This window comes from Balaenoptera borealis (genome assembly GCF_965194805.1).
Source record: "Balaenoptera borealis genome assembly, chromosome: 5".
NCBI classification, from domain to species: domain Eukaryota; kingdom Metazoa; phylum Chordata; class Mammalia; order Artiodactyla; family Balaenopteridae; genus Balaenoptera; species Balaenoptera borealis.
The window spans coordinates 103549141-103621229 of record NC_138862.1 but is presented as its reverse complement, the minus strand read 5'-3'; the positions used below and the strand labels follow the sequence as shown (position 1 = coordinate 103621229).

The 72089-nt window shown below is 38.3% G+C and overlaps 1 protein-coding gene across 1 annotated transcript; it reads left to right on the top strand.

Moving 5' to 3' along the window:
• The first annotated feature begins 36984 nt into the window (after positions 1–36984).
• On the top strand, positions 36985–55694 carry OTOL1 (otolin 1). The gene is made up of 4 exons (XM_082394296.1): positions 36985–37356; positions 40498–40587; positions 51671–51742; positions 52410–55694. The coding sequence occupies exons 1-4, from the start codon at positions 36993–36995 to the stop codon at positions 53315–53317; spliced, it is 1434 nt and encodes a 477-aa protein (XP_082250422.1). The 5' UTR covers positions 36985–36992; the 3' UTR covers positions 53318–55694.
• Positions 55695–72089: the final 16395 nt, after the last annotated feature.

The window sequence follows — 72089 nt, the reverse complement described above, 5'->3', positions numbered from 1 at the left end:
CTAAACTAAATTTGTAGAGATGAAATATATGATGTTTTAGATAAAAATATACTGAATGAAATTAATAGGTTATTAGACACTATTAGGAGGAAAGATTAGTGAACTTGAAGACATAGTAATGGAAACTATCTTAAATGAAACAGAGAAAAGAAGACAGAAAAGTGAATGGAGCATCAGTGCACTGTGGGAAACCTTCATGTATCCTCATGTATATGCCATAGGAGTCTCAGAAGGAGTGGAGAGAGATGGAAGGAGGGAAGAAAAAATGTCTGGAGAAATAATGGCAGAATATTACCAAATCCCATAGACAGCAAAAGCTCAGCAAACCTCAATCAAAAGACACATGAAGAAAGCAACACAAGGCAGATAGTCAAATTGCTTAAAAGCAGGAATAAAGAGAAAATAATTAAATCAGTCAAAGGAAAATAACATATTCCATACAGAGACACAAAGACAAGCATGATAAAGAAAGAATGCAAACTAGAAGATGGTAGAGCAACACCAGAAGACAAGTACCAGAAGACATACCAGAAGACATAATACCCCATCATTCTAGAAATTCTAGAAATCTTTACCCAAGTAGAATATATTCATAAAATGAAGGTAAAATAAAGATTTTTAAAAAGGCATACAACAGCTGATAGAATTTATTACCAGCAGAGTAGTACAAAAAGAAATGCCATAGAAAGTCCTTCAAGGAAAAGGAAAATGATGTCAGATAGAAATTTATACCTACTAAAAGAAATGAAGAGAATCAGAAGTAAAAGCTATTTATGTAAATATAAGTTTTTTCCTTATTAAAAAAAATTCATTAAAAGATAATTGACTCTTTAAAGCAAAAATAGTAACAATGTATTGTACAGTTTATAACATAATTGTATGACAGTATGGGTAAACTGTATGCCAATAGTGGCATAAGGTCTAGGATGGGGGAAATGTAAGTAGATAGGGGTCTAATGTTGTCTGTGAAGTGGTGTAATATTAGTTGAACATAGACTGTAATAACTTAAATACATATACTGTAATCCTAGAGCAAATCCTACATATATTAAAAGGATGTTATTATGAATATATTATGAACTTTATGCTAATTAATTCAATAACTTTGATAAACAAACAAATTTCTTGAAAAGATACAAACTGCTGAAGCTCAAATAAAAAGAAATAGATGGCCTGAGTAGCCCTATATCTATTAAATAAATTGAATTTGTAGTTAAAAAAATCTTCTCACAAAGAAAACCCCAGGCCCAGAAGATTTCATGGTGAATTCTACCACATATTTGAGGAAGAAATACCAATTTTACACATTTTTTTCCCCAAAAAGCAGAATAGGAGAGGGAAATTTCCAACTCATTTTATGACTACAGAATAATCCTGATACCAAAATTAGACAAAGGCATGGCAAGAAACTAGAGACCAATATCTCTCACAAACATGAATGCAAAAAGTCATTTGAGAATTAGCAAATTGAATCTAGCAATATGGTAAAAGAATAATATATCACGACCAAATGGTGTTTATCCCAGGAATGCAAAGCTGGTTTAACATTGAAAAAAGTAATCATGTAATTTTAATATTAACAGAATGAAAAAAGAAAAACATATGATTTTCTTGTAAGATACCGACAAAGCATTTGGAAAAATTCAACACTGCTTCCTGATAAAAGTAGAAATACAAGGGAATTTCCCCAACCTGATAAAGAGCATCTATGAAAAACTTACAACCAACACTAAATTGGGTTGGCCAAAAGTTTCATTTTTTTTTTCTGTAAGATGGCTGTAGTAGCACTGAGTTGTCATTAACTTCATTCAAAACAATTTTGTTAGATTGTATGTGACAGCTGTCATATCAGCATGCATTTAAAAAAAAGACTTATCTGGGGCTTCCCTGGTGGCACAGTGGTTAAGAATCCTCCTGCCAATGCAGGGGACACGGGTTTGAGCCCTTGCCTGGGAAGATCCCACATGCTGTGGAGCAACTAAGCCCGTGCACCACAACTACTGAGCCTGCGCTCTAGAGCCCGCGAGCCACAACTACTGAAGCCGGTGTGCCTAGAGCCCGTGCTCCGCAACAACAGAAGCCACCGCAATGAGAAGCCAGCACACTGCAACAAGAGTAGCCCCCACTCGCCGCAACTAGAAAAAGCCCGCACGCAGCAACGAAGACCCAATGCAGCCAATAAATAAATAAATAAATTCTTTAGAAAAAAAAAAAAAAAATCAAAATTGGTGAATTTTTGTGTAGCTGTTTTAATATGGAAGATGGAAGAAAAACAACATTTTCAGCATATTATGCTTTATTATTTCAAGAAAGGTAAAAAAGCAACTGAAATGCAAAAAAAGATTTGTGCAGTGTATGGACAAGGTACTGTGACTTATTGAACATGTCAAAAGTGGTTTGCGAAGTTTCATGCTGGAGATTTCTCGCTGGACGACGCTCCATGGTCAGGTAGACCAGTTGAAGTTGATAGCGATCAAATCGAGACATTAAACGTTATACCACGCGGGAGATAGCTGACACACTCAATATATCCAAATCAAGCGTTGAAAATCATTTGCACCAACTTGGTTATGTTCATCGCTTTGATGATTGGGTTCCAGTTAAGTGAAAAAAAACCTTCTTGACAGTAATTTCCGCATGAAATTCTCTACTTAAACGTAATGAAAACGTTCCGTTTTTAAAACAAATTGTGACGGGCAATGAAAAGTGGATACTATACAATAATGTGGAACAGAAGAGATCGTGGGGCGAGAGAAATAAACAACCACCAAGCACACCAAAGGCTGGTCTTCATCCAAAGAAGGTGATGTTGTGTATATGGTAGGATTGGAAGGGAGTCCTCTATTATGAGCTCCTTCCAGAAAATGAAACAATTAATTCCAACAAGTACTGGTCCCAGTTAGACCAACCAAAAGCAGCACTCGATGAAAAGCGTCTGGAATTTGTCAACAGGAAACGCATAATCTTCTATCAGGATAACGCAAGACCGCATGTTTCTTTGATGACTAAGCAAAAACTGTTACAGCTTGGCTGGGAAGTTCTGATTCATCCACCATATTCACCAGACATTGCACCTTCGGATTTCCATTTATTTTGGTCTTTACAAAATCCTCTTAATGGAAAAAATTTCAATTCCCTGGAAGACTGTAAAAGGCACCTGTAACAGTTCTTTGCTCAAAAAAATAAAAAGTTTTGGGAAGATGGAATTATGAAGTTGCCTGAAAAATGGCAGAAGGTAGTGGAACAAAATGGTGAATACATTGTTTAATAAAGTTCTTGCTGAAAACGAAAAATGTATCTTGTGTTTTTACTTAAAAACCGAAGGCACTTTTTGGCCAACCCAATATTTAGTGATGAAAGACTGAATGATTTCCCTGTAACACTGGCAACAAGGCAAGAGTGTTTACTCTCCCTAATTCCATTTGGCATTATAATAAATGTCCTAGCCAGCACAGAAAGGCAAGTAAAATAAATAAAAGTCATACAGGCTGGAAAGAAAAGGTACAACTGTATTCACAGAAAACATGACATTTTATGTAGAAAATCCCAAGGAATCTATAAAAAGCAATTAGAAGTGATAAGTGAGTTTAGCAAGGTTGCAGGATACTAAGTCAATATACAAAATACAAAAATTAACTTAAATAAACAATATCTTTACATTAGCATCAGTATATGAGCTATTTAGGAATATATTTGACAAAAGATGTTTAAAAACTGTATACTAAATACTACAAAACATTGTTAAGAAAATTTAAAGGAGACATGAATAAATGGAGGGATATACCAGGCTCATGTATGGGAAGAGTCAATATTATTAAGATGTCTACCCAAATTGTCTACCCAATTCTACCCAAATTGATATATATATATGTATATATATATGTATATATATATATCAATATATATATCAAAAAAAAAAAATATATATATATATTTTTTGCACTGCGACGAGGCATGTAAAATCTTAATTCCCTGACCAGGCATCGAACTCACGCACCCTGCATTGGAAGTGTGGAGTCTTAACCATTGCCCCACCAGGGAAGTCCCCAAATTGATTTATATTTAACTCAGTCCCGATCAAAATCCCTGAAGAAATTTTTAGTAGAAATTGATAGGCTTGTTCTAAAATTTATGTGGAAATGCAATGGACCTAGATATCCAAAACAGTTCTGAATGAAGCTTTTTTACACTACTGGATTTCAAGAGTTTTTATATGGCTACAATAATCAGATTGTGTCCAATACTGCCTTGCTAACTATAGCCACTATATTGTACAGAAGATCTCAAGGATTTATTCAACTTGCATAACGGAAACTGTGTTTTTTCACAAATACCTCTTGTTTTCCCCTCCTTCCAGGCCCTGGCAACCACCAATCTATGCTCTGCTTCTATGAGTTTGACTATTTCACATTCTTCATATAGTAAACAGTACTATATACTTAAAAATGTGCTGAAAGAATAGATCTTATGTTAAGAGTTCTTATTACACACACAAAATAAATAGAGTGTGGGAGGAAACTTTTTTTTAAAATTTTATTTATTTATTTATGGCTGTGTTGGGTCTTAGTTTCTGTGCGAGGACTTTCTCCAGTTGCGGCAAGTGGGGGCCACTCTTCATGGCGGTGCGCGGGCCTCTCACTATCGCGGCCTCTCTTGTTGAGGAGCACAGGCTCCAGATGCACAGTCTCAGTAGTTGTGGCTCACGGGTGTAGCTGCTCTGTGGCATGTGGGATCTTCCGAGACCAGGGCTCGAGCCCATGTCCCCTGCATTGGCAGGCAGATTCTCAACCACTGCACCACCAGGGAAGCCCGGAGGAAACTTTTATAGGTGATGGATATGTTTTTTAAAATTATATATAGATGGATATGTTTATTGCACAGATTGTGGTGATGGTTTCATGGATGAATACTTATCTCTAAATTCATCAAGCTGTATACATTAAATATGTACAGATTTTTTCCAAACACTATCCTTTTTTATTTTTCACTGCCTCCAATTACTGATTTTTTCCCCAACTTTACTGAGGCAAAATTGATAAATAAAATTGTAAGATATTTAAAGTGAAATATGTATAGATTTTTGTATGTCAATCATACCTCAATAAAATGGCTAAAATAATGTCATATTGGCATAATAACAGATACCCAGATTACTGGAACAAAATGGAGAGTCCAGAAATAAATCCACCCATACATGTATTGATACAATTGGATTTTTTTCTTTATCCTTTTACCCCACTTTTTATTCTTCTTCATAGCATTCATCCTTGCCTGACAATTCAGTTGGTTATTTGATAATTATCTGTCTCTCTCAACTGGATTTTTTTTTTATTGTGGTAAAAAATCATACAACATGAAATCTCTCTTCTTCACAAAATTTTAAGTGTACAGCACAGTATTGTTAACTCTAAGCACAATGTTGTACAGTAGATCTCTACAACTTTTCCATCTTGCATGACCTGCACTCTATACCCACTGAACAGCAATTCCCCATTTCCCCTGCTTCCCAGCCTCTGGCAACCATCCTACTTTCTGTTCTGTGAGTTCGACTACTTTAGATACCTCCTATAAGTGGAATCATACAGAATTTGTCCTTTTGTGACTGGTTTGTTTCATTTAGTGTGAGGCCCTCAAGGTTCGCCATAGTAGCATATGACAGGATTTCTTCCTTTTTTATGGTTGAATAATATTCCACTGGAAGCATGTACCACATTTTCTTTATTCATTCATTGATGCATACATAGGTTGCTTCTACCTCTTGGCTATTGTGAATAATGCTGTCATGAACATAGGTGTGCAAATATCTCTTCAAGATCATGATTTCAATTCTTTTAAATAAATACTCAAAAGAGAAATTGCTGGATCATATGGCAATTCTATTTTTTAATTTTCTTTTTGGAATCTGCATGCTGTTTTCCATAGTGGTTGCTCCATTTTACATTCCCACCAACAGTGCACAATGGTTCCAGTTTCTCCACATCCTCTGCATCACTTGTTACTTTCTGATTTTATTTTTTTTTTGATAATGGCCATCCTAACAGATATGAGGTGATATCCCATTGTGGTTTTGATTTGCATTTCCCTGATGAGTAGTGGAGTTGAGCATCTTAATATATTTGTTGGCCATTTGTATGTCTTCTTTGGAGAAATGTCTATTCAAGTCCTTTGCCCATTTCTTAATTGGGCTATTTATTTAGTTAGTTTTGCTACTGAGTTTTAGGACTTATACGTTTTAGATTTTTAACCCATTATCAGATACATAGTTTGCAAATATCTTCTCCCATTCCATAAGTTGCCTTTTCACCCTGTTGGAGGGAGGAATTACAAAGGGGCACAAGGAAACTTTTTGGAGTGAACGTTTATTATCTTGAGTGTTGTGATGATTTTATGGGTATATCCATATGTTAAAACTCCTCAAATTATATACTTTAAATTTGTGCAGTCTGCTGCATGTTAATTATATTTCAATGAGTTGTTTAAAAAAAAGAAAATAGTAAACAAAAGTAAGAGCACCTCATCAACCCCAGAAATTTACATTCACTTACCTAAAGTTTTTTTTTTGTTTGTAATTACATAAACAATTTATATATTATGTATAAATTTACAGAACAGTTGATTTCTTCATCTTGAAAATTTTGTTACATGAATATGTATTAAAAATATTCAGAGTTACCAGTACTTTCTTATTCATTATATAACACACCATAATTAAATATATACCATGCCAAATTCTGGGTAAGTAAAATGGATTAACTCAAATTAGAAAGTAATCCAATGGAACAATCTTTGGCTTAACATTTTTAAATGTGCTTAATATTGTCTGATTTCACAACTGGGAATTTTTACATTTTTGAGTTCCACCCTAATCAGTTTCTCCCTTCATCCGTTTATGAAAGGAGGAAATTGAAAGCCCCAGGAAAGCTGGCTATGAGCAGAGAGAAGCCAGTCTGTTTTGTGCAGAGGGAAACAGGCTCTGGGGCTTTAGTACTCTGACTCTTCCCCTAAATCCCAGTTGTGGAAGTAAAAGACCAATACAGACATTGGAAGATAACCAGCAACAGCAGTGGACAAAATACCTACTATTGGCAAATACTAAAAAGCTAAATCAACTAAGGTAGTAGGAAAAATAGCGAATGCTTGTCTTAATACAGTTTAAAAAATTCCTTTACATGCATTATTTCCTTTAATGGACACTAGTCGTGGTCCCTGGAACAAAGCAAGTGCTCAATAAAAGCTTGACAAATGAATAGATTGAAATTCCTACCAGTGTCTAGCAGATTGTAGGCGCTGTATATTTGGAGATAATTCTGCATAATCTCTCACATCTGTACATCTTGTGGGCAGAGGAGCTGACTACCTTTGTTATGAACTATCTTTTTGAGGATATTTATGTAGTAAACAGCCTTGGAAGATAGAGATAGTATCTCCCTCCAGAGCAATGGACAGATTTGCTTACTGCTCAGAATAATAAAGATGTCCCTTTTTGGAGCTAAAGTCACACGAGTTTACTTCCCATTATAAAAGATTTGGGATCCTTATGCTGAGGGTTCCTCTCCTATAATGCACTGTATTTCACAGGTAGGTATCATTTCATCTTCTGGATGTCACGTTGTGGGAATTGAGGCTTGGGAACTGGCACAAATGATGGTACTCAGGTTGTTGCTATCGCCCTGAACAATAAACTGTCCTATGTCTTTGGCCCAGAAGTCTCACATCTTCTACCAACATCTGTCAGACTGTGGGAGGCTAAGCTTTAGTTTGCAAGTAGGTTAAAATGTCAGGCCCTTCACAGTTCTTGACGCTATACATGCTTTTTTGCACTAAAGTGCATAATCTCAGGAAAGCTTTAAAAAAAACCAACAGGATAAGTAGCCTTATATTGGATAAGGAAAACAAAGAAGTAAGTAAAATCTAACCAAAAATACAACTTCCCCACTTCGCAGAACAGAGCTACTATTAAGAGGCAAAATAGCCATCATCTTGCATTGGGGAAGAATAAGTGAAAGAGCTAATTGATGGTAACGTCAAAACAATTATAGGGACCAGAAGAAAATACAGAAATTGGAACACAATAGAATCGTAACACATGGAAAGTTGAAAATTAAGGAGAAGTTAACTCAGGAAGCTCCCAAAGAAGTGTTATGTCATTATGCAGGCTTCAATTCTTCTGCAATCTCTGGAAAGAAAAAAAAATATCACTGAGTGGTTGTTTCTGAAAGGGTGAATATGGTGGGAGAGAGATCTACTTTGTATATTTTGAATTTTGTACCATCTTCAGGTAGTACTTATTCAAAAAATACATGTATAGAATTTAATTTGAAAAGCTTTTAAATGATTTTTTAGGTAAGAAAGCACAAATTGTTTTTAGATTAAAAAAACAAAAAACACAGAAGGTACTTTACCTTTTAAAAGATTTACTGAGGAAACAGTCTTTTTGGTTTCATGGAGATAAAAAAGTCTTTACCTTTGGAACACTACTTTTGTTAAGAAAATTCTTCAGAATAGGCTCTTTCATTCCAGGTTTGTAAGAAAAATAATAGCCACCTATTGCTATTGAGTAGAGGTATGAGGTTACCTTGAATCTGAGAATACGTGCATTGTGTTCTATTTGGTAATGTCAATTAGATGTACGTATTTTACTTCTAAAAGAGGGAACAGAAATAGTTTTCCTAAAAGATATTCAATCAGGACTATTAGTGCCCTCTATTTGGGTTTATTAAGGATTGAATAACTATGAATTTGAGACAGTCTCTTCAGGAGCATAGAGCTTGCTTTTTAGTTGTGCTTCTGGGAAGTCAAGAGGGTGTATTCCAGCCAAGCTTGCAGCAATTGTGAGAGAGGCTGCTGTTGACCACAAAGTGTGGCTCGTGCTTGAACTTCTCTGGCCCAGTACCAGCAGGAGAACTGTAATAGGAACAGCAAATGGGGCATTTGTCTGGGTGGCTCCACTGCCATTAGTATAAATTGCAGGGGCTGCTGGGCTGTTTGAGGAGGCTCAGATAGTTATAACTGAGAATGAACTCTTTAGATTAAGTAAATAATGCTGAGGTCCTTAGGAATATCTCAGGAACAGACCCCTGGGGTAAAGATGGGGCCTCTTGCAATTGTAGAATAAGACTTGGAATTATACTAGTAGTGAAAAGACCTTCTTTGTTACTCCGAAATGTTGAAATGGAGTATTTTGATTTGATTACTGACTTAAACATGTTTAAATTTGTTTAAATATGCTCAATATTTTTTAAAAAATTTTTTTCAGACAAAATAGACTATGTTTTTAACTTTATATTGGACTATAGTTGATTTACAATGTTGTGTTAGTTTCAGGTATATAGCAAGGTGATTCAGTTATACATATACATATATATACTCTTTTTCAAATTCTTTTCCCATTTATGTTATTACAGAATATTGATCAGAGTTCCCTGTGCTATACAGTAGGTCCTTGTTGGCTATCTGCTCAATCTTTAGTAATTTAATCATTGATGATAGTGATAAAGTAGGAACTCCAGCTTGGGTCTAAGTGGGATTTACCTAGAGTGAAATTGAGGGTTGGGCCTGCCAGATACTTATTTGCAGGAGGCTTGAGGAATCTTATTTGGGGAAGAATGAGTCAGTTTTGCTGAAAACACTCAGTGAACCAAACTTAGGAGGACATACTCTGCATTGAACGTAGTTGCCATTGGATTCATGTTTGAGTCCCATGTAATTCAGAAAGGCTGTGAGAAACATGGGAAGAGCGGTTTCAGTGAAAGTTTCATAAAATATTGAGGCAAATCCCAGGAGTGCTTTGGAATCCTGCTAACAAAGGCAAAGAGCAAGGAGAGACTGTTTCTGTCCTACTTTGCCTTAGAGCCCTGCATAAAGTCTCTGAGGAAGCCGGGCAGCTCTGCTGTAAACCTCACCAATATGTTCGATTGTGTGCAGAGCCTCCTTCCTCAAGTTGCTTACTTCCAAACTGAAGCCTCATTGAGTACTTATTGGTAGAGTCTAGGTCACGTGAGTGAGTTTTTTGGGTTCCACCTTGAAGATGCAGGACTCTTACACTTAAAAATATTTTTTAAAAAAATTATAAAAATAAAAGAGACGCTTGTCAGAAAACCGACAAGTGTCCACTACAGCATGTACCTCCACAGTTATGAGAGTTAGATATTCTTATTTTAATATGCAAATAGAAATAGTTTTGAAAATGTTTTTCTGATATCTACACATTGCTTTAGATGTGGATAATCACCTGGACCGGAAGTCTTAAATTTAAAGTGGGATCCAGATACTTCTGGGGTTGTATGGAAAATATGGAGTTAGCGTTAAGGAATGAAAAGCTGGTAAGCATAAGGACTAAGAACTCTCCTGGGGGAGGAATTCATTTTTGAGATAAAAATTGCCACTGACCATATATCCAGGGAAAACTAATTCAAAAAGATACATGCACCCCAACATTCATAGCAGCACTATTTACAGTAGCCAAGACATGGAAGCAATCTAAATGTCCAATCAACAGATGAATGGATAAAGAAGATATGGTATATATATATGCAATGGAATATTACTAAGATCATATCTGATATTGAATTTAAAATGTTCTGGAAAACAGTATGGAACTTCCTTTAAAAACTAAAAATAGGGCTACCATATCTGTTCCAGCAATCCCACCGCTAGGCATATATCCAGAAAAGGCAAAAACTCTAATTTGAAAAGAGACATTTCTCCAAAGAAGACATACAGATGGCCAATAGGCACATGAAAAGATGCTCAGCATCGCTAATTATCAGATAAAAGCAAATCAAAACTACAGTGAGGTGTCACCTCACACTGGTTAGAATGGCCAGCATCAAAAAGTCTACAAATAATAAATGCAGGAGAGAGTGTGGAGAAAAGGGAACCCCCCTACACTTTTGGTGAGAGTGTAAATTGGTGCAGCCACTATAGAGAACAGTATGGAGGTTCCTTAAGAAACTAAAAGTAGAGCTACCATATAACCCAGCAATCTCACTCCTGGGCATATATCTGGAGAAAAACATGGTTCGAAAGGATACATGCACCCCAATGTTCATTGCAGTGCTGTTTACAATAGCCAAGACATGGAAGCAGCCTAAATGTCCACTGACAGATGAATGGATAAAGAAGATGTGGTACATATATACAATGGAATACTACTCAGCCATAAAAAAGAATGAAATAATGCCATTTGCAGCAACATGGACAGATCTGGAGATTATCATACTAAGTGAAGTAAGTCAGACAGAGAAAGACAAATATCATATATCACTTATATATAGAATCTAACAAAATGATACATATGAACTCATTTACAAAACAGAAATAGACTCACAGACATAGAAAACAAACTTAAGGTTACCAAAGGAGATAGCGGGGTGGGGAGGAGAGTAAATTAGGATTTGGGGATTAACATATATACACTACTATATATAAAATAGGTAAACAACAAGGACCTACTACATAGCACAGGGAACTATATTCAATATCTTGTACTAACCCATAATGGAAAAAATCTGAAAAACAATATGTGTGTGTGTGTGTGTGTATAGCCGAGTCACTTTGCTATACACTTGAAACTAACACAACATTGTAAATTAACTAGATATCAATTAAAGAAAAGTTGCCACTGAGGAAGGAGAATTCTAATGCAACCTGTCTGTGTATTAGATTTATCCCCCAGGCTAACCCTCTTTCGTCTCATGTTTGAGTTCTATGTGGAGCGGGAGAGAGAAACAGAAAATATTTTACACTTAAATCTCTCTAAGGCATCAAGAGAATAAACAGACATCCAAGTGGCTGTACACAGTGGGGAGTGGTATTTCCCCGGCTTCACAGTGCACCATCACCTCCACTGCTGGAGGGGGAGCGGGGCGGGGGTGCAGTAGAGACTTGGGGAAGGTGGGGCACAGTGGACCATGCAGGGCCTGTGGTGCCACCTGGCAAGACACCCATGAGATGTCTTAGAGATACTTTGGGGGGGGGGGGTCTTAGGACATAGATATGAAAGTAAAATATGAGTAATTACTTTTTTAAAAAAATTATTTATTTATTATTTATTTTTGGCTGTGTTGGGTCTTCGTTTCTGCGCGAGGGCTTTCTCTAGTTGTGGCAAGCGGGGGCCACTCTTCATCGCGGTGCGCGGGCCTCTCACTATCGCGGCCTCTCTTGTTGTGGAGCACAGGCTCCAGACGCGCAGGCTCAGTAGTTGTGGCTCACGGGCCTAGTTGCTCCGCGGCATGTGGGATCTTCCCAGACCAGGGCTCGAACCCGTGTCCCCTGCATTAGCAGGCAGATTCTCAACCACTGCGCCACCAGGGAAGCCCGAGTAATTACTTTTTAGGCAACCTGGAAGCTGGAGAAATATCAGGTTATACACATATTTCATTTTTGATCCATCAGTATATTGTTGGGGTTGTTTTGCGGGTAACTAGGATTGTTTCCATATGCACAGACTCACTGCTCTGATGGAATTCAAATAACTGAAGAAGATTTTCATTTTAATTGGCACCTTACCATGTATTTAAAACAAACACTTAGACATTAATGTATATTAGTGAGGGATGCAGATTAGCAAAAATTAATTGATTTTATGGAGGGAAAGTATAAATCTGTCAGACCTTAAGAAAATGTATGATATAAAAGAAAATATTTTTAGTGTTTAAATTGAATTGCTGGTATATTGCAGTATTTCAAAGGTCCCTGGTGAGAGATTTGCCTATATTCTTGAACTCTACTTTATTGAAACAAATCCCAGTGTTATAAAACTTGAATATTTTCAGGAAGCAAAAAGCATTTTCAAATATAAGTTGTTCAAGGAACATTAGGTCTCTTATTGCTTGAATCAATGGGAAAGAAGCTAAATGGTTTTAGAAAAAGGTTTGAAGTAACCAAAGAGATAATCTTTCTTTTTTTCTGGTAGTCAATCTGAATGATTAACAAGTATAGTGAAATGTCTAGCTGTTAAAAATTTGACTTTATTTACACATTAAATTACAAAATAGAAGGAAGCTCTCTGCCATTTAAATTTTCCACTATAAGGTTTATAATTTTACCAGAGTTGAAAGCAAATGAGTATTTTTGCAATGAGATTTTCAATTAGAGAGAGGATGAAACAAAACTTCATACAATTAAAATCTTATAAAGTATAAAATTAATTTCAAACTGTTTGGGACTTTCCAAGCTCCATGGTACTGATGAAACTTTAATTTTTAAATAGGTACATTTAAGGGAAAATTATATTATTAAAATCAAAACGCTCTGAAATATGAAGACTTTCTGCAGTCCTCTTACTCAGGGAAGCTTTCTCCTTGAACTCCTTTTTCTTTCATGTTTGCTCAAAGGAGTCAGGGTCAGGTGTACAGACCTGTTACATGAGATACACATCTGAAAAGTAAAGGTCAGAGGGAGATGCAGTGAGCTAAAGCAGAGAGGCTTTCTGGACTGAAGCCCAACAGGGAAGATTTACTTGGAAAGAAAGAAAGCTGACAAGCTCCTTCAGGTCAGGGTCAGGAATAGAATCTGCCTGGTGATGTAGCTGTTTTATAAAGGAGCTTTATTCTGGGCCTTCATTGTTTTCCTCCTAATAAATTATTTTGAGTACAAACGTACCCTGAAGAGGAACATAAAACATTGTATGAAGTCATTTCATTTTATTTATAATTATATATAATGCATATATTGTAAAATGCATGTTATACATATGTATTATGATATATATCATATATAAGATATGTATGTATGTATAATACACAAATATATTTATGTATTTGTTTTTCTACTGCTTATAATTTAAATTTCACCCTGACACATTTTCTTTTTCAAAATTTAATACACGGAAAGACTCCTTTAAGTGATTGTGATGACCATTAAAGAAAAGTTAATATTTAGAGAATGTATGAGTTAAAAATACTAATTCTATGCCAGAGTATGGCAAGGTTCTGATGAGAACTCTTTTCCTGGTTTGCAGACAGCTGCTCTCTTGCTGTGTCTTCACGTGGCAGAGAGAGAGTAAGCTCTCTGGTATCTCTTCTTATATGAGCACTGGTCCCATCACGAGGGCCCCACCCTCATGATCTCATTTAAACCTAATTATTTCCTAAAGGTCCCATCTCCAAATATCATCACATTGAGGGGTAGGGCTTCAATATATGAATTTTTTGGGGGAGGAGCATAATTCAGTTCATAGTAACTACATAAGGGGTGATAAGAGTATAAAGATACGGTGCATAAAAAGCAATCACAGCCAGTCCATAGTGAGTTGAAACTGTCCAACAACTTCTTGGAGAACATTATTTTCAATTTTTTAAGTGTAAGTAAATGTAATGATTTATAAATGCAGCTACATATATTTTATCAGCACTACGGAGGGCTTAGGCAATGAGGTGTTTTAAAGCTCTAAGTTTAGTGGTACATAAATCCATCCAGTGCCAGCACACCAGAGAGGGTGAAGAATTATAGGCTGGCATGGATTCCTAATGTGACTCAGCCTAGTGTGTGATGCCTGCTGAACACTCTCAGATGAACTGATGAAGATTTCTGTGGTCCACACTCCTTTAAACTTCATGCTCAAGGTTGTTTCTTGTACCTCAATGATGAAGTCCTACACAAATGCCCGGAAAAGAGGAAGGATAAAATTCACAGATACGTGTGGACTAGAAATGGATAATAGTACAAAACAGGCTTATGAGCTGGGCTTTGACACCAGACAGAGCTGAGTTTGAATGCTGGATCTACCTCTCCCTGGGTGGTTCTCTTGAGCAAATTTCTTAACTTCTCTGTGTTCAGTTTTCTCATCTATAAAATGGGGATAACAGTACTTCCTGCACACGGTTTCATTTACTAGTAAATTAATAATTAAATACAATTATTAATATGTTAATATTTACAGCTTTCTCTGTAACCTTCTAACCACAATGAAGATGGGTGGGTCTTTGCTCATTTAGCATCTCTTCTCCTGCTGTCTAAGGGGAAAGGCTATTCAGGCAGATTTGGTAATAACAGCGGAAAAATGATAGAAAACCAGACAGTCAGAGCAGCAGGCCAATCACACTCTGACAGGGACAGCAGGCATTAGGGACTCAGGCTCATCAGAGCACATTCTGGGAAACAGCAGTGTTGAGACAGAGGTGGATGAGGAGGACAGTCACAGTGGTGGGATGTGGGAGCGAAGGGGTGCCCTGTGTCCATGGGCCCACATATATTTTAGTAGACAAAGTCTGGATTAGAATCCAGATGTACCTGCAACCCAGCTCTGGACTACGGGAGTTATGATTCAACAGGAAGCGTGTGCAAAGCTCCTAATGCAGAGCCTTGCACATACAAGTGTTTGCTAGATGGACATTTTAGTACATTTTTAGAGACAGACAGCACCTGAGAGCCACCTACTCTTAATAGTTCTCTAACTTCACTGTGAAAGTGTTTGTATAAAACATAGGTCCTGGCCCCCATACCTATGGATTCTGGCTCAGAAGGTGTGAGATGGGACCAAGAAAACTCCCTTTTTATCTCGTATTATACATTTCTTTATTTTTTGTAAACACTTCTATGATCCAGGTGGTCTACAGACTATAGCTTGAGCCTAGACTCAGGTGCTGTCATTTGGTAGTTCCCCTTCCTGGAGCTATTCTAGAGAAACTTTCTTTTATGTGCACAGTAAAGAATGTACAAGGATATTTATTATGACATTTGGTAGAGGTTAAACATTGAAATAAGCCTAAATAGCTCCCAATTGATAAATAGTACACAAAAGTGTAGTGTATTCATATGATGGAATGTTAGGCAACAATTAAAGAGACTAAGGGAGAGCTATGTTCTGATGTGGAAAGATCTACATTTACTTTCATATACTTTGTGAGGAAAATATCTACTGCTACTGCTATACAGGAGACCTGAACAAAACTATTACAATTTTGTTAGGTAAAGATGTTTTTAACTCCAAGCAGTATAATGCTTTTAGGTATTTACAGAGAAAAAGAAATGTAAGTAACCCAAGAAACAAACTTTGTGAAGGTCATGGGGCCATTACTTCAACTTTAAACCATCTTCCACTGTTATTCACACACTGCCTATGAAGATGAGTCCAATTCTAAGATATATTGCTTAGTGAAAGCAAGTTACAGAGCAAGATGTACCATGTGGAACTATTTATTAAACATAAAGCAAACAATACTGTTTTTTTTATGAGTAAATATATGTATGTAGACATAGGATGTAAATGCTTAAAAAGGTCTGGAAGGATTCAGATGTGATAACAGTGCTCCTCTTTGGACAGTGGGAATAGCAGACAGCAACTGGGGTGTTGTTGCTTGTAATGTTTTATGCATTTACAGGACAAATGTATTGATATATTACTTGTGTAATTAAAAATCTATGAAAAAAACCCTGGAGGAGACCAAGGCTTCCATTTTATAGAGAGGAAACAGATATTTGCTTGCCAAGGCTCTCAGAGAGCATGGTAAACTCAAAGGGAGAATTCAATGTGCTTGATTGTTTATTTCAGGGCAGTAACTTTCTTCATCATGCCCAGTTGAACTCATCAGGCATTTTAGATGAAGATGTGGTAGACATAGACATATATATCCTCATCATCAGGAGTCAGTGGTTATGAAGGAAAGGCCAGCTGGGGCTGGGCTGGGATTCTCTAGGTAGTGGCTTGATTAAACTTGCATTTGTCAACGTCCAGCAGTGATCAAGACCCCAGAAACACTAAAATGAAGAGGAGACAGATAGCTTTCAGAATGCCTATTAATTTATAATGAGAAATATAACTATATGGGCTGCTGTGTTTGTATTAGCCTGATCACAGCATACTCTCCAAGCCAGCAGGCTACAGCGGAAGCCAAATGATAATTAGAAACCCACTTTGTAACTTACCATGAGTAATCACCATGTCAAATTATTTTAAGCATTATGATCAGCACATTCTCTCTGAGGGCAGAATGGGGAAGGACTTGGTGAGTGTGGAATCAAAACGAGAGGATTTACATTAATCAAATATTTCATGGCTTCTGGTTAAGCTAACCAGCTGCATCCAGCTCATAATGGGGATCAGGTTACCAATGGGACTGGAATATTGAAGTCCCATTGCCTTAGGCTCCTTGGGCCTGTCTGGATGGGTTCCAATCCTGTTTGTGCCTCACAAATTCCTTTTTCTATGTTCTGATGGTTGATTAGTCCCTTCTATAGCACCAATCCTAGGTATGTTAATATATTTAATCATATCACCATTTTGCTGATCTGGGATTTAATTTGGTTTTCTTTATATCTCTCCTCTGATCTATTTTGTGTTGCTTTCACAGTCTAATGCTTGTTGCCATCTCAGAGTCTCTGCACTTGGGATGCTCTTGCATTATCCTCTGATTTCTCCTTCTCCACATTCAAACTGAAGCAGCTTAAAATCAGTTTGTTAGAAGGACCTTCCCTGAGCAGTCAGTCTAAAGAAGCCACTCATTCTCCATCACTTCACTTTATTTTAGTTTGTGTGTAATGCTCATTGGCTTACTAGTATATGATATTTACTATTTACATCTTTGTGTTTTAATTTTTGGTTGTCTCTCCCATTAGGATATAAGATCCATGAAAGTAAGAACCTTGTCAGTCTTTCTCCTTCTCTTTTCCCAGCATCTATAACAGAGTCTGGCACTTGATAGGTTCTCATGAATGCTTGCTTACTTGTTTGCTGAATGAATGATCTTTCAAGAGACCAATAGTGCTTTTGTAATATATAAGTTCTTGGGAACATCGTATTGTAATCCCAAACAATATTATAAAGTTATCTTCTTAGAAATGAACTTGGCCAAGAATCTACAAGTCTTGGTCAATCCTCAATGGGTGTCAGGCTCATGAAGTAAAGGGGAAGGTTGGGGGGAATGTGTTTGTTCAGAAACGTCACCCAAGTGATTGTTCTCCTGCAGTGAGGGCTCACTCAGTAGCGGAAGCAGATGCCTCTAAATACCCAAATGCTGCCTGAATAATAGATTCCAGTGGAGATTCTCCAGAAAACTGTGGCATTTACTAAACAGGAGAATTGTTTGACACATTGGTGCCATGGTCTTAAAGTATTAGGATGAAAGATAATCCTGTAAACCAAGAGGAATGGCAGACAAGTTCAGGCCAGTGAAGAGCTAAGGCTTTAATATTCCCAAGATATTTGCATTTCATCAGATTTCAGAGCCTTTCTTCAGAGTCAAAAAAAGTCACCCCTCCCCTCATCATCGGGTACTCATCTCTCATTGGGTAGGGGCAAATCTTGAAAGGAGTAAAACAGACCCCTGTCTGATGGTGAATGAGATTGAATTTTCCAATGTGCTGTCCAGGAGAGGGATTACTGATAAGGAAACATCCATAAGGTAGGTGATGATTACAAATATGGATTTATTTTATCTTCTATCAGGTCTTTTGCAATAAGATCCCAGGCTTAAAAAAGTTGTGTTGATGTAATTTGCCTCAAGGAAGTAAGAATATGAATAGACATGATAAAAGCATGCAATTGGTAGAAGGCAGTCTTTCCTCTGTTATATTAAATCTATTTTTTGTATTGATTTTTGAAATGTGGAAGGTTGTGGTATGGAGTATAAAATCATTCTTAATTTTAAAGTCACTAAGTTTGTGAATATCCATGAGACATGTAGAATAAATAAATTCTAAAGGGAGATTATAATATATTGATATTACTGGGGTCAATCTACATATATTTGGTTCCATGCAATATTTAACTCCCTTTCAGAGATGAAGATCTTAAAAATCAGGTTTTGTTTAGGTTACAATACTGTGGTATATCTTCAGTTAAGATGATGTAAGTAGTTGTATCAAAAATGTGGTTTCTATCATAATAATTATCTGGTGAGGAGAAAAGATAGTTTGCTTTCAAAAATATGTTATGCCTGTGGTATTTTAGGGAACAATTATGAACAAATAAAAATTTAATATGCATTTAGCTTCTTATGATAGAATTAGTGGAACATTATATTTCTAGATCTAATGGTCATTTTATTTTCACCCCCTCTGTAAAGGATTTATAATTCATGAATAAAAATTAACTGCTGGATATGGGGATATATGTATATGTATAGCTGATTCACTTTGTTATAAAGCAGAAACTACCACACCATTGTAAAGCAATTATACTCCAATAAAGATGTTAAAAAAAAAAAAAATTAACTGCTGACTTAAACTTGACTTGAGGGTTTTCAGAACAGAAACTAATTTTTATATATTATGTTCTTTCTTCCAGTGTTTAAGGCAAATCATTGTGGCCATCTCTTTTTGATCCTAAATACTATTTGCATTTTTGAAATTTCATAAAGAACTCTGTCATTAATTTTTCTATTTTTAAGAAGCCAATTTTTCTAATAACATATCTGTACTAAAAAAAAAAAAAAAGGAAATGCTATGCTTGTGTGAGAATGAAGTCAGGCAGATCATTAAACAGAAGAAATCTTATCTAAAGATCTTTCTAAGAAATAATTTTCCTTCTGAAATTCGCATTTTATTCCTTCCTCTTCCTTTCTTCCTCCTTAAGTTCTTTGGCAGAGATCTAAAATGAAACTAATTGCTTTACTTTTTAATCTTTAAAAAACAATTAACTAGAGATATACAAAATACTGCTTAATAAGGCCAAAGATAGGAAAGAAGATATTCAATTGAAACATCACATCCTTTATCCCTTATCTTTTATTGTTGAATGAAAACTAGACACTTGGCTGCTTTTTTCAATTTCTGGAATTGATAAGATATTAAGCAAGAGTCCATACTAGAAAAGAAACTTATTTTCATTTATGTGATACCTACTGTAGTGATATGACATTTACTATAATTTAGTCTTACTGCATAACTTATAAAATTTGAAATCTAAGGGCTTTGTATAATCTCCTTCCAAGTGTTTTAATTGACATTCTGCTATAATGAACCCCATAGACCATTACCTGGCTAATTGCTTGAGTTACAGTGCCTATTCTTTGTCCTTGATCTTTTGGGGTATTAAATAGCAAGGCTGTTCTGGAAGAGGAAATGGACTGCTGGTTTGCCTGTGAAGCATTAACCTCTTGGTAGCTTTTTCAGGGACAGACTCCCTTCTGTTCTTCTCTGGGCTGATACCAAACCTGATGCTCCTCAGAGATCCCTGTTATTCTGGGATTCTCAGCTCTCTCCAGGAGAGCCCTTGACCTCTAAAGGGTCTTCCAGAGCCACTGCCACAGGCAGAGCTTCCCATGATGTGCCTCTCAAGTCCTGGAATAGGCCCTGGACCAGGTGACAAAATGAGGATGTAACAATATTTAATTCTCGAGCGATATGATTAGCCAGGGTTTGTTGGGAACAGAGTCTTAATACTTTAGAATTAGAAAAGGGTTTATCACTGGCTCATCTAGTCCAAACTCATTGTTTTTAATGGTAAACTGACTTGCCCCAGGTCTCTCACAGCTGTTAGTGACCCAGGTTCTTGGCTTCATTTTATGGAGTTAACAGAATCCATATCCATGTTGAAGTCTTGGAAATTAATGCCAAATTATGGAGTTAGAGCAAAGCAGGAAAGTGCTAGAATCAGTATGTCAGTACGACCCAGAAAAATGCAGTGTGGCCAATATCCTTGTTTCCTGCCTTTTTTGGGTCAATGGTATGGGTCAGTGACAATGACCTTATGAGTGATGGGACGTAATTAAGGGTTTTTCAAAAACTTTTGGAAATGTTTTAGAGGCAGGGTAAGGACCAACTCGATTACCTATAGGACTAGGTTGATTTCTCTTAGTAACTTATGATTAAAATGTTTCTATGGGGCCTGCTCTAGCCTTGATCTAAGATGCTAAACAGCTCTGTTACTAGTTCGGATTCCAGTGGTCAGGATAGGAACCGATATCTTTTGGGATACATGTAATGTCTGTTGGTATCCTCAAACGTTTTACTTTCCTAATGTTTGTTTATAAGACATTCAGAGCACTGGAATAGGTTTGGAACTCTGGATTTTAGAAAAAGGGAGATCTTAAACACTGCAGAAATTGAAGACAAATGGAAGTTTGGTAATTGGAAATAGTTTCGTATAATAAAGCATTTATTTCATGCCATATCTTTAGTAGATTTACTTCATAGTTGAGTTCCCTACATATGAGCATGTGAGTAAGCTGATAAAAGGATCAACACCAATCTTTCAACACTGAGAAGCAAGGCTACCAGCAGAAGGTAAGCTGCTAGTGATGAAAATTTTCATCTATCATGTTATCTGAAAAAATACATTTTGCTTCAAAGACAAACTCCTTGTCCTTGCTTTTTTATTTTTATTTTTTAATTGAAGTATAGTTGATTTACGATGTTTCAGGTATACAGCAAAGTGATTTAGTTACATATACATATATATACTTTTTAAGATCCTTTTCCAGTGCACGTTATTACCAACTTCTTTTCTTTAAAACCCTCCAGTCTGCTAGATTCTGTATCCTCAAGCTTGTCCAGACCTCCCCATCAGGGTACCTCTGGCTAATTTTTGGGTGGACCTGATGGAGCAAGAGTGAGCTGGCTCTCACTCCTTTCCATAACAATTCCCTACTGAGGAACACCCCACGATGGACCTTCTTCTTGGTCTACAGAAAGGTGAAGCGGTTTGCTTAGGTTTGGTTATACTTATTTAAATGGGTGTCTAAATAATTTATGTCAAGGAAGTAGAAAAATTTCAGTGAAATCTCTGCTTCATGAAGAAAGTTTCTAACATGGAAGCCAGTTTGGCTCCACCATAGATTTTTGTTAACATGCCAAAACTTAGCAAAAATGTATTATGGGCATAGGTAAATTTTAAATTCAGTTTTTTAGCAGCAACTTTGATAGATTATTAACTGCCACCAGGACCAACTAATAAACAAGTAAGGGAACAAATCAATCATGTTTGGACCCCATTGCTTTTTTCTTTTTTTTAGTCAATGGACTTTATCTTTTAGAGTAGTTTCAGGTTTACAGAAAATTGCACAGAAAGTACAGAGTCCCATGTACCCATCCCCCCACCCCTCACACACAGTTATCCACTGCCTTTTACAATCAGTGGCTCACTGTCTACCCACCCAGTCACACTGTCCCTTTTCCCACCTCCTTTCTCTCTCTCCATAAAATAGGAAAACCACTACAGCAGACACACTCAGAATCCCCGTGAGGGAAATAAAAAAAGATGAACCAGAGCAGTAAGAATTTCATTCTTGCCTTTGCCTAATTCCATTCTTAAAGGTTTCTTTTGGTTTTTGGAGATCTGGGGCCAGGGCTTATCTTCATGCCTAAATTAAAGTACATTTATATCATGTCTGCTCATCTGTGTGGGTGAGTTGGCTTTTCCACCAGCCAGTCACCTGAATGATTATTTCCTCCTGCCTTAGCTTGATTGCTCCCAGCTCTCCTGAATGCGATTCCTTCTCTGCACCCAATTCTGTGCCATGGGCCTCGCCTGCCACTTAGAACATTTTGCTTCCTGTCATACTACCTGGATTTAACACAAAGTGGGCGGAGAAGGGGAGTAACTGAAAAAGTGGTGGCATGCACAGAAGGAAAAAAGCATCCACATTTGCTGCCGGACTTTTTTTTTTAAATGGTGTTAGACTCTGAACCAAAGCTAATCCCTTTTATCTAACTGAAAAATGATGAGAATATGTTTTTATCTTACTGCATACTTGTTAAATACAAGAAGCATTTAACTGGGTAGAAGGTAATGTTATATTCAAGGTGCTTAATAAAATTGTAATGGATTCACTTATTTTGACACCCTGGGAGAAATAGTCTCCCACTGGATAACGGAAATTATGATGCTTTTGCTGCATCTCTTGACACAAAGGGATGAGCAAGGCTTATTAGAGCTGATCACAGTCACTCTGGAGTTGCCCTTAAAAGATAAAGTGGGAAATAGGAATCTGTAGTTGCAAAGTTTCTCTTCCTTCCTTTTGATGGTGTTTTATTTGCGAACTCAAACTCTGAGCTCAAGGAGGCCTGCCTGAGTTTGCTGGAAGCATCTGGGCAAGAGAAAACAGCTTCTCAGAAATTCTCCCTAATTCACCCTTATGGCTGCATAGCATTGAGAGCTCAACAGCAGGCACCTTGAAAAGGAAAAGAGGACATTATTTGATGGACGTGGCTCTCGAGGAAGGAGAAGGAAGTAGTGGCAACAACTGGCCCTCCCTGTTTTCCTCTTCCTGACATCCTTATATAATATGCTCTGTTGTGGGACCTTCTTCCCTGGGGTAAACATGCCTGAAATGAGTGGGATGTTAATGATCTCATTTGTCTGTGGCTCTTGACTCTCAACTCCACTTTTGGTTACTTGTTTAGGCGGAAAGGTCACAGGGGGCTGCCGACATCCTGGGAACAAGCCCTGAAGTCATCCCATTTCTTGACTGGGGCGAGGGCCTCTAATAAATCTTCCTCTTTTCCTCATAACCTTCTTTTCCCATATAGGTTATTACAGAGTGTTGAGTATAGTTCCTTGTGCTATGGTAGGTTCTTGTTGATTATCTTTTTTATATATAGTAGTGTGTATACCTTAATCCCAACCTCTTAATTTATCCCTTTCCCCCACATTTCCCCTTTGGCAACCATAAATTTGTTTTCTATGTCTGTGAGTCTGTTTCTGTTTTGTAAATAAGTTCATTTGTATCATTTTTGGGGATTCCACATGTAACTGATATCATATGATATTTGTTTTTCTCTATCTGACTTACTTCACTTAGTATGATCATCTCTAGGTCCATTCATGTTGCTGCAAATGGCATTATTTCATTCTTTTTCATGGCTGAGTAATATTCCACTGTATATATATATACACCACATCTTCTTTATCCATTCATCTGTCGATGGACATTTAGGTTGTTTCCATGTCTTGGCTATTGTAAACAGCACTGTGATGAACATTGGGGAAAGATACACTTTTCAGATAAAAATTAAAGTAACACTTGTTTTCCAGAATGGGCTGACCTTTTAGTTGTGAATTAACATCAGCAAACTGTTGTAAGCCACCCTCATCTCTTATTGCCTGGACAGCAGCAGCTCCCATGTGCTTTTACTGCTTATTGTTTTGATCCACCTGCAGCCATCCTCTACACAGAAGCCAGGGTCTCGCTCATGTTTTAATTTTCAGTGACTTCTTAGAGCTTGTAGAAGAAACCCCAAATCCTAATGATGGTCTACAGCACCCTACAAAGTGCATCCCGGGTGGCCATGCCAGGAATCTCTCTTCCTCACTCCATACGGTCAGGCCTCCAGTACCAAGGGCACACCTGGTTCCTGCTGCTTGGAAAGTTCTTCTCCTTGCTCTTCCTGAGACTGGCTGCTCTGATTCATCAGTGCTCCTTCCTCAGGCCTTCCTAACTTAAGTACCACTTCCTTAGATACGCTCTCTCTAGCCACTTGTCTGAAACAATCTTTCCTTGTCACTCTTTATCGAATACCCCTATTTATTTCTTCCATAGCACTTATTACAGTCTGAAATATTGGATTTTTTTTACCATCAGATATTTATTACTCCCATTGGAATGTAAGTTCTATGAGAGCAGATATTTTGTTCTATGACTCCTGCATATAATGTGTCTACACAAAATAGGTGTTTAATAAACATTTGTTGACTGAAAGAATGCATGAATGTGAAACATGGGTATGAGAAGGAACACAGCATGGAATATTGGTCATAATGAAGTGTTGTGAGAAATTAAAAGTAACTGTTCACATAGGAAAGGAATGCTATATACATAAAAGTCTATCTTATAATCTTATATAATGATACAAGTGTCAGAGGGGAAGAATTCTCTACAAAAGGTCAAAAAAGCCCATCACTGTTACAGCCCAACAACATATCCATACCTATCTGTGTGCCTAAAATTATTTCAAAAGTCTTTATAATTATACTGGAATCAGCATTCAAGAATGCAACTGGGATACATCACTGGTGTGGATGATGTATTTGCAGGCTCAGAACATTGTGGGAGGATCTTTTGACAAAATTTTTTGGGATATAATTGGATGCAGCTAATTTCTAAGAGATTAAGATGTTGTGGATGGATGAGGAGTGACTGGGCTAAGAAAAAAGAGAATGTAGGATTGGATATAAGACAGGCTAAGGCAGGCAGGCTGGGAGTTTATAATAGGAGAAATGGAAGTAAAAGTAAAGGGAGAAGAAGAAGACTATAGTAGGATTTAGTCTGGGACCCCTGGAGCTGTGTCAGGCAGAAAGGGATTTGATACAGGTAATTAGGTGTTCATGCAGTCATTGAAGGGGAAGGAGCACAGGGCAGGAAGGGCTGCCACTAGCTCTCAGGTTTGTCACCCGCCTTCAGAGAATCAAGACTTTGCTAGCGATGGTCACAGCCACCTACACAACCAGGGCAGGAAATCATGTTGTTGTACCAGAGAACACTGCAAAACTTCGATTCTGCCAAAGTCCATGCAGTCACTAGCTGCTGCCGGCAGAAGTATAATGGCTTCTGCTTCCTTTCTGTCTTCCGCATCCCATGCAACTGTTTCTCACTGGCAGAAACTAAACTGGAGCCCTGATGGCAAGAGATTCTGGGACAAGTAGTTCTCAGGCTTTGAGTTCCTGAGATAAAGGAGAGAGCATATAAAGGGATGGAAGTGGGGCCAAATGCCAATCTGGTACAATATGAGAATAAGAAATACTTGTCACTGCTTTAAAATACTATTTCTGGCTAATTTCATTAGCTCTAATCCTCACTAAAAATAATAGCCAACAGTAACAACCAGGGGCACTGTGTTAAGAGCTTTTCATGCATTACATCATTAAGTTTCACAACCGTAAAAGATGTCTCTACTATTATTATCTCCATTTAAAAAATAAGGAACTAAGGCTTTGAGAGGTACAATAACTTGCTCCCAGTCAAACAGATCTGAATCTTTTTTTAAAAAAATTAATTAATTAATTAATTAATTAATTTTTGGCTGTGTTGGGTCTTCGTTTCTGTGCGAGGGCTTTCTCTAGTTGCGGCGAGCAGGGGCCACTCTTCATCGTGGTGCGCGGGCCTCTCACTGTCGCAGCCTCTCTTGTAGCGGAGCACAGGCTCCAGACGCGCAGGCTCAGTAGTTGTGGCTCACGGGCCTAGTTGCTCCGCGGCATGTGGGACCCTCCCAGACCAGGGCTCGAACCCGTGTCCCCTGCATTGGCAGGCAGAGTCTCAACCACTGCACCACCAGGGAAGACCAAGAAGATCTGAATCTTGTACTCAGGACTCACTGTCTACAAAGCCAATGGCTTTTAGTCCTTTTACTATATTACTTGCTAGTCAGTTATTAAATTTATTTATAATCCATGGCCTTAGCCTCAACATAAAACTTTCCAGTCATCTTACAAATATACATTATTAAGTTCGTGTAAATACCTCACTTATTTTGGGGAAAAAAACTAATGAATCTTTAAAGAACATCCTCCCAAGCATGGGCACTAACTTAATGAGAGAGAAGAAAGAGTACACCATTAGAAGAAATGTAATGTCTCCTGTATTTAGAATGCAATTTTATGGTATGAACTCATTTTCATATATTGATCAAATGTCTACTGTTATAAAACCACATCATAGAATCTCAAGGTTAGACAGGGCATTCAAGGTTGAAGAATCTTCAATATTCTTTATAGTAGCAACTCAACAAAACGTGGCCCAGCTTCTGCTTAAGAACTTTCAATGGGGGCAACGTCCAAGACTATGGGGGCTGATTGACAAGGGGGAGGAGTACATAGGATGCCTGCTGCTGGAAAAAGGTAAGATGGTGCTGCCTGCAGGCTCCTTAGTCATTTTTGTCTCAGTGGTAGCAAATATAGTGTTAGGCTAGAGGCTGGAGCTATTGGTAATATCTTTTGCTGCCTAAACTTTCCCAAACTCACTCCACAGCTTACAAATTGTAGTTTGAGTGTCTGTGGTGGATTCAAGATGGCCAAAGATTACTTGTCTCTTCTTCCATTAAGAGATGGGGTCTATGGCCCTTCCCTTAGAGTCTGGCTGGCCTCTATGACTTCTGTAACTAATAGAATTCAATAAAAGTGTTGCTGTGCCACTTCTCAGGTACAGCCTAAGTAGACTGGTAGCTTCTATGTCCTTAGAACACTCTCTTTGGGAACTCTGAGGTCTGATTGAAGGAATTTGACAATCCTGAGACTAGCGTGCTAGGGAGATGATTGTGATTGATGAGCTCAGCTTTTTTTCCCATTTTTATCAAGGCACTGGATTTGTAGTGAAGTCTCTCCAGACTAGCCCATGCACCAGCTGAATACTGCTGAGTGACCTTAGTTGATGCCTCTTGGAGCAGAAGAATCAACCTAAATAATCCAGACCCAAATTCCTGACCCATGACCTTATGAGCTATGGTGAAATGGTTATTTTAAGTCAGTGAGTTTGGGGTACTTTGTTACACAGCAATAGATGACTGGAACATGTCTGTGGGATCAGTGAGGGTTGTCTGATCTAGATTGGCCTCAACTGGTTTCACCTGGGCTCACTCACATCAGTGGATCAGTTGTGGACTTTCATCTAGATTGAGTTGGGCTGGGGCAGCTTACCTGGGGAAGCTCTGCCCCATGTGTCTCTCATCCTCCTTCTGTGACAAGCAAGGTCGGCCACGCATATCCATCTCATGGCAATGGCCAAAGTGCAAGAGCAAGTGGAAACACATAAGGGCTCTTGAGACCTAGGCTTGGAAATGGTATCCTGTCACTTCCACCTCATTCTACTGGCCAAAGTCACATGGCTGAACTCAAAGTCAAGGGGCTGGAGTATAGACATCATTTCTTTTGTGGGAGACAGTGCAAAACTCATACATCAAAGAGTGTGAGTACAGGGAAGGGTGGAAAATTGGAGACAATAATGCAATCTACTACATTTACTTCATTTCATTTTAGCAAACATTTATGAATACATATTATGCTAGACACTGGGAACACAGAAACAAAAGAGACCTAACTTTCTGCTCTTGAAATGCCTGCAGTCCAGGCAAACTTCAGGAGGAGTAAAAGGGCTTTTACTGTATTTAGGTTTACTGGGGACCTCACTCTCCTTTTAGATCTTTACTTCTAACCCCTCTGTTAAGATTTATACCTGTGTTCAACTTCAGAGTTAGCATTTGAGTCATGTCTTATTGTTTTAGTGACTTAAAATTTGGTCAAAAGCCCTTACTTGCTTGACTCATTGTGGAGGTTTTGTTTGGCTAAGTTTTTGTGTTTTTACACAAACATGAACAAATCCAAATGAAAAGAAATAATATATATGCACCATCAATCAGGTTGCTATCAACTCTTGCTCTACTGTTTTTCAAAGGGCTTCATGTTTTCTTCATCTCCAAGTTCTTGGGGAGCTTCATCATAGTCTTAAGGTACTGACTACATTATCCTTTAATATCTGTATTTAAATTGGGAAGCAGGAAGCTACAATGCAAGGAAGACATTTATGAGGACAAGTCACACCCTCCAATAGGGACACTGGGCACCTTCATAATGTTGGTTGGTTCTGCTCATTCCTTTCTGTGGTCCTTTAGCCTCTTGTCAGATGGGCTGTGTTCCCCTCTGTAACTTTGCCCCACACTAATATGTTCCACGGTCAGAGCCAGACTTCTTGTCTTTCCTCTTCCTCATGTCTCCCATTAAGTTCCCGTTTCTTGTCCCACTTTCTTCCACTGAAGGGCCTCAGGCTGAGCTCCTCGAAGGGCCTAACTGAGTGTGTTCTGCAGCATCTCTGATCACTCATTAATCCCCAGGCAGCACAGCACAGTGGGGAGCGCATGGGCTGACTTTGGAGTCAAATGGATTTAGGTTTTAATCCCAGCTCCACTGCTTACTAATACTGTGATCTGGGGCAGGCTACTTAACCTCTCCGTGCCTCAGTTTTATAATCCATTATGTGGGCATAGTAAATCTTACCTTGCATGGTTCATGTGTGAGGTAATTGTAATAATAATTACAAAGTGCTTAGAAAATGCCTGTCATGATCTCAGTGTTAGTTCCTTTCCCTTCCCCATCCCAATAGCTATCTCTTATCTGCCACCTCATGACTGGTTTACCAAGGGGCTATCACACCATGTTTTCAGGATCAAAAATACTTTGTGTGCCTAGAAGAATAATACAGATATGTTTTAATAAGGAATAAAAACCCTGTTTTTTCCCCATATAACCTCATTTTGTTTAAGAGAACATAAACAATGCCTTAGAGCATTAACACTCAGCGTTTTGTAAGCTCAAATTATTTTTATAGCAAAGTGGTAAGAAAATTAAAAGTTACCAATATTTCACTTTGCATACTTTGCACTTTGGATATTTGCCATATTTGAATGTTTACTGTAGACAAGATCCTTAGGGATGGGGCTCGATTTATTTGTCTTTATATTGTATGACCCAGCACAGGACCTGACACTTCTTCCATGCTTAAGTAAATGTTTCTTGAACAAATGAATGTTTCATTGAATGCAATTGTATGAACTAATGAAAGTTGAATTATTTTATATCTAAACTGAATATTTTTGTTGTCTGGTTTTGGCTGGGGCTGAATTTAGCTTACTGATGCACAGTAACCTTGTATATGTGCTCAGTGTTGCAGGGATGGGGGGAGTGGGGCTGTGGAATCTGTATTTGGAGAGATGCATTATAATCATCTGCCCTTCACACTTTCCTCTTTGCTTTTGTTGTTTCTCATCTTTCCTACTAGATTGTCAACTCCCAGAGGGCAGAGGCCATGGCTTATTCTGTATTACTGTATGTTACCACATATAATTTCTCAGTGCTTGTAATACTGTCAGTACTCAGTTAATATTGGTTGAATGGATGAATATGGTAGCAAAGGCAGCTTGAAGGAAGGTTAGCACTTTTGGATCTTTATAGGGTTTTGGAAATGCAACATCCTTTGTCCCTTCTCATCTGCTTTGATATTATCTGTTTCCTCCATAGCTGTTTCATTGATCCTACACTTGGATTTATTATTCTTTAATCTCACCCTTATAAATGTCACATGATTTGTGGGAAAGTGTTGAGGTTGTTTATTTTATAATTTTTTTCCCTTTTTAATTATTTATTTATTTTTTTAAACATCTTTATTGGAGTATAATTGCTTTACATTGTTGTGTTAGTTGCTGCTGTATAACAAAATGAATCAGCTATACATATACATATACATATATCCCCATATCTCCCCCCTTCTTGCGTCTCCCTCCCACCTTCCCTCTCCCACCCATCTAGGTGGTCACAAAGCACTGAGCTGATCTCCCTGTGCTATGCAGCTGCTTTCCACTAGCTATCTATTTTATATTTGGTAGTGTATATATGTACATACCACTCTCTCACTTCGTCCCAGCTTACCCTTCCCCCTCTCCATGTCCTCAAGTCCATTCTCTACATCTGTGTCTTTATTCCTGTCCTGCCCCTAGGTTCTTCAGAACCTTTTTTTTTTTTTTTTTAGATTCCATATATATGTGTTAGCATACAGTATTTGTTTTTCTCTTTCTGACTTACTTCACTCTGTATGACAGACTCTACAACTCGCTACAAAAAACTCAATTTCATTCCTTTTTTTGACTGAGTAATATTCCATTGTATATATGTGCCACATCTTTATCCATTCATCTGTTGATGGACACTTCAGTTGCTTCCATGTCCTGGCAGTTGTAAGTAGAGCTGCAATGAACATTGTGGTACATGACTCTTTTTGAATTATGGTTTTCTCAGGGTATATGCCCAGTAGTGGGATTGCTGGGTCGTATGGTACTTCTATTTTTAGTTTTTTAAGGAACCTCCATACTGTTCTCCATAGTGGTTTTATCAATTTACATTCCCACCAACAGTGCAAGAGGGTTCCCTTTTCTCCATACCCTCTCCAGCATTTGTTGTTTGTAGATTTTTTTGATGATGGCCATTCTGACTGGTGTGAGGTGATACCTCATTGTAGTTTTGATCTGCATTTCTCTAATGATTAGTGATGTTGAGCATCCTTTCATGTGTTTGTTGGCAATCTGTATATCTTCTTTGGAGAAATGTCTATTTAGGTCTTCTGCCCATTTTTGGATTGGGTTGTTTGTTGTTTTGATATTGAGCTGCATGAGCTGCTTGTAAATTTTGGAGATTAATCCTTTGTCAGTTGCATCATTTGCAAATATTTTCTCCCATTCTGAGGGTTGTCTTTTTGTCTTGTTTATGGTTTCCTTTGCTGTGCAAAAACTTTTAAGTTTCATTAGATCCCATTTGTTTATTTTTGTTTTTATTTCCATTTCTCTAGGAGTTGGGTCAAAAAGGATCTTGCTGTGATTTATGTCATAGAGTGTTCTGCCTATGTTTTCCTCTAAGAGTTTGATAGTGTCTGGCCTTACATTTAGGTCTTTAATCCATTTTGAGTTTATTTTTGTGTATGGTGTTAGGGAGTGTTCTAATTTCATTCTTTTACATGTAGCTGTCCAGTTTTCCCAGCACCACTTATTGAAGAAGGTGTCTTTTCTCCATTGTATATTCTTGCCTCCTTTATCAAAAACAAGGTGACCATAGGTGCATGGGTTTATCTCTGGGCTTTCTATCCTATTCCATTGATCTATATTTCTGTTTTTGTGCCCGTACCATACTGTCTTGATTACTGTAGCTTTGTAGTATAGTCTGAAGTCTGGGAGCCTGATTCCTCCAGCTCCGTTTTTCTTTCTCAAGATTGCTTTGGCTATTTGGGGTCTTTTGTGTTTCCATACAAATTGTGAAATTTTTTGTTCTAGTTCTGTGAAAAATGCCATTGGTAGTTTCATAGGGATTGCACTGAATCTGTAGATTGCTTTGGGTAGTAGAGTCATTTTCACAATGTTGATCCTTCCAATCCAAGAACATGGTATGTCTCTCCATCTGTTTGTATCATCTTTAATTTCTTTCAGCAGTGTCTTATAGTTTTCTGCGTACAGGTCTTTTGTCTCCTTAGGTAGGTTTATTCCTAGATATTTTATTCTTTTTGTTGCAGTGGTAAATGGGAGTGTTTTCTTAATTTCACTTTCCGATTTTGCATCATTAGTGTATAGGAATGCAAGAGATTTCTGTGCATTAATTTTGTATCCTGCTACTTTACCAAATTCATTGATTAGCTCTAGTAGTTTTCAGATAGCATCTTTAGGATTCTCTATGTATAGTATCATGTCATCTGCAGACAGTGACAGCTTTACTTCTTCTTTTCTGATTTGGATTCCTTTTATTTCTTTTTCTTCTCTGATTGCTGTGGCTAAAACTTCCAAAACTATGTTGAATAATAGTGGTGAGAGTGGGCACCCTTGTCTTGTTCCTGACCTTAGTGGAAATTGTTTCAGTTTTTCGCCATTGAGAATGATGTTGGCTGTGAGTTTGTCATATATGGCCTTTATTATGTTGAAGTAAGTTCCATCTATGCCTACATTCTGGAGAGTTTTTATCATAAATGGGTGTTGAATTTTGTCAAAAGCTTTTTCTACATCTGTTGAGATGATCATATGGTTTTTATCCTTCAGTTTGTTAATATGGTGTATCACATTGATTGATTTGCCTATACTGAAGAATCCTTTCGTTCCTGGGGTAAACCCCACTTGATCATGGTGTATGATCCTTCTCATGTGCTGCTGGATTCTGTTTTCTGGTATTTTGGTGAGGATTTTTGCATCTATGTTCAGCCGTGATATTGGCCTGTAGTCTTCTTTTTTTGTGACATCTTTCTCTGGTTTTGATATCAGGGTGATGGTGGCCTCATAGAATGAGTTTGGGAGTGTTCCACCCTCTGCTATATTTTGGAAGAGTTTAAGAAGGATAGGTGTTAGCTCTTGTCTAAATGTTTGATAGAATTCACCTGTGAAGCCATGTGGTCCTGGGCTTTTGTTTGTTGGAAGATTTGTAATCACAGTTGAAATTTTAGTGCTTGTGATTAGTCTGTTTATATTTTCTATTTCTTCCTGGTTCAGTCTCGGAAGGTTGTGTTTTTTAACAATTTGTCTGTTTCTTCCAGGTTGTCCATTTTATTGGCATAGAGTTGCTTGTAGTAATCTCTCATGATCCTTTGTATTTCTGCAGTGTCAGTTGTTACTTCTCCTTTTTCATTTCTAATCCTGTTGATTTGAGTCTTCTCCCTTTTTTTCTTAATGAGTCTGGCTAATGATTTATCAATTTTGTTTATCTTCTCAAAGAACCAGCTTTTAGTTTTATTGATCTTGGCTATCGTTTCCTTCATTTCTTTTTCATTTATTTCTGATCTGATCTTTATGATTTCTTTCCTTCTGCTAACTTTGGGGGTTTTTTGTTCTTCCTTCTCTAATTGTTAGGTGTAAGGTTAGGTTGTTTATTTGAGATGTTTCTTGTTTCTTGAGGTAGGATTGTATTGCTGTAAACTTCCCTCTTAGAACTGCTTTTGCTGCATCCCATAGGTTTTGGGTCTTTGTGTTTTCACTGTCATTTGTTTCTAGGTATTTTTTGATTTCCTCTTTGATTTCTTCAGTGATCTCTTGGTTTTTTAGTAGTGTGTTTTTTAGTCTCCATGTGTTTGTATTTTTTACAGTTTTTTTCCTGTAATTGATAACTAGTCTCATAGTGTTGTGGTCAGAAAAGATACTTGATATGATTTCAATTTTCTTAAATTTACCAGGGCTTGATTTGTGACCCAAGATATGGTCTATCCTGGAGAATGTTCCATGAGCACTTGAGAAGAAAGTGTATTCTGTTGTTTTTGGATGGAATGTCTTATAAATATCAATTAAGTCCATTTTGTTTAATGTATCATTTAAAGCTTGTGCTTCCTTATTTATTTGCATTTTGGTTTATCTGTACATTGGTGAAAGTAGGGGTTCAAGTCCCTTACTATTATTGTGTTACTGTCGATTTCCCCTTTTATGGCTGTTAACATTTGCCTTATGTATTGAGGTGCTCCTATGTTGGGTGCGTAAATATTTACAATTGTTATATCTTCTTGGATTGATCCCTTGATCATTGTGTAGTGCCCTTCTTTGTCTCTTGTAATAGTCTTTATTTTAAAGTCTATTTTGTCTGATATGAGTATTGCTACTCCAGCTTTCTTTTGATTTCCATTTTCATGGAATATCTTTTTCCATCCCCTCACTTTCAGTCTGTATGTGTATGAAGTGGGTCTGAAGTGGGTCTCTTGTAGACAGCATATATATGGGTCTTGTTTTTGTATCCATTCAGCCAGCCTGTGTCTTTTGGTGGGAGCATTTAATCCATTTACATTCAAGGTAATTATCGATATGTATGTTCCTATTACCATTTTCTTAATTTTTTTGTGTTTGTTATTGTAGGTCTTTTCCTTCTCTTGTGTTTCCTGCCTACAGAAGTTCCTTTAGCATTTGTTGTAAAGCTGATTTCGTGGTGATGAATTTTCTTAACTTTTGCTTGTTTGTAAAGGTTTTAATTTCTCTGTCGAATCGGAATGAGATCCTTGTTGTGTAGAGTAATCTTGTTTGTAGGTTTTTCCCTTTCATCACTTTAAATATGTCCTGCCACTCACTTCTGGCTTGCAGAGTTTCTGCTGAAAGATCAGCTGTTAACTTTATGGGGATTCCTTTGTATGTTATTTGTTGCTTTTCCCTTGCTGCTTTTAATATTTTTTCTTTGTATTTAATTTTTGATAGTTTGATTAATATGTGCCTTGGTGTGTTTCTCCTTGGATTTATCCTGTATGGTACTCTCTGCACTTCCTGGACTTGATTGACTATTTCCTTTCCCATATTAGGGAAGTTTTCAACTATAATTTCTTCAAATATTTTCTCAGTCCCTTTCTTTTTCTTTTCTTTTTTGGGACCCCTATAATTCGAATGTTGGTGAGTTTAATATTGCCCAAGAGGTCTCTGAGACTGTCCTCAATTCTTTTCATTCTTTTTTCTGCTCTGTGGTAGTTATTTCCACTATGTTATCTTCCAGGTCACTTATCTGTTCTTCTGCCTCAGTTATTCTGCTATTGATTTCTTCTGGAGAAGTTTTAATTTCATTTATTTTGTTGCTTATCATTGTTTGTTTGCTCTTTAGTTCTTCTAAGTCCTTGTTAAATGTTTCCTGTATTTTCTCCATTCTATTTCTAAGATTTTGGATCATCTTTACTATCATTACTCTGAATTCTTTTTCAGGTAGACTGCCTATTTCCTCTTCATTTTTTTTGGTCTAGTGGGTTTTTCCCTTGCTCCTTTATCTTCTGCATATTTCTCTGTCTTCTCATTTTGCTTAACTTACTGCATTTGGGGCCTCCTTTTCACAGGCTGCAGGTTCATAGTTCCCATTGTTTTTGGTGTCTGCCCCAGTGGGTAAGGTTGGTTCAGTGGTTTGTGTAGGCTTCCTGGTGGAGGGGACTAATGCCTGTGTTCTTGTGGATGAGGCTGGAATTTTCTGGTGGGCAGGACTGCATCCAGTTGTGTGTTTTGGGGTGTCTGTGAACTTAGTATGATTTTAGGCAGCCTCTGTGCTAATGGGTGGGGTTGTGTTCCTGTGTTGCTAGTTGTTTGGCGTGGGGTTTCCAGTACTGGAGCTTGCTGATCGTTGAGTGGAGCTGGGTGTTAGTGTTGAGATGGAGATCTCTGGGATAGCTCTTACCAATTGATATTACGTGGGACCAGGAGGTCTCTGGTGGACCAGTGTCCTGAACTCGGCTCTCCCACCTCAGAGACACAGGCCTGGCACCCGGCCAATGCACCAAGACCCTGTCAGCCACACGGCCAGATACGTGGGGAGTTTCTTGCCTTTTGGGAAGTCTGAGGGCTTCTGCCAGCATTCAGTAGGTGTTCTGTAGGAGTTGTTCCACATGTAGATGTATTTTTGATGTATTTGTGGGGAGGAAGTTGATCTCCACATCTTACTTCTCTGCTCTTTTGAAGGTCCTAAGGTTGAGGCTTTGATATTAAACAGATGTGGATTTAAGTTTTGAATTAATAACTTGTGGGTTGTGTGATCTTGAACAAGGTATGTAACCACCTGATGCCTGTTTCCTCATCTGTGAAGGTGAGTGAGAGTGTTGTCTACTTGGCAGAGCTGTTTTGAGAACAGATTGGATTGATGAATATAAGGCACCTACTCTTTGTAGGGATTCTATAAATAGTAGGTGTTGTTACTATCCTTATTTCCATTCTCTTTTCTCTCTTACTATTTATCTTAAACACTCCTTCCTTTTCCAATCAGAAATCATGCATTTCTAACCCTGGCTATCTGTTAGCAGTCACTGGACTGCTGGGAGTTTCTGGGGAATGGAATATTATGAACTCTCAAAATTTCATTTCATCAGGAACCTTATATCCCTTTGAACAGTGATAAAAGCCTTAATAACAATAACCACTATCTGGCCCATTAAAATAATACAAAGATAAATGTGAGTTTGCAGAAAAAATCCTTAAATTATAAAGCAAAGAATTGGAGAGTTAAATGACATGTGAAGAATCTGAAGACATAACACATATTTAAATTTATGATTTTTTATTCTTTCTCTCTCTCTCTCTCCATTTATTACAACAGATTCTAAAAGATTGTTCTCATAACAAGACCATTATCCTGAATAGATTTAAGGACTTTTTACTAGTATTTTTTCTTGAAATAATTGAGTTTGCTGAAATAAACAATTCAGCTCAATATTTTTCATCTCCCTCTAATACAGATGTATTCGATTCCTATAAATCTGGGTGAAGTCAGTCATGATTTTATTCATATTTGTTTTCCACAGGGTGTATGAGCTATTAAGTCATGTTGCATTTATTATAGATCATGTTTGCTTTTTGGCAAGATAATTTTAATGATTGAGAACAATATTTTTGTACATGTAACACTGGGAAAACAACCAGAAAGGAGAATTGAAGCAAAATGTTCCTTACAATAAATACTTTAAGTAAATAAAATATTCTGTTGTGAATCAAGCATACATTTACATATGAAATATATAAAAATCATTTAGTATTATGCATACTGTTCATTCTTATGGTTCATATATGTATATATATTCCTCTCATATAAGAATATATCTTTATCACTTTGTCTTTTTGTTTGTAATATATGTATGTATTCCCATTATATCTTTCTTCCAGCCTCAAATATGTGGATATTTTCTTGGTTTTGTGCCATTTTAATTATTTTGGCTATTGCTGGTGTGGACACAATAGTAAAGACCACACCATATACCAAATTTACGAAGAAGTTGGAGGGAAAAGAGATGCCAAAGGGTCCAAAGCCATCCAGTGGCCAACCTCCAGAAGAAGAAGAAACTCCCTTCACAGAAGCGGCTGAAATGGCAGAACCAACCCCTGACCCCTCAGCTTTCAATTCTGTCTTTGGTGCTGCCACCCTCTTCCCCTCTGAAAACCTCACTCTTGACACAGCTGATTTCTTCTTGAATTGCTGTGATTGTTGTTCATCTGGACCAGGGCAAAAAGGAGAACCTGGAGAGACTGGAAAACCAGGTATTTGAAAATATACGAGGCCCTATATTTCTCACTTGTACATCCTTAGAGTTGAGAGGTGGTGGATTGGTGGTGGAATTGCCCCAAGGGTGTCTACATTGTCATGCGCATGGAACAAGCCTAGGTGTAACATTGTGACAAATGCAATGGGTTCTGTTGCCCAGTGGGGTAGCCAGAACCCCATGTATGGCTATTAATAATTAAAATTAAATGAGATTAAAAATTCAATTCCTCAGTCACACGGGTCCCATTCTAAGTGCTCAGTAGCCACATGTGGCCAATGGGCAGCACAGATACAGAGCATTTCCATAATTGCAGAAAGTTCTACTGGATGGTGCTATTTAGAGCAGAGACTGGCCTACCAACCCTAGCACTGGTGTGTAGTTCTTCCAGTTACACAATCTTTTCATTAATGGCTGATGTAAATAGGGTAAGTGAAAATTCTGCGGTTTGGTAAGAATGTGTACTGACTGATGGGTTTTTGGAGTGCTACTTGTAGTTAGGATTAGAAATGGAATGCCTGTGAGGTGGAGAATAAAGGCAGGATTCAGTTCACTTCTCATTGAAATTCTGAGGCAACACAGTCTCCTTGCCCAGCAATTTTCTCCATTGAACGTCATGGTTAAATATTTCAAAATTTCAGATGTCTTTCATGTATACAGTATGAATATACTCTCACTTTTATTGTAATACAGTTCAGCTTTCACATGTCCTACAGCAGAGAATTCAAGGAAAAAGTGAGATCAGAATGTCAATTTCAAATCCACTTTTCCCTGAAAGAATTACATATAAATATTTGTTGTGTCTTACCTGAAGAATTTAAAGTTATAAAATCAGGAATTCTGCATCCTCATTAAGCTTTTCATTCATTTCATCCCATTGCAGGAAGCTTTTGGGAAATGTGATCAGTGTTTATGTGGAGGTGGTATTGAATGGGAAAGAAGCTGGGCAGGGGTCTGGGGAACCAAGACTTCAGGGTTGCCAAAACATTACTGGAGATCTAATTAGACTGAGAAAATTATATTTACCAGGATTTCTCTTAGTATCATGTCTGGCAAACTGCTAGCGGGGAGCGGGAGGGGGTCATGTAAACACAGCTGGTTGCTAAACTGTCTTATAAGTCGTAGCATCAGGGCTTTTATCTTACCCAGTGGTGGATTTAGCTGTGCTGTTCTTAGAGCTCAGCTTATTACATACATTAATTAACACACATGTTACATACATCACATTTGTATTATCTACTGTAATGTGAATAATAAATGTAGACTTTAAAAGTTATGAACCTAATTTTACAGAGTTTCTGAATGAAAGTGTTTTGAAGTATACAGCTCAGCTATATCTAATAGCTCGTAAAGGTAAAATTCCATTTGAAATTTTATCTCCAGCTTCTCTCATTAATTCAGTTATATAATAGCTACCTACTATGTGCCAAGAACTGTTAAGCGCTTTATGTTGTTTCTCATCTTTGTAGAAAATGTTTAAAATATTATTACATTTCAGTGGATAATTTAATTGTGCTTCAGAGAGTTTCAGGTAAGTCTAGAGGTTATAGCACCTGAGAATATAGAACCTGATGTCAAACTCCGTTTGTGCACCCTCCAGCCCCAGCTCTTCCATGAGGTCCAGCCTTCCGATATTTACACTAAACTAGCCAAGATGTACACCTTGCCTAGATGGAAGGGGCAGCCTGCCTGCCAGCTTGTGCCCTTGCAGGCAGTTGCTGTGTGCTCCCTGTGCGTTTCCCTCATAACCACATTGGGCATTTGGGGGTCGTGAGGAAGGGGGGTCACTGCGCAGTGAACTGTAATTGCCCATTCTGCTTGCTTCTGCCTCCCCTGCTCTTTGGTCTCCATTCCTTTCCTCTCTGTTCTTCCTTCTGTTTTAGACAGAAGAGCTTAACCACCACTTTGGCTTCTTAAGCTTGCCTTCAGCCTTAACCTCCATGGCATGCAATTTATTAAAACTTTTCATCTAAACAAGTACAGTGTTCTTTCAAAGAGGAAATTCAACAGATTGAAAATAATTTTCTCCATCCCATCAACTTAATTATAATAATTAAGATGAAAGATTACAATTTAATTGAGTGTACTTATTTATATGGTTAACTTTCAAAGAACCTGGCCATAAATTATTCCAATCAGGGATTACGAAACAATCCCTAAGCTTGAGCAGGGCTGGGGTTGCAGGAACGATAACTGTCCTAGGCTTGGGTGTCTGTGTGGCCCAGGTAAGTGGAAGGGACTTGAACTGCTGGGATGAGTGAGGACACCAGGGAGGTCTGAGTCCTGCACCATCTGCGCCTCGCCTGCCCCTCAGCCTCTTTTACCCTGATCGCTAGCTCCGCCCATGGTGCTCTTCTTTCAGTTTCTTAAAAACACCATGGTCTTTTCTACTCTTGTTTTTCCTGAAATACTCATCTGTGGTTTTTTGTTTTTTTTTTTTTGTCTCAGAAATTTCTAATTTGTTCATTGGGTCTTAGCTTAATGACATTTTTTTCCAGGAGGTATCCTCTGATCCCATAAATCAGTTTTTTTTTTTTTTAAACCACCATCTACAATAGGAACTTTCTATTTTCTTTACATAACTAACAACAGTGTGGCCATTTCTATTTATTTGTGTGGTTATTTGTTCATGTTTATCTTTCATGGACTCTCAGCTCCATGAGGGAAGGGACTGCTGGAATGTTGACGGCTGATTCCTGACACCTAGCAGGATGCTTGGTGTGTAGGAGGGCTCAGCAATGGTTCCTGAATGAGTACATAAGTGAAGGAATGGGAAAACCAAAAGTGCTAGGTATTGTGGTTTTACTTCCAATTTGAAAGTGTGGTCCACATGAGGTTAAGAGTCAGATAATCATCTTTTCTTGTTGTTTGATACAGTACTGCTTCTCTGAATCATTTGATCACTGCCATGAATTCAGTGACAAGTACTAATGGGCTCAATTTGTCTATTCAGGTAGTGCAAAATTGCAAATCAGACAAAATATTGTCCTTAGAACTCTGTAATAGTTTATTCTCACCCAGATTTTATCATTAGGACACTGACAGTCATTGGCCTCAATAAAATGACTGATTTTTTTTGAAGTAATGAATTTCAAAAGAGAATTTTTCTACCCTGATGGTTTTTCAATCTCATTTCCAGGTTTTAAGGGAGAAACTGGTGATATGGGGATCCTAGGGCCACCAGGAGTCACTGGACCCCAAGGTCCAAAAGGCCAGAAAGGAGAGAAGGGTAGGTAATTATATCCATTTCATGTCAAATCTCAAGAGATGTTCTGCATCATTTTTAAGAAGAGCAGCTTGCTAAGTAAATACCAGATTCTTGCAGGTGGATCTATTTTTTAAAATGTAAAAACTTGGTAAAGCATATTGTGAGTTATATTTGATATAAAAATGTTAACTTTATAAATAGCCAATTGAGAAATTTTAAACTTGCCTGGTAATATACACCCCCCCACACACATACCTTTTCTGTTTCTTGGAGTCCACCTGGCTGACTCAGTGACTGGGAGCCACAGGGCGTAGACTCTGGGGAAGGGTCCTTTCCTATATACTCCTGTTTGAGTTCTTCTTTATGATGCAAATTAATTTCATACTACATAAAACTAATCAGAGCAGGCAATCCTCTAGAATATTCCATATAGATGGATAGCCTACCTACTACGGAGAGTATGACATATCCTTTGGCTTACTCTCAAATCAGGGGCAGTGTCAACGGTGGGAAGAGAACTGAATTAAAATGGAAGAAGTCAAGCTATTTGCAGTGACCTTGGACCCGTCACTTTACCTCATCTGGAAATTGAGAGGACTAGACTAGATATTTATTTATACTCTGTTTAAAGAAGATTTGTCATTATGTGGGCTTTCCTAGATCTTTTCCAGCTCAGAAATTCTGTAATTCCATAGATGTATCAGCAAAGAGTGTGCTCTGCTCTGGGAAATCCCTGGTTCTATAAGTGCTTCAAGCTATTGAGGGAAGGTTATAGATTCACTGGGACATTTAGAAATTCCTCAGGGAATACTACCAGCCTGTAGAAATACTATATATCCATCAAGTTAAATGTTTTAGCCTTAGTGTCACATGTCAAAAGACATAATATACATCACCCTCTGCATGGCTCAGGAGCTGCCTAACTCATTTCTGGTAGAACGTTCAGTGAAGTAATTACTCAAAAAAGATGCTAAGGTAAGAGAGAGTCACTTCACACTTGTCAGTTATGCGATTTTCATTCTTGGAAGCATTTAATACTTTTGTGGCTGAATTATGTTAGCAGAAAGCCCTGTGAAATAAAGATGAGTGATGAACCTCCCCAGTGATTCATATATTTTGGAAGTTAGACTTCTGGAAGTAGAAGAAAAAAACAGGGAAGTATTATAAAATGAGGTTCTTAAGAATATGCTTTGATGAAGGATCAAAAGTAGAAATTCATTTAGCCAGTCTCTATAAAGTGACAACTGTATTTTCCTTTTACTTCCACTTCACTTGGACTCTTGGTTAAGACTTAAAGTTAAAAAAATAAATGAGTAGCATGACTGTATTTTTTACTCAATCATTATCTGATTGAGTAAATTCATTATAAGCAGTTAAACTCTTTAAATGAACTCGAGAACCAGAATAACTGTGCAGTGAAGGTCAGGATATGAATATTGACAAGGACTGGGAATAGAATTATTCCTTCACTTCCATTCATAATTATGTTCTCTTCAAAGGTATACAGATGTTTTCCTGATGGCCTATGGGTTAATTTCCAAATTTTAAATTTTAAATGGAATGATAAAGAGGAGCAAGCTACTTAGAAAACTCTGTTGAGCAGCTTATGGTGGGATTTCTCTAGCTAGTCTTATGAAATTTGGCTGAATCTCTTTTCATGACTTTTATGTATTTATTTATTTATTTATTTACAGCCATTGTGCTTTTATTGTAAAATTAATAAATTCTTTATAGTAGATTATTAAATATTGGCATATTTATACAATGGTAATGAGAACCAACAAACAACTATATGCAACAGTATAAATCAATTTTACAAATATAATGTTGAGCAAAAGAATTCAGACACAAAAGATTACATACTATACAATTTCAATTATATAATTGTGAGTACAAACCCCCAAAAGTCTATGATGTTAAAAGTTAACTGTAGTTAATCTCAAAGGTTAGGCTGTGACAAAAAGGGGGCACAATAGAGTCTTCTTGGACACTGATAATATTCTGGTTTCTTACACAACATTGTAAGTCAACTATACTTCAATTAAAAAATAAAATAAAAGAGATTAAGAAACTAAAAAAAATTATTTTGGTTTCTTGTTTGAAAAATTTTTATTGGGGTATAGTTGCCGTAAAGTGAATCAGCTATACATATACATATATGCCCTCATTTTTGGATTTCCTTCCCATTTAGGTCACCGCAGAGCATTGAGTAGAGTTCCCTGTGCTTTACAGTAGGTTCTCATTAGTTATCTATTTTATATATAGTATCAATAGTGTATATATGTCAATCCCTATCTCACAATTCATCCCACCCACACCCTTTTCCCCTTTGGTATCCATATGTTTTTTCTCTACATCTGTGTCTCTATTTCTGCTTTGCAAATAAGATAATCTATACCATTTTTTAAGAATCCATATATATGGGATAATATACGATATTTGTTTTTTCTCTTTCTGCCTTACTTCACTCTGTACGACAGTCTCTAGGTCCATCCATGTCTCTACAAATGACCCAGTTTCATTCTTTTTTATGGCTGAGTAATATTCCATTATATATATGTACCACATCTTCTTTATCCATTCCTCTGTTGATGAACATTTAGGTTGCTTCCATGTCCAGCCTATTGTAAATAGTGCTACAATGAACATTGGGGGTGCATGTGTCTTTTTGCATTATGGTTTTTCTGGGTATATACCAAGTAGTGGGATTGCTGGGTCATATGGCAGTTCTATTTTTAGTTTTTTAAGGAACCTCCATACTGTTCTCCATAGTGGTTTTATCAATTTACATTCCCACCAACAGTGCAAGAGGGTTCCCTTTCCTCCACACCCTCTCCAGCATTTATTGTTTGTAGATTTTTTTGATGATGGCCATTCTGACTGGTGTGAGGTGATACCTCATTGTAGTTTTGATTTGCATTTCTCTAATAATTAGTGGTGTTGAGCATCCTTTCATGTGTTTGTTGGCAATCTGTATATCTTCTTTGGAGAAATGTCTATTTAGGTCTTCTGCCCATTTTTGGATTGGGTTGTTTGTTTTTTTAATATTGAGCTGCATGAGCTGCTTGTATATTTTGGAGGTTAATCCTTTGTCAGTTGCTTCATTTGCAAATATTTTCTCCCATTCTGAGGGTTGTCTTTTCGTCTTGTTTATGGTTTCCTTTGCTGTGCAAAAGCTTTTAAGTTTCATTAGGTCCCTCCCATTTGTTTATTTTTGTTTTTACCTCCATTTCTCTAAGAGGTGTGTCAAAAAGGATCTTGCTGTGATTTATGTCATAGAGTGTTCTGCCTATGTTTCCATCTAAGAGTTTTATAATGTCTGGCCTTACATTTAGATCCTTGATCCATTTTGAGTTTATTTTTGTGTATGGTGTTAGGGAGTGTTCTAATTTCATTCTTTTACATGTAGCTGTCCAGTTTTCCCAGCACCACTTATTGAAGAGACTGTCTTTTCTCCACTGTATATGCTTGCCTCCTTTATCAAAAATAAGGTGACCATAGGTACGTGGGTTTATCTCTGAGCTTTCTATCCTGTTCCATTGATCTATATTTCTGTTTTTGTGCCAGTACCATACTGTCTTGATTACTGTAGCTTTGTAGTATAGTCTGAAGTCAGGAGCCTGATTCCTCCAACTCCTTTTTTTTCTGAAGATTGCTTTGGCTATTTGGGGTCTTTTGTGTTTCCATACAGATTCTAAAAATTTTTTGCTGTAGTTCTGTGAAAAATGCCATTGGTAATTTGATAAGGATTGCACTGAATCTGTAGATTGCTTTGGGTATTTTAGTCATTTTCACAATATTGATTCTTCCAATTCAAGAACATGGTATATCTCTCCATCTGTTTGTGTCTTTTTTGATTTCTTTCATCAGTATCTTATAGTTTTCTGAGTACAGGTCTTTTGCCTCCTTAGGTAGGTTTATTCCTAGATATTTTATTCTGTTTTTTGCAATGGTGAATGAAATTGTTTCCTTAATTTCTCTTTCTGATCTTTCATTGTTAGTGTCTAGGAATGCAAGAGATTTCTGTGTATTAATTTTGTATCATGCAACTTTACTAAATTCATTGATTAGTTCTAGTAGTTTTCTAGTGGCATCTTTAGGATTCTCTATGTATATTATCAGGTAATCTGCAAACAGTTACAGTTTTACTTATTCTTTTCCAGTTTGTATTCCTTTTATTTCTTTTTCTTCTCTGATTGCTGTGGCTAGGACTTCCAAAACTATGTTGTATAATAGTGGCGAGAGTGGGCACCCTTGTCTTGTTCCTGATCTTAGAGGAAATGCTTTCAGTTTTTCACCATTGAGAATAACGCTTGATTTGGGTTTTTCATATATGGCTTTATTGTGTTGAGGTAAGTTCCCTCTATGCCCACTTTCTGGAGAGTTTTTTTATCTTAAATCGGTGTTGAATTTTGTCAAAAGCTTTTTCTGCATCTCTTGAGATGATCATATGGTTTTTATCCTTCAATTTGTTAATATGGTGTATCACATTGATTGATTTGCATGTATTTAAGAGTCCTTGCATCCCTGGGATATACCCCACTTGATCATGGCGTGTGGTCCTTTTAATGTGTTGTTGGATTTGGTTTGCTAGTATTTTGTTGAGGATTTTTGCGTTTATGTTCATCAGTGATATTGGCCTGTAATTTTCTTTTTTTGTGTGATATCTTTGTCTGGTTTTGATATCATGGTGATGGTGGCCTCATAGAATGAGTTTGGGAGTGTTCCTCCCTCTGCAATTTTTGGGAAGAGTTTGAGAAGGATAGGTGTTAGCTATTCTCTAAAATTTGATAGTATTCGCCTGTGAAGTCATCTGGTCTTGGACTTTTGTTTGTTGGAAGATTTTTAATCACAGTGTCAATTTCATTACTTGTGATTGGTCTGTTTATATTTTCTATTTCTTCCTGGTTCAGTCTTGGGAGGTTATACTTTTCTAAGAATTTGTCCATTTCTTCCAGGTTGTCCATTTTATTGGCATAGAGTTGCTTATAGTAGTCTCTTATTATCCTTTGTATTTCTGCAATGTCAGTTGTAACTTGTCCTTTTCAATTTCTAATTTTATTGATTTGAGTCCTCTCCCTTTTTTTCTTGATGAGTCTGCCTAAAGGTTTATCAATTTGGTTTATCTTCTCAAAGAACCATCTTTTAGTTTTATTGATCTTTGCTGTTGTTTTCTTTGTTTTTATTTCATTTATTTCTGTTTTGATCTTTATGATTTCTTTCCTTCTATTAACTTTTTTTTCCCCTTCTTTCTCTAGTTGCTTTAAGTGTAAGGTTAGGTTGTTTATGTGAGATTTTTCTTGTTTCTTGAGGTAGGATTGTATTACTTTAAACTTCCTTCTTAGAACTGCTTTTGCTGCCTCCCATAGGTTTTGGTTCATCGTGTTTTTATTGTCATTTGTTTCTAGGTATTTTAAAACTTTAGTTATTTATTTTTGTCTGTGTTGAGTCTTCGTTGCTGCACGCAGGCTTTCTCTAGTTGTGGCGAGCAGGGGCTACTCTTAATTGCAGTGCGCGGGCTTCTCATTGTGATGGCTTCTCTTGTTGTGGCTCTAGGCCCATGGGCTTCAGTAGTTGTGGCACACAGGCTCAGTAGTTGTGGCTCGTGGGCTGTAGAGTGCAGGCTCAGTAGTTATGGTTTACGGGCTTAGTGGCTCTGTGGCATGTGAGATCTTCCCAGACCAGGGCTTGAACCCGTGTCCCCTGCATTGGCAGGTGGATTCTTAACCACTGTGCCACCAGGAGCCCCCTCTCGGTGTTTTTTGATTTCCTCTTTGATTTCTTCAGTGATCTCTTGGTTGTTTAGTAGCATATTGTTTACCCTCCAAGTGTTTGTGTTTTTTACTCATTTTTTCCCTGTAATTGATTTCTAATCTCATAGCCTTGTGGTCGGAAAAGATGCTTGATATGATTTCAATTTTCTTAAATTTACTGAGGCTTGATTTCTGACCCAAGATGTGATCTATCCTGGAGAATGTTCCACGTACACTTGAGAATAAAGTGTATTCTGCTGCTTTTGGATGGAATGTCCTATAAATATCAACTAAGTCTACCTGGTCTAATGTGTCATTTAAAGCTTGTGTTTCCTTATTAATTTTCTGTCTGGATATCTATCCATTGATATAAATGGAGTGTTAAAGTCCACACTATTATTGTGTTACTGTCAATTTCCTCTTTTATGGCTGTTAGCATTTGCCTTATGTATGGAGGTGCTCCTATGTTGGGTGCATAAATATTTACTCTTGTTATATCTTCTTCTTGGATTGATCCCTTGATCATTGTGTAGTGTCCTTCTTTGTCTCTTGTAATAGTCTTTATTTTAAAGTCTATTTTGTCTGATATGAGTATTTCTACTGCAGCTTTCTTTTGATTTCCATTTGCATGGAATATCTTTTTCCATCCTCTCACTTTCATTCTGTATGTGTCCCTAGGTCTGAAGTGGGTCTCTTGTAGACAGCATATAAATGGGTCTTATTTTTGTATGCATTCAGCCAATCTGTGTCTTTTGGTTGGAGCATTTAATCCATTTACATTTAAGGTAATTATCAATATGTATGTTCCTATTACCATTTTCTTAATTTTGGGGGGTTTGTTTTTGTAGGTCTTTTTCTTCTCTTGTGTTTCCTGCCTATAGAAGTTCCTTTAGCATTTGTTGTAAAGCTGGTTTCGTGGTGATGAATTCTCTTAGCTTTGCTTTTCTGTAAAGCTTTTGATTTCTCCATCAAATCTGAATGAGATCCTTCAGGTAGAATAATCTTGGTTGTAGACTTTTCCCTTTCATCACTTTAAATATATCCTGCCACTCCCTTCTGGCCTGCAGAGTTTCTGCTGAAAAATCAGCTGATAACCTTATGGGAATTCCCTTGTTTGTTATTTGTTGCTTTTCCCTTGCTGCTTTTAGTAATTTTTCTTTGTGTTTAATTTTTGTTAGTTTGATTAATATGTGTCTCAGCCTGTTTCTCCTTGGATTTATCCTGTATGGGACTGTCTGTGCTTCCTGGACTTGACTGACTATTTCCTTTCCCATGTTAGAGAAGTTTTTGACTATAATCTCTTCAAATATTTTCTCAGACACTTTCTCTTTCTCTACTTCTTCTGGGATCCCTACAATTTGAACGTTGGTGCATTTAATGTTGTCCCAGAGGTCTCTGAGACTGTCCTCATTTCTTTTCATTCTTTTTTCTTTATTTTGCTTCATGGCAGTTATTTCCACCATCCTATCTTCCAGGTCACTTATCTGTTCTTCTTCCTCAGTAATTCTGCTATTGATTCCTTCAAGATTATTTTTAATTTCAGTTATTGAGTTGTTCATCACTGTTTGTTTGTTCTTTAGTTCTTCTAGGTCCTTGTTAAACATTTCTGTTTAACAGAATTGGATCATCTTTACTATTATTACTCTGAATTCTTTTTCAGGTAGATTGCCTATTTCCTCTTCATTTATTTGGTCTTGTGGGTTTTTACCTTGCTCCTTCTTCTGCAACCTATTTCTCAGTCTTCTCATTTTGTCTAACTTACTGTGTTTGAGGTCTTCTTTCCACAGGCTGCAGTGTCATAGTTCCTCTTGCTTCTGGTGTCTGCCCTTGGTGGGTGAGGTTGGTCCAGTGGCTTGTGTAGGCTTCCTGGTGGGAGGGACTGGTGCCTGTGTTCTGGTGGGTGGAGCTGGATCTTGTCCCTCTGATGAGCAGGGCCATGTCAGGTGGTGTGTTTTGGGGTGTCTGTGAGGTTAGCACAACTTTAGGCAGCCTGTCTGCTGATAGGTGGGTTTGTGTTCCTGTCTTGCTTGTTGTTTGCTGTGAGGCATCCAGCACTAGAGCCTGCAGGCCGTTGGGTGGAGCCATGTCTTGTATTCAAGATGGAGACCTCTGGGAGAGGTCTCATCAATTAACATTCCTTGGGGTCAGGAATTCTCTGGCAGTCTAGCATCCTGGACTCAGTGCTCCCTTCCCTGAGGCTCAGGCCTGACCCCCGGCTGGGGAACCAAGACCCCACAAGCCACACATCACGGCAATAAAGGGAAAAAAAGGTGGGAGGGAGAAAACAAAGGAAAACAAAAAGAGAAACAAAACCCAAGAGAAATAGCAAATACAGAAACAAATAACAACAACAGCAATAAAACCAAAAAACAAACAAAACTCCAGACAAGTGGTAAAAGCAAAACCAACCAAACAAAAATGAAAACAAACTCATGTACACACAAAAAGAAACAAAAACAAAACCAAAGAAAACAAAAACCAAGAGAACAACCAGACAAACAAAAAGAACCCCCAAATGAAATCAAACAATTAAAAACTAACAAAAACAGAAAACAAAATACAAAACTAAAACAGAATGCAAACTGAATAAAGCAAACAAAACAGACACACAAAAACCATTATAAAAAAGAATAAAAACAATAAACAGAAAAAAGAGGAAAAAAGATAAAAACAAAATAGAACAAAGAAAAGGAAAAAAACAGAACAATGAAAAAGCAAAGTAAAAATAAAAAATATATTAACAAAATTTAAAAAAGAAAGAAAGAAAAACAGAGAAAAACTAAACAAACCTAAAAACCCCAGAAATACTAAATAAAAATAAAGAATAATAATTACAAAAAACAAAGCCAGCAACAGAACAAATCAAAACATAATAATAATAATAGTAATAATAATATTTTCCTGGGGTCTCAGCTGTCATTGTCCTAGCCCCTGCTGTGAGCCATAGCCCACCTCCACCTCCCCAGTGGGCCCTCCAGTGCCTCTAGGTTGGTCTCTTGACCGGCTGTGGGCACTCTGAGGACAGGTCAGACTCTGATCTGGCCCAACTCATGCGTGTGCTTGCCCCCAAAGTCCACAGCTGCCAGAGCTAGACCAGTTTCATTTGTGGGAACACTCATTGTCCATTCAGATCCACAGATGCAGGGTCTATGAAGCTGATCACAGGGCCTTAATATGTAGCTTGTGCAACTGATGGAAAGATTTTTGTTCCTCTTCCTTAGTCGCCCTGCCCCTGGGGCTCAGCTGTGGTTTTAGCCCCTCTTCTGCATGTGGGCCACCCACAGGAGTCTGCTCCCGAGGCTGCCCTGGAGCACTTGGGCCTGCCCCGGTGAGGACAGGGCGTGGAGGTGGCATGGCTGCCTGGGTCGCAGGAGCCCCAGTGGCAACAGGTGCGCAGGGAAGCGGCAGCCACAGGCACAAGAGATCTGGCCCTAGTGGGAGCATTTTCTAGTGCCCACTGGCAGGTGCGCTAGGGCCAGCCCTGGCAGGGCCCTTTCCTAGCGCCTGGGGGGATGGGCAGGGGCTGGTGCGTGGGGAGAGAGGCTGCAGTTGTCGCTCCATCCCCTGCATGTCACTCAACAGTGGTGCCTTGCTTCCATGGCAGTCCAGGTTTCCTCTACAGGCATTTCCGGTTGCAGATTTCCTCCCTCCCATCCCCACAGGCTGTCTCCTTGCAGCCAACAATAGTACTCCTCCTGGGTTTGTACTCCAATCCCCACGCTCCGGCTGCCAGCCCCTGTGCACACCAGTGGACACACGTCCCAGTGTGGGGCATGCAGTGCTGTTACATGGACTGTCTGTGTAGGTCTCACTCTGTGCTCTCTGCCACAGACTGGCCGTTTCACCCTCCTCTGACAGCCTCAGATGCTTCCCTTCTGTCCCAACCGATTTCTCTGTCGGTGAGGGGGCTTCCCCAGATGTGGGAACCTCTCTGCTGCTTCAGCTCCCCAACTGGGGAGCAGGTTCCATCCCATTTCCTCTCCTCTTCTTTCTCCCTTTCTTTCATCCTACCTGGTTATGCAGGCATCTTTATTGTCCTTTCTGGTGTCCAAGGTCTTCTGCTAGTGTTCAGCCGGTGTTCTGTGAGAATTGTTGCATCTGTAGATGTATTCTTGATGCATTTGTGGAGAGAGATGAACTCCATGTCCTCCTACTCCTCCACCATCTTGAAAAGCCCCCTCTTCTCATGACTTTTAATTTGACTTAGGGTTTCTTTTTCCCTGGCAAAATGAAACAAAATATGTTGGTTATATCATAAATAATATGGCTGGTAAGTTGATGCCAACCAGTATTATATACAGTTATGTTTGACTCTGTACAGATTGCTAAACTTTTTCATACCTCAGTTTGTTTTGTGATGAAAGTGGTGACAAAAATATGTGCTCTACCTTTCTTGATGGGAGATGCTACAAACTTTTGTAAATGAAAAATGTTCCAATTGATGAAATGTGCTCTGTTATGTGAGCCTCCCTGTTATATGAGAGGCTGTTTTACTATCAAATAAAAATTAATATCAAACTAAAAGGTTGAAATTTAAAAATTCATGTTAAGAGCTTGGAACATTACCTGGTGCAAAGTAAGTGCTCAATGAGAGTTAGCTATTATTGTTACTGTTATTTTTGCTACTATTAGTTACAATTAAAATAAATGTAGAGTGGCTGCACTGTAACAGGATGGGCCTTTGGCCAGGCCCAGTATAAAAGTCCATTTTGTGGTAATATGGCAAATATCTAAAAGCCAAGATATTTTTATTTTTTCAAACATGAATTTTCACAGCTTTATAATTTGCCCAAAGAGCGTACGAAAAAAATTCCAAACAAAATGAAAATTAGCTTTTCCTTGGTGCTTTATGTATATCAAGGACAATATTTTTGATCCTGTGTGGGTTTTCATCATGAATAGTTTCAGCTGACTGCAGAGTGTTGTGCTCTGTGTTTTAGCTTATATGGTGCACGGTACGATTTCTCAGGCATTGTGAGGGATATAAAAAAAGAGGACCTTTTAACTGTCATTCAGAATTCGTAATAAGAAGAGCACAAACACAGACATACATAATGTAAGGCAGAATGTCATAGGTTTTGTAAGAGATTTGAAGAGCTACAAGAATGCTGAGGGAAAAGCTGAAATCTGTTTGGAGAGATTTGGCACTACCTCCAAATATACTTTAAATGGTTTACCATCAATTGGAATAAAATATTCCTAATGTTGCTCAATAAATTCTTTTTCCATATTGTTTTACCTTTACACATTTTGGTAAAGGAAACATTAGAATGTGACACAGTTGTGCAATGGGTGTTTGTTATATCATAGCTAATATAGTTAGACAAAAGTTAATCTTGGTATCATTTTAGGACTTAAGGGAGAACGTGGGGAGCAAGGAACAAATGGAGTTCCAGGATACCCAGGAAAACCTGGAGAACCAGGTAGTGTATAAAGTATATCTACTGTGTGTAGTCACGTGTGCAGTATGGCCCTTAATTTTCTTCCTGTTTGTATTTAAAGTTATCAGGGAGGTAAGATGGAAATATCAATTACTAATAATCTTCTAATAATTTAGTGTACTGACTGGATGGAGTGTTATCAGCACTAGTCTAGGAGTCTGGAAGTGGTAAAAGTATCTGAACTCTGCTCCTCTTTCTTGCTGTCCTTGGGGAAAAGATCTCTAAGTCTTTCTGGGTTGCAGTTTTTTTGCCTGTAAGATTTTGGGTTTGGATGGACAATATGGAGATTTAGGAGAACAGCTGGGTTGGGCCAAAATGCAAAGTGTAATGGAACACAATGGGCAACTATAGTTCTAATACTCTTCATCATCTTAAAAGTCAAACAAACAAACAAACAGACAAACTAGATATATAAGATCTAAATATAAGCTGTTGCTTCTCAGTAGCATTAAGTCTTTCCTTTATGAGGGAGTAGCTTGATTTGAATGGCTCGGTGTAAGTGTCTCCTCTGCATGGCCATTGCTCAGGCAAGAAGCAGGTTTCCAGCTCCAGTTAAGAGGTTTTGTTTCATTTTATGAGCTCTCTGATAATAGCATACAGGTCATACCGTATGTGAGCCTTAACCATTATTTTAATTTTTCCATTTCAGGTGGACTTGGTCCTAAGGGGGATAGAGGAAACATTGGCCTGGCAGGAGTGAAAGGACAAAAAGGCTCGAAGGGGGACCCGTGTGCCAATGGTACCAAAGGAGAGAAAGGAGATAAAGGAGACCGAGGGGCTGTGGGTGCACCAGGCTTGAATGGAGAGCCTGGGGCCAAGGGAGACAAGGGGGAGATGGGGGATAAGGGCTACTGTGGAGATTCTGGGGAGAGGGGGGGAAAAGGAGAAAAAGGTGAGGAGGGCATGAAAGGAGAAAAAGGTAGCAAAGGAGATATTGGAACGGAAGGGAAAAGTGGTTCAGACGGGCTGCCTGGGGCCCAAGGTGATCCAGGAGTTAAAGGAGAAAAGGGAGAGTTGGGTCCTCCTGGTCTTGTGGGACCTGCAGGGCCAAAGGGTGAACTTGGGAGCAAAGGGGTCCGAGGGTCTATTGGGAAGAAGGGCTCTCGGGGCCTCAAGGGCTCCAAGGGGGAGGTGGCCAGAGTCCCACGGTCAGCTTTCAGTGCTGCTTTATCCAAGCCTTTCCCCCCTCCAAATGCCCCTATCAAGTTTGACAAGGTTCTCTATAACGACCAAGGGAACTACAGCCCTGTCACTGGGAAATTTAACTGTAGTGTTCCTGGGGCATATGTTTTTTCCTACCACGTCACCGTGAGGGGCCGACCTGCTCAGATCAGCCTGGTGGCCTGGAATAGGAAGCAGTTCAAGTCCAGAGAAACGCTCTATGGTCATGAAATAGACCAGGCCTCTCTCCTCATCATCTTGAAATTAAAAGCAGGGGACCAAGTCTGGCTGGAAGTTTCAAAAGATTGGAATGGGGTGTATGTCAGTGCTGAGGATGATAGCATTTTTACTGGGTTCCTTTTGTACCCAGAGGAAAACCCTGGCATTTCACCATAAACTTGTATCTTCAACACTGTAGTTTGGGTTTAGTGGAATAAGTCAGGTAACATTGGGTAGTGCTATTGAAAAAAATAGCCTTCATTTTTTTTTCACGATTATAAAAATAATACAGAAAAATTAAGAAAAAATTGTATCACCTAGAGTCAATAATTCCTATTTTAAAACATCACCTTTAAAAAATATTTATATGTATTTGAGAGCATGTATCTATTAAGTTTGTAGCTAGCTTTTTTTTTTTTAGCTTTTTTCATTTAGCATTATAATGGCATTTCTCAAGCCCTTTAAATAATATTTGTATACAAAAATATGAATGAAATTTGTAATAAATATATTCTTACTAAATATTTTCTATGTCTCATAAAAATGTGTGTAACTCTTTTCAGTGTGAATGTGAGGCTAACAGCTGACGTATGATGGGTAGGTATTTCTCAAAAGTTTCTAATTCTGTTGGGAGGATTGCCTTCCAACAAAATAGAACTATTCCCATGTTAGTTTAATTCAGGGAGAATACACAGAAAGAATAGTAAAGACTAGCTAAAGTATTTTTAAGATTAATCAGTGTGTAAGGATTTGCTCATAAAAACCTGTATCATATGGACTTGTGTGTTGGGTAAAAGGTAAAAAGAAAGTTGATATAGATATTGCTTCATCATAGCAAAGATCCAGCCATTCATCTAATTATTGTGCTTAGAAGAACTGAATGTCCCTCAAAGATTTCAGAGTAAAATTAAATCATTATTGATCTAAAATTTCAGCCCTTTCTTCATGGAAGAACACTTAATTTGGATAAATTCTTTGGCTTCATTATCATCATCTCTAAAATAATTAATTCTAGTTATTCAGTGATAACATTGCTGGAACAGGTGCGTATTTGGGAATTCACTTGCAATGTGAATATTTAAAGCTGTGAATATATAATAACTCAACAGCCTCATTTTTTAAGAAGTGAATTTGTTGACTCTAAATTGAATTTGGTTTAATGAAGGCATATAGTTATGCAGATTTGCAAATCTTGGTGAGTCAAATCAGGGAGTGGGTGATGGGAAACTTTCTGGCCTTGCTCTGCCAGTTAAACAAACTCTGAAAAACATAATTTATTTTTGATCTTCATATATATGTGTATATATATATATATTAGAATAGTGCTTCTCAAACTGTGTTCAGAGGAAAGCCATTACTGGAAGTTATTATGAGCTACTGCAAAGAGTGGGTTCTGTGTCAAACAAATGTTGGAAATGCTATATTCTATCTCCCTTTTAAAGATTCATAGAGCATGTTAGTGTAGTCCCTGATATTCCCACAGAAAAGACATTTGTTTAATTTTGTTTTATCCAGTGATACTATATTTATTTTGAGTATAGAACTCATCAAGCAGCATCCCGTGGAACAGCGTTCTGTAAGATGCCAATTTTGGAAATGTTGCATTAGTTTCTCATCCAAAGATTACCCAGCAGGCTGGGATAAAATTTACTCTTGACATTTCGCCCTTGCTTGAACAATTCTTCTCTATTTAGATTGCAATATTGCTTTAATTGTGGCTTTGCTTGTATTTGTCACAGGGAGAGTAAGAATTCACAAATGATTAAGATAGTGATATTTGCACTTAGACTTTTCTTTTCCAGTTTGAGGACGGGATAGTGAAGAGCTTCCAGGAACTTAAAGTTTTGTCTCTCTGTATTTTCTTATAGATATATTTCTTTCTTTATGCCTTCTCCATCTTTGGGTCAGAGGGATTTGGAAGGCTGAGACCAACTAACCTAGGAAGATGGAAGAGAAACCACATCAAAGGATGTGATGTAAAAGACAGCTGGGCAGAGGGCCAGTAAGAGAGGAACAATTCACATGGAGGATTTATGATATCCAGCAGTGTCTTACATGTGTGTTTGTGGTAAACATTTTATAGGAAGTCTGAAGTTTAAGAGTTTAGGGCTGGGATCCAGGGTTGGTGGTTAGTTATGAACTTTTCCCAGGTCATCCCAACTAAGGAAGTTCTTAGCCTTTGGGATGGCTTTGGGAGGTGACTTCTGGGTTCTGTATGCCACTCTCTGCTACAAGGGTGAAGTGGCACAACAATGTCCCTTCTTTCAACTATACCATATCTTCCATCTCGTTGAAAGCCCCAAAACAAAGAGTGGATCTCTTGCAACCCAAGGATTTGAATGCAACCCATATCCTGCTCCTACCCTAATGACTGTCGCATATCCTGACCTCTCCCCTGAATGCCTGCCCAGAGTATTAAACTGCTGAGAGGACTTCCCTGGTGGTGCAGTGGTTAAGAATCCGCCTGCCAAAACAGGGGACACGGGTTCGATCCCTGGTCCGGGAAGATCCCACATGCCACGGAGCAACTAAACTTGTGTGCCACAACTACTGAGCCTGCCCTCTAGAGCCCATGAGCCACAACTACTGAGCCTGTGTGCCACAGCTACTGAAGTCCAGGCACCTAGAGCCCGTGTTCTGCAACAAGAGAAGCTACTGCAAGAGAAGTCCACGCACCGCAACGAAGAGTAGTCCCCGCTTGCCGCAACTAGAGAAAGCCTGTGCGCAGCAGCGAAGACCCAATGCAGCCAAAAGTAAATAAATAAATAAATAAATAAATAAATAAATAAATAAATAAATAAATAAATTTATTTATTAAAAAAAAAAAACTTCTGAGAGTTAAAATACATCTCAGGCTTAACATGACAAAACAAGCTTCTGAAAGTCTCCCCAAGCTGCTCCTCCTACATCCTGCCCTAGCTCACATAATGGCAACTTTTTATGGAGTTGCTCAGGCTGAAAACCTTTTGTCATTTGATTTTTCCCTTTCACTTAAATCCAGTCTGTCAGGAATCCTTCTGGTTCTTCTTTCAGAAAGTATTCAGAATTTGATGACTTCTCACATGTCCATTGCCATCACCCTGATGAGACCACCGTCATTTATTGCCAGGATTTTTTTATTGTAGTAATCTCCAAATTGGATTTCCCTAAGATACAAGGGGCCAAAATACAAATGGGACCCAACATAGTAAATATCTAAATATTTGAACTTTATGAGTTAATCTAACAAAGTTATTTAAAATATGTTCTATCCTCCTACTTTAAAGTATATTCTTATGTTGAAAAAGTAAGAAACAATTAATGATTTTTATATGACCAACAGTAAGCAAAACATCACAGATGACTGAATTACTATTGTGTGTGTCTGGGTGTGTTCTCTTAATGGGTAGGTGATATTTGGATGAGTATAGAAAGAGTTTAACTTATGAATTACTATATGTCTATCCTGTAGATGTTATTTTTAAAACTTAATTTCAGTAAAATATATGCCACATAATCAAGATTTCCATGTAATTGATGTTCTATTGATAGTTTTATCAAATTAGACCACTCTTGTTGAGTCCTTGTATTTTAAAAATTAATTAAAAATATTAATTTCAATTCAGTTTGGAGAAACTTTGCTCATCTGAACTAGCAATAAGAACCACAACTTCTACATATCATGTTCAAGTATTGTAATTGGGGTTGTAGATGATACATTACCACTATTGTAAACAATATTTCAAAATATTTAAATTTCATCCTATAAACTATGATCACTTATGTTGCCATTTTCATCATCTCTTGAAACAATATTCTAGAATTTAGCTCCAGCATGAATTTTGTTTTGACCTGCATAAATACAAATTTAGAGAGATATGAATTGTTTAATATTTCTAGCCATTAAGTATGCAACCATTGCAAACCCTGGGCCATTCGTGAATATCTCAAGAATGCTGAATTGGAACACAAAGAGAAGCAAAGAAATGGACTCTCAGCACAGCTGAGACATAATATGTTGTTATCTGTGGCACTTAGGCTCTCCAAGAGAACGTTAGTAAGTGAAGTCGTACTTCTCTTAATTAGGTACATCCATTTCTCAAATCCTCCCCACATTCCTAAGCAGTGTCCAGCTCCCATGCTTGCAGCCTTGATGGCATTTGGAGGCAGTCACCTTTTGTTTGATGCACACGTGGCAAGAGGTGTGGAGAAGAGTCTAAAAGGGTCTAAAATGTGGTAGTCATGGGAATACATATTTAAGACTGCAGGCTGTGCTGTGTCAGAACTGAGCCTGATCGCTAAGAAGGATGCCCTGGGTACTATCATAAATGTACATGTTGTGTGTTTGTTCTATGCAGGACCCCGTACAACATGGGGCCGAGGGCAGGGGCTCCTCTTGCTTGGGTCTAAAGACAGTATCTCCTATTTCTGTCTCCAACTCCTTTAATCAAAGCAATCCTGTTAAAAAGGAAGTTAGATCATCTTACTCCTCTGCTCAAAGCCTCTTGAAGTTCCTATCTCATCGGGAGTAGAAGCTGAATCCTTACTATGACCAGAAAGGCCTCCGTGCGATCTGGCCCCTGCTTTCCCTCTGACTCTGCCATCTCCTCCACACTCACTCTGGGCATTGCCCTCAATGCTATTTCTCAAATTCACTCACATATTTCCACTTAGGGCTAGGGCTTTGCACGTGCCATTCTACCTAAATGGCTCTTATCCCAGGTAACTGCATGACTGGCCCCTTCCTCTCTCTCAAGCCTTTATTCAAATATCACCTTTTCAGTAAGGTCTTTGACTACTTGATTTTAAATTGCATTCCCATACCCTGCCTCTCATCCTTGCTTTTTTCTCCACAGCACTCACCACATCTAATATATATTTCCCTTACTGATCTTTATTTTCTGTCTTCCCACTAGGAAGTAAGTTCCAGGACTCCAAGGATTTTTATCTGTTTATTGCCCTTTCCCCAGCACCAGCACATTAACCATGTGTTCAGTGAATGAAGATTGATGGGGTCCAAACTGCTGTGGGGGTTGTAAATCTCTCCGCAAGGTGATGCTCACAGGTTATCTTGCTTTTGGTTTCCATCTTCACGTAAAACAACAATGACAAAGTACTAGTCTGTTGCAAAGTAACTAAAACTGTGACTTAGATTTCATAATTAAGAAACTGGCTTCATGAAATGCCATGTTTTATGTTTCATTGTGTTTCAAAGAGCTACAGATTTTTTTTTCCTGTGAGGACAGGGGACTACTGGGCGTTTCCATGGGGTTGCAATGAGGAGCTTACAAGTATGGAAGGGGAATGTGTCTCCTGTTGCTGGTGAAGATGCTCCTTTTGAGTGGGCATCTAATCCATTTTTATCTCTTAACCCAGCCCCAAATGGGTCATCCTGAGTCCTGGGAATTACTATATTCTATATCTGTGAAGCCACTTACAAAAAGATTTTAAAATGAGGCAAGAAGACTGTAAGACTTTAAGATTTAAGGATGCTGTAAAACTTGGAAGAAGGACTTAGGGAGAAGGAAAAATTGAGAGCAATGCAGTTGCCAGTGACAAAGATGGGGGTGGGACAGGCAGGAGAGAGAGAATTATGGAGTCATAGAAACTGCTATTTCCTAGGTCCCAATAATGTGCCAGGCACTGAGCTTTATGTGTCTAAAGTGCCTTAAGTGATAGATCACGTGAGGAGACTGAGGTATGGGGTTATTAGGCAATGTGCCAAAGGACACCCTTCTGGTAGGTGGGGGAGCCAGGAACCCACACTCTTTTTTAAAAATTTTATTGAAGTAGAGTTGATTTACAATGTTGTGTTAATTTCTGCTATACAGCAAAGTGATTCACTTACACATACACATATTCTTTTCCATTAGGGTTTATCACAGTATACTGAATATAGTTCCCAGTGCTATACAGTAGGACCTTGTTGTTTATCCACCCTATATATAGCAGTTTGCATCTGCTAATGCCAAAGTCCCACTCCCTCCCTCCCCCACCCCCTCCCCCTTGGCAACCACAAATCTGTTCTCTATGTCTGTGTGTCTGTTTCTGTTTTGTAGATATCATGAACCCGCCCTCTTAACCAATGGAGCAAAGCAGTGTTTACTAAAAAGCTTGGCTGGTAAGACCTGGTATTGATATAATGGGAAAAAGAATGGTAGTAGCTCAGTTTCTCAAGGCTATCACCCCAAGTGGGAAAGGGAATGAGAAGGGGACAAGAATCCACTGATATTTCGGCAGGGGATACAAGAATGGGTTTCATGCAAAACTGCAGTTGGAACCGATGGGGTTTACTGATAATGGAGTGTGTAGTTGGGCCCTCTGATCAGCCTAGTGAATAATCCATGGGAGTTTGGTGGGAAAATTTAGTAGGAGTGCTTGATTGTTCTAGGAACTAGAATTAAAGCATATTTATTGTTGCCTGAAGTATAAGAATTACCTTGTGTCTAATAGAGATGACATGAGAGATTTGCACGTTCAGGGTTCCTTGCCTCTAAGGCAGGAAATGTATGGAAGGCATCTTGTCCTGAGCTTGTGGAGGGCGCTGAGGAGACAGAAGCTTCCTTCTTTTACTCTCTGTGTAGTCATTCATTGCCTTAGGGTTACTGTGTGCCAGGCACTGTTCTTGGTACTGAGGATAAATCAGTGAACACAACGGGGGAAAATATCCTCTGTCTTCATAGCGCTTATGAAGAGAAAGAATTAAAAATATATAAGCCATCAACTATATATTATGTCAGAAGATGATAAACGGTATGGAGGGAAATACGGCAGGAAGAAGGATTGGGAGTATCAGAGTAGGGTTGGGGGGTGGTGAGAGAGATTTAAAATAGTGTTCAGAAAACGCTTCATTGAGATGTAATATTTGAGCTAAGATATGAAGAAGCCAAAAGGGCGAATCATGTGGACATGAGAGCAAGCAGAGGGAACACAAGGACAAAATCCCTCAGGTGGGGGCTTGCTTGGCAAGAAGACCAGTGGGACTGCAGGAAGCGGGGGGTGAGGTCAGAGAGGCAATGGGGTCACAGATTGTGTAGGACTTTGAGGCTAGAGTAAAGACCTAGGCTTTACTTTGAGTTTGGTGCATGTGGAGTTGCGCCACCCAGACCTCCTCCAAGGAAAGTCTAGATGCGCTCCTGAGGGACTGTGCTCCTTCAAGGTCTGCCTTGGCTGCAGAGCTGCCTCTTTTGAGGCTGCCCTTCGTGGGGCAGCCCCAGGCTGATAACCGAGCAAGGTGGGTGAACAAAGGCCCAGCTGCCTCAGCCCTTGGTGTTTACCTGGATGACCCATACGTGCTCCAGACTCTCTGCTGCCTGACCGAGGCTTTGCTGGGCCTTCCTTACAGTTGGGCTCTTCCCTGCTCAGTTCTGCCTCCTTTCCTTTCCCTTCACAGGGGTTGATAAACATCTTGTGCCTCAGATTCTCTCTGAACGTTTGCTTCTGGAGACCCAGCTGGTGACCATGAGATGGAAAATGTGAGAGACAGTGGTAGAGGTACAGTTTTGTGGACCATTTGTTCATTATGCACTCACACATGTGCACACCCCCCCATGTACCCACACCCACACCTACACATACCCCTCTCCATTGTTCTGAGCCAGGGCTGAAAGAATTGATTAGGTAATTAAGTAATGTTGTCAGAACACTACTGGAAGCTTTGGGCCTGGCATTTAGGTCCAAAGACCCCTTATTGTCTGACTGTAGTGATTGATTAAGTGCATGGACTCAGGAATGGGATGCACTGGGTTAGAGTTTCATTTACTAGCCATGTGACCTTGGGCAAGATGCTTAGTCTATCTGTGCCTCCGTTTCCCCATCCATAAAATGAGATTCTGGTGTTATAAATGAGTTTATATTTGCAAAACTCTTAGAACTGTGTCTGGCATATAGTGAATGCTAGACAGATGTTTGTCAGATAAGAAAGCCAGTTCTATTCAAGTCAAATGTGAGAGGGTGCATTTTGCATATGGTTCAGATTCCTTTTTGGGGTCAGGTATGTTTCAGTTTTTCAGCTGAGTGGAGGGGGAAGAGGACTGATTTGGGTTCAGGGTAGTAACAGAGGTGACAGCATTGGTGGAATTGAAGCTATACATTTAATCAAGGTCTTTCCATAGAATATGTGAGTTATCAAAAAATACAAAAAATATGTTCTATAAAGGATATATAAAAATAAAGTGTTACTCCTTTGAAATGAGACTGAGGTTCACCCTTTCCTCAAAATTACTATTGATAGAGTTAGTATATCAAAGTGCATGAATCCACCTTCATATTGAGGCACCGAGGACCACTGTCCTGGATTACCATGCTGACCATGAGCTTCCTATACACCTGAACAAGGCACTGAAGGAAGGCCCAACTAAAGATGGATGTTTTGCTGATCTGAAAGGTAATGACAGTGACAAATGAGACCTCCCAGTGGACCATAGCCAGGGTTAGCAGCAGGAAATTGCATCGGCTCAGTGATTAAGGCAACATCAGCAGTCAGAAGACAGCAGGGCAGGTGGCCTTGGTCTTGCTGCTTCTTCATCTCATCTGTCACACAGGGTGATGAGTCTGAGATGTGTCTGCCAGGCCCACAAACATGATCTTCCCCTGCTTCCCTTTTTTCCTGAGGATAAATGAGCAAGAAGAAATTTGGAACATCCAGATTATTCAATGTCAGAGCCAAAGGAGCACGCCCACTCTCCTTGGATGTTGAACGCAAGTTAAAATTGCCTCTGGCAAAAGGTTTTGTGAAGGTCTTACTCATTCATTTTAATTCAAGAAAAATTAATAAGCACCTACTATGTACCAGGCACTGGGCTTGATGCCAGGGATACAAAGAAGAATGAGATAATTTCTTGTCTTCAAAGAAGTCACAGTCGAGTGGAAGAGGTGACTAAGTAAAGACAAGAGTTGTTCCATCTTTTTGTCTCAGGGATGACCAAGAACCTAAATGCCATAGCTATCATAAGAGAACTGGAGAAAACACTTAATCCAGCAAGTTGGTTGATTGATGTTCTTATTTAACTACCCCATGGAGTACTAGATAAGCAATTTATTTCAAAAAGTTCAGTCTCAGTAGGAAAAAAATGTTAAACAAAAATCCAAGAACAACATTTTCACATTTGGGTATTACCATCTGGGACCTTAAGTCTTGTTTCTAAGATCCTGGACTGACAAGCAGGAGAGGACTAAAGACTCTGTGGGGAAATCAGAAGTTGACCTGGCAAAGTCCAGAACCAAAGGAGGCAGAAGCTTTCACCCAGGCCTGGAAAGGATCTCTATAGTCACCTTACCAACTCTTCATGAGGGAAGAGAGTCCAAAGCCTGGATTCTGTAACTCAAGATGTGTGACCCAAGGACCCAAATATTGCAGCATTCACATTGCAACCAAAGGCTTCTGATTTGAAAAAGAAAAAAAAATTATTGGTATATTATATACCTTCAGAAAAGTGCAACTGTGTTGAATGTATAGCTTTAAACAAACGGTGGCTTTAAACAGATGGTGATACCCATGAAATCACCACCATGTCATGATATAGAAAATTTCCAGTACTTGGAAGACTTCCTTGTGCCCACTTCCAGTCAAATCACCCCATCCCACAAACATGACCATGACTCTAATGTCTATTACCATAGATTCATTTTGCACGTTATTGAACTTCATATAATTGGAATCATGCAGTTTAGAGTTTTTCATATCTGTCTTCTTTCCTCAACATCTGTCTGGAATATCTTCTATGCTGTTGCGTGTATCAGTAGTACTTAAAATATTGAACATCTTTTCGTATACTGATTGACCACTTGAATATCCTCTTTTGTGAAGCGCCTGTTCAATTTTTTGGCCAAATTTTAGTGGGTTGTCTTTTTCATTTTGATTTATAGGAGTTCTTTAGACTGTCTGCGTGCAAGACTCTTGAGTTTTAATCTACTTCTCTTTTTCTACAAGTGGGTCAGTTTGTTTCCTGAGCCCCCTTCTCCTTTTTATTCATTCCTCTTAGATTTCCAGGACTCTCAAATGTAAGCTCCCCTAGTGGTTCTCTATTTCTGTGGGACTAAAATTGCTCCCCAAAGTGAATTAATGCTTAGATATAAGTGACTGAAAATTCTTTGTTACTTTAACCCCTAGATATTTATCTTTTGAAAGGAAATGAAACAAATCAACAGAATACTGATGGTGGAATTTCAGAAAATGGGAAGCTGATGGAGAATTTTTTGAGGGAAATTGGGGGGCAAGAATGACCAACAAGAGGTACTTTTTTATATCTCTGAAATCCAACATTGCTGTCATTTCTTAAACTTTTCTTTGAATGTGGGCCAATTAAATGTTGGACAAAGGAAAAAGATACTTATTCATCAACAAATGATTGCTTCATTAAAAAAAAAAGAAAGGATTAAGGGATATAGGGCTAAACCTGGATCACTGGTTTCAGGACTATTTTCAAAGATTGGGCATCAGTGGTTAACACTAACCTGGGAACCTTATGGTGTGATGTTCCAGGGAGGCTTGTTGCCCTAGAAACCAGGCTTCATGTTGCAATAATGACTTGTTAGGAGATAACAAAGCATGCTTATTAAGTTAATGAGTGGTGTTACATTGGGAAGTGGAGTCTAACACCTTATAGGCAAGAAAATGATTTAAGATAATTTGAAAGTGAAAGCAAAACTCGGAAAAAAATAAGAAATATCATTGAAGGCAATTTTAGTGATGACAAAGAGGGCCAAAAATAGTGAAAAAAATTAAAATAGAGGTGTGTGTGTGTGCTTGGCCAGACCCAAAGCAGTCTCTGGTCATTCTCAAGCTGAGACTGTGCCAGAAAAGAAAACAGGGTTTGGAGATGATCAACCTAAGCAAACTGTATTATTTAATCTCTCACTATAAAACCTGTTCTCAGTTATGTGTGCTAAAAAAAAACCCCACAGGCACAGATTTGAGAATCTTAGTCTGTTTCTGACATAAATATTTCACTCCTCAAATATTTATTGGTCATTAACAGTTGGGTATTGTGATAGATAGTTATCATACAGTTTTGTCAATTCCTTAATTAAAGTATTTATTAACTATAATAGGAGACCAGAAGAGAGGTTAAAAGCAGTCTGTGAGGATTAGGGGAGCTTATGCGTTAATTTATTTCTCCATTCAAGAAGTATTCATTGAGCATCTACCTCATACCAGTTATCAAGATAGATGCTGAAGATACAGCTTTGAATAAGAAAGATGAGTCTTTGTTTTCATGGAGCTGGCAGTTTAGTGGGAAAGACAGAGGAGATGACTTTAAACCATGTCTTGAAGTATTTTTTTGGTGAAAAGGGAGGAAGGCCATTCCTGTAAGGGGCTCCTGTAGATAGAATTACAGTTTGGAAAGAGATTGGTGAATTTGCAGAACTGCAAATAGGGGGATGTGGGCTGACGTCACGTGGAATGCATGTGATGAGAATCCAGTGAAGTAGATGCTTCTAGTAATGTTACAGTTAAATCTACCAGAGGCTGGGATAGCTAGATGCATCTAGCTGTCTCTCTGTTTATCATCCTATCTATGTAAGGCCTACTCTATGGATGGCACTAATAAACACTGGGGGAATTCATACAGCAATGAATACGACAGGGTCCCTATCTTATCCTTAAAAGTTCTTATAATAGAATGTAGGAATGTCATATCCCAGTGACATGAAGGTGAGAGTAGCTGAGAGGTAGATGAAAATGGAAGGAGCTAGATTCAGGGTTTGACCTGGCTCCATTCTATCCTAATCAAGATAGAATTTTAAACTCTTTCATAGGGATTTCCCATCCTTTACCCTCAAGTGTTCAAAGACTTGTGTAGCAGTTTTGGGCTATTTGTCTCTACTGAGAGGTGTCAGAGCAGACAAAAAATAAGCCTATTAAAGTGAGAAGAAGAAAATGGCCCTTTGGTTTTCCAGTTGACTATGTTCTGGTCAAATAACTTTTAAGCATCTGATTCAAAGGGGTTAATTTAGAGTTACATTTATTATATACCCTCTTAAATGCCCTTCAGAAGCATTGGGTATATATTAGTGAGCTTTTTCTGCAGTAACAAACAACCGCCAAATTGCAATGGTTTATAATATTTATTTCTCACTCGTGTGTTTACAGGTTGCTTGTAGTTTTGCTCAGCTCCGCTTGGCTGCTCTGGGCTGGGCTCCAGGCTGTGGATGGGGTTCAAGTCTGCTTCATATGTTCTTTCATTCTGGGACCTAAGTGGAATGAGCGGCCATTATGTAGGGAAAGTTTTCTTCATGGTGGAGGGCTGGAGCTCAATGAATGATAGAAACTTGTACTAAAAGTTTCTGCTTGGACATAAGTCATATTCACTCAAATTCCATTCGCAAAGAAAGTCTTCTGACCGAACCCATAACTGGGCGGAGAAGTATACTCTTCCCACAGAGCAAGGGTGGGAGAAGGTAGCGTGAATGTTTGCTGATAAATACAAGCTACCATGATGTAAGTATATATGTATTTATGTACTTTTTAAAATAAAATAACTTCTACAGATAAACTGAAATCGCTTTCAGAAGTGTTGTGATCAGAAGTTATTAGAAAATACTACAGTGCAAAGGAAATGTTCTAAGATTTTCTTTCATGCTATATTAGATGAGTTGATATTAGAAGAATATGCATTGTCATGATCTGAAATACTTGACTTGGGGTAAGATTGCTATGGGGGAAAAATTAAAATTTAGACTGTAATAATTTGGAGGTATCCATGTGTGAGAAATATCTGAGCAGTTATTCATTAATTTAGAACTGATGTAATAATACTAATCATCCAGCCAGGATTAGAGTGATCCATAGGTCTTTAAACATAGGAACACATTTTTTAGGGGGGAGGTTGGGATGGACTGAGGGATACGGTGAATATTTTGCAGTGTAGATTAAGCTACATATAACTGCAATGTTACTGATACAGTCTTTATGTTTTGTTTGGTTGAAGAATTTGCCTTACAACTGATTTCCCCTGCAAAACCAGGCGGTATATTGTATGATTTCTGTTTTAACGAGTGACAGAAATAGTCATTTTCCTGGTGTGTGGCAAAAGCATAAGTCAGTCCTTGTAATGGGACTGTAAATATGGCTCTGGCTGAGGTATGAACTTACGAGTTAAACTTGGTTATAGAATTAGGGATTAAAACTTAGAATAGCTTAACTGCAGTGTATGCTGTGTGGATATTTAAGTGATTGCAGGGCATTACATAGCATAATGAAAACATTGCATTTTCATTCCTTCTTGTACTTTTATGCTTTATGCTGATATTAGGTGTTGTTCTTAACGTGCAATGATGATGATTTTAGATTACTATTCACAATTCTGCAGCTTCACTGAACACTACTTACAACTAAGCCACTGAGCAATTTTAATTGACTTAGAGATTACAACGACCCTCTCTAATTAAGATGTATCATTGTGTACCACACTTAAAGAGACCTGCAATTCAGCACAAGGCAGCCCATCCTGTCAGGGGCATCAAATTAGTTCTGTTTTCAAATACAGATGATGTACAACATTCCTGTAGAAAACTAAGAATTTACTGAGAGGATAAAGTAAAAAGCAGTAGAGAAGTTTGTTCTTATATCTAAAGAGAAATTAAAGCCCTCATTAATTATTATGAGGTCACTGGGATCCAGCTGCTTCTCTCCTTCCCTCCTCTTGTTTGTCTTTTGGCCATTGTAGTAGTTAGATCCCTTTCAGCTGCAATTAATGGGAAACCTAATTCAACCAATAAAGAAATTTATTATCTCACCTAACAGGTGGTTTACAGGTAGCATGGACCTCAGTCATGAGGAAATCAGGATGCTTGCTCTGTCTCTCTGTTGTTCTCTTGGCTCTTCCCTCTTCTCTGCATTGTCTTTATTCTCAGGCTGGCTTCTCCCATTGTGTTAACATGCTTGCCAGCAACATCCAAGGAAGCATGCTTCCTTGGTCATGTCCAGAAGAAAATATCTCTTCTTGAATATGTCAGACACCTTAGTTATAACCCAATATCTATTCTTCCTTGTGATGGCTAATTTTATGTGTCAACTTGACAAGGCTAAGGGATGCCCAGATATCTGGTAAAATGTGTCTTCTAGAAACACACATTAGAAGAGATTAGCATTTAAATCAGTAGACTGAGCAAAGCAAATAATCCTCACCCATGCAGGTGGGCATCATTCCATCTGCTGAGGGCCTGAATAGAACAAAAAGGAGGAGGGAGGGTGAATTTGCTCTCTGTGTTGAGCTGAGCGCCCTCAGACATCAGTGTTCCTGGTTCTTGGACTTTAAAACTTGGACCAGGACTTACAAAGTTGGGCCATCCCCCCACCTTGGGCTTCGGGACTCCTAATGGGACTTACACCATTGACTCCCCTGGTTCTGAAGCCTTTGGACTTGGACTGAATTAAGCCATTGGCTTTCCTGTTCTCCAGCTTGTGGGATTTCGTGGCTTCCATAATCACGTGAGTCAATTCCTATAATAACATTTCTCTTCCAATCTCTCTCTCTCCTTCTGTGTGTGTGTGTGTGTGTGTGTGTGTGTGTGTGTATACACACACACACACACACATACATGATGGAATGAGGGTTTGTTGGTGGGCTTAGTCCTTGAGATGGTCTGGTATGGAAAAGGGCAGAGCTGTAAGGTAGAAGTAGCTGGGACATCTGACAGTTTTGTGGAGGACAGCTACTTTACCAGCTTGAATTTTACATTAAAAAATAATAAACTATCGGTTTTACTTCAAGTTTTTGTGAGTTAGGTTTAAGTTTTCTGAAAAAAGTTCGCTCTCCAGGTTTTGTGAATCACTTTAGATTACGTGCTCATCCTTGGGCCAGAAATTGTCTCCAAGGGAACCTATGGAGTGTTTTAATTGGCTTAAACCTAGGTTGCTGAACCAATCACTGGCAAGAGGGATGGGATTACAATGATTGGTTAAGACACTAATTGCACAGAGGTGAAGAGATTGGGCTCTGAGTCCCAACTCATGGTGTAAAAATTTTGCCTCCTTCACTGACTAGTTGTATGACTTTGGACAATTGCTTTATCTTTCTCTGTCTCAGTTTCTTCACTCAAGAGCAATGATGATAGCACCTACCATGTGGGTGACTGGAGGTTTAAATGAGAATAAGGTATTTAGCTCAGGGTCTGTTACAAAGCAGAGCTGACATCACAAAAGTCACTGCTGGTCACATGGGTCCCCAGCTTCTTTTCCAGCAGTGTCTTCATTTTGAAGAATGTGCAGGTGACACAGAAAAAGGGATTTTATTTTTTCTCATAAGTTGAGGACATCATTTCTTTAGATACCATCTCTCAGCAATGCTGATCAAGAATGTTCTTTATCCCAGGTTTTACTCATAAAGAAATTAAACACACACACACACACACCACATGCACTTTTAAAGTTTTAAAGCACACATGCAACTTTAAAAGGGATCAATTTTGATGCCATTGGCAACAATTATCAACTGGCTTAACTATAGCATGCCACCATCTGGGCAGCATTCATCTTAGCTGACATTTTAGCTGAGGTCTCTGGGCAGATAAAATTGTAATGGCTGTGTACATAGGTATCAGATGGCAGTGACTGGAGGGGTCTCTGCTAATGAGCCAGTTGCTTTAGTCCGATACAAGGAAACAGTCTCTAAAACTTACACATGTTTTAAAATTTAATCAGATGCTCATGGTCATGGTGAGTTGTTTTATTGGAGGTTTCCAAGCCGAGGGGGGACAATCATTTATCAGCAATATAATTGAGAGGTTCACACACAGAATGCATGGTTAGACTAGGTAACTGCTTTTATGTGAGCTGTTTTGATTATGGCTTAATTCCTAGTCATGTCAACATAAATATGACTTTCATTTAGAATTTGATCTATCAACAGGCCATTGTAACTCTTCACTTGGTGAGTTGTCAATGCCAGTCAAGAATGTGTAATTCCTCAGAAAAGCCAGCAGTTAAAACTACTCATTCAAAGACAAAGCTGAATCACCCTGAAGCTATAGTTATTGAAATAGTAATTGAAAAGGACCTTAATATGACAAAAAACAAATAAAAATTGATGAGGCCTAGTGAAAGGTAAACAGTCCGTTGGAGAGAATTAAAACATTTCATGCATTTACCTTTACTCACTGCAAAAACAGGCAATTACAAGACTTTTGACTTTTTAATTATATTGTTGCCACATATTTTAACTTTAATGTTTTGAAGAGTCTTGGATGAAATTATTTTAATTGAGGCCAACTCAAGTTTTGGTTATTATTTATAATTAGGTGGAATTTTCTCTTAATGTAATTTTGCTATAAAGCCTTCAAAACAGCTAAAAGAAAAGCTAGCAGTATATGCAATGAACAGTTATTTATACAACCCTATTTTCTCATCTAATGGACTTAGCAATAAAAAATTAAGGGGAGGAAGGATGCTAATATTCATTGGGCCATCACTCTGTGATAGGTGACTTGCACTGCACACAGTATCTTATTTAGCTTCTAAGTAACTGATGAGATAGATATTGAACATATTTTATAGACAAAACCTTTCAGAAACATTAAATATCTTTTCCAGGGTAAGCCAATACATGCTGGAGCCAAGATTTTGACTTAGAGTTGCTTGAATCTACATAAAATCCATCTCTGTTACTCTAAGGTGGAGACCTTCCCGCCTCAAACTCAAGTGCGTTCACTGACTAGCCAGGGACATAAATGAGTGACTGTGAACGGTGGGTGGTAGGGGACGTGAGTCATGTAGAGGCTGAACTGGGGGGTGCCAATTGCACCTGAAGGCATTCACATTAAATTAAAAAATCACTTCAGCAGCTAGACACACTCATTTCCTAGACTCATCAAGCATGCATGCCAAGAGTTTGCAACCTCTGAAATGCTGTTAAAGTTTCATGCTATAGATTGAACAAATAATTTGAGAGACACAATCAAAACGCAGTTTTGCTTCAGTCTCCCCTGATTTCTCTAAAATTGCATTTAATGGAAGAGACTTTTCCACTGAAAACTGTAGGCAGGTTCAAAGGACTTTTGGTAAGTAAAACACCTGCCCACAATGGATTTAAGGCATAAACATTCTCAGTTCAGAAATTAGAGTCTTCAGTCCTCCACAATAATCAAAATTTCATAATTGATCTGTCAAACATCTTCTCTTTTCCCTCAGCTGGTCCCTTGCTCTGTGAGAGAGTGTCATGGTCCTTCTTTTCTTTCTTCTTCACCTTTTCTCTCAACTCGCAGGTGAAGGGGATAAAAGCTATAATAAAGTTCTTACCTGAAATGGTGCTGTTGTGAGCTGGCTCAGGCAGAGACTTGAAGTTCATTCTCTTTGAGGTACTTTCAAAGCTCCCTCTGTGATCCCCATCTCTAGGAACTTCTCACCTGCAGCTGCCTTGGAAGGAGGAGGGGGGATGCAAATTGATGTCAGTGGATGTTTGAGCCTCCATCTGTAAGCCCTAGGATTTCTGACTTTTACCTGAGCTTTCTGTAGCTGAGTCTTTCCTCACCTACTGACCCCACACTGGTTCTTAGTTGTGCACAACAATTCCCCTCTGTAGTAGTTGGTCACTTCTCTGCCCCTCTGGATCTCCCAGGTCAGGAGTCAGCCCCCAGTCCACTCTGCCGCAGAGTAAGGGAAACATGCATCACATGTAATGGGCTCTCCGACTGTCCCACTGAAGCCCCCTGCCCCTGCTTACTAGGCTCTAGGTGAGGGTGCAGTTAGGAGAGGGGTAGTGGAGGCTGAGACTGATGTTGGGTCCAAAAAAAAAAATCCTTCCTTCGACCCCCTTTAGAAAAATCTTTAACCTGGTTGACTGGTCCAAGAGTCAGGGGACCAGTTTTCATAATTTTCTCTGTAAATTCTGCATTTTGATTTATTGCATCTCAGTGCCTCAGGTGAAACATTGATTTGGTAACACTCAACTGTCCCTCTAAGTAAGGGTGATGCAGCACTGAACAGAACAAAAATAGTTTCATAGATTCATTAATCTAGTAGAACCTTGGAAAACAGGATCTAGAAGAGATTCAAGGAGGACCCTTAGGTGGGCTTTGTGGGATCTATAAACCTCCCGGAATTATGTGCAAAATTTCAATGTATGTGTGCAAATGTGTGTTTTTAGAGGGTTTATGGCCCCAAACAGGTTAGAAAGCTCTGGGAAAAAATGTTGCAGTGTTTGTGCACATAAAGTACTTTTTTGGGGGGTCGATACATCCATACAGGAGTACAGGAATAACCGGACTGCTTACTCAAGTTATGCTGTAACTGGGTGAAGTCAAGGAAGCTGTGGATGTCACTAACTTTGGACCCTACTCCATTCTTTTCCTCAAAACTTATGACTTTTAATTCCCTAGTTGTCAAAGTTAAACTAGTTTTAAAATCGTTTATCTCAGCCTCTTTCCCCTTGCTTTAAAAAAAAAGTAACATGGTGGCAGTAGGGAAGGGAAATTAAATCATACTTTTTACACTAAACACCATTATCTCTTACATGTGTATTTTTGGTAATATCCATTTTTTTTTGGCTATTTTATTCCCAAACTGCTACTAAGGAATTTACAACCATAGAATCTTTTAACGCAGTTAAGGGCAGAAACAATTAAGGCAGCAAAAATAGAATTAGGAAAAGAAAATCCTCATCAAGTAATGGAGCAGTTAAGATGTTCTAATTAAAATTATAATTGTAAGTGGAGTGCATGAAGATAACTTAAAATTTTTCTCACTTGGGCATTTTTGGTCTATATTTTAATTCACTATACCTTATACTTAAATTTCCATATCTTATTGAATCTATGCTGACCCCTAAATAAACTATCAAGGAGTTTTATAAATGAAACTTCAGCAATACCAGTAATCAAGGTATTAATGAAGGCATTATTTTTATATAGATTTTTCTCTGCTGTCACTTTAAAGTGCTTTAAAAATTCTTCTGAGACATAACTTCTTCTTTGAGACAGGAAATAATAAGCTGCAACACAATTCAGGAATCCTTGGGGTTACCTGCACTCA

What these genes read in the sequence shown, in the direction of transcription:
- OTOL1 (XM_082394296.1), top strand. Translation starts at nt 36,993, where the DNA reads ATGTGGATATTTTCTTGGTTTTGTGCCATTTTAATTATTTTGGCTATT. An exon ending in TGGAGAGACTGGAAAACCAG is followed by an intron (nt 37,357 to 40,497) that starts GTATTTGAAAAT and finishes TCTCATTTCCAG; the next exon opens with GTTTTAAGGGAGAAACTGGT. An exon ending in AGGCCAGAAAGGAGAGAAGG is followed by an intron (nt 40,588 to 51,670) that starts GTAGGTAATTAT and finishes GTATCATTTTAG; the next exon opens with GACTTAAGGGAGAACGTGGG.